Source organism: Mya arenaria, chromosome 5 (assembly GCF_026914265.1).
Source record: "Mya arenaria isolate MELC-2E11 chromosome 5, ASM2691426v1".
Taxonomy (NCBI): domain Eukaryota; kingdom Metazoa; phylum Mollusca; class Bivalvia; order Myida; family Myidae; genus Mya; species Mya arenaria.
In genome coordinates, this window is record NC_069126.1 from 6,381,518 (window position 1) to 6,453,606 (window position 72,089).

General features: G+C 36.7%; 3 protein-coding genes across 3 annotated transcripts in view; all 3 read left to right on the top strand.

Annotated features, from left to right (window-relative positions):
• The first annotated feature begins 2,318 nt into the window (after positions 1–2,318).
• LOC128233932 (protocadherin Fat 4-like) lies at positions 2,319–37,073 on the top strand. Its single transcript, XM_052947820.1, has 21 exons — positions 2,319–2,457; positions 4,237–4,317; positions 5,413–5,571; positions 6,416–6,506; positions 9,803–9,966; positions 10,564–10,734; positions 12,389–12,516; positions 16,372–16,519; positions 19,133–19,303; positions 21,946–22,101; positions 22,850–22,963; positions 24,740–24,931; positions 27,654–27,859; positions 29,048–29,179; positions 30,356–30,452; positions 30,835–31,106; positions 32,222–32,356; positions 33,510–33,685; positions 34,404–34,704; positions 35,036–35,080; positions 35,195–37,073. The coding sequence occupies exons 1-21, from the start codon at positions 2,400–2,402 to the stop codon at positions 35,225–35,227; spliced, it is 3,030 nt and encodes a 1,009-aa protein (XP_052803780.1). The 5' UTR covers positions 2,319–2,399; the 3' UTR covers positions 35,228–37,073.
• Positions 37,074–41,765: 4,692 nt separating this feature from the next.
• On the top strand, positions 41,766–54,653 carry LOC128234016 (fibropellin-3-like). The gene is made up of 4 exons (XM_052947956.1): positions 41,766–41,903; positions 46,015–46,191; positions 51,797–51,922; positions 54,070–54,653. The coding sequence occupies exons 1-4, from the start codon at positions 41,831–41,833 to the stop codon at positions 54,225–54,227; spliced, it is 534 nt and encodes a 177-aa protein (XP_052803916.1). The 5' UTR covers positions 41,766–41,830; the 3' UTR covers positions 54,228–54,653.
• A 5,608-nt stretch (positions 54,654–60,261) lies between these two features.
• Positions 60,262–72,089, top strand: part of LOC128234407 (adhesion G protein-coupled receptor L4-like) — a 14,171-nt gene continuing 2,343 nt past the window's right edge. Inside the window, exons 1-16 of the mRNA XM_052948624.1 lie at positions 60,262–60,457; positions 60,677–60,787; positions 60,934–61,047; positions 61,794–61,907; positions 62,151–62,261; positions 62,608–62,721; positions 63,057–63,290; positions 63,683–63,729; positions 64,780–64,926; positions 65,446–65,540; positions 65,996–66,249; positions 67,509–67,681; positions 68,422–68,574; positions 69,163–69,281; positions 71,316–71,442; positions 71,946–72,084. Of these exons, the coding sequence (XP_052804584.1) occupies positions 60,262–60,457; positions 60,677–60,787; positions 60,934–61,047; positions 61,794–61,907; positions 62,151–62,261; positions 62,608–62,721; positions 63,057–63,290; positions 63,683–63,729; positions 64,780–64,926; positions 65,446–65,540; positions 65,996–66,249; positions 67,509–67,681; positions 68,422–68,574; positions 69,163–69,281; positions 71,316–71,442; positions 71,946–72,084 (2,248 nt within the window). The remainder of the gene's footprint in view (positions 60,458–60,676; positions 60,788–60,933; positions 61,048–61,793; positions 61,908–62,150; positions 62,262–62,607; positions 62,722–63,056; positions 63,291–63,682; positions 63,730–64,779; positions 64,927–65,445; positions 65,541–65,995; positions 66,250–67,508; positions 67,682–68,421; positions 68,575–69,162; positions 69,282–71,315; positions 71,443–71,945; positions 72,085–72,089) is intronic.

The window sequence follows — 72,089 nt, forward strand, 5'->3', positions numbered from 1 at the left end:
TTTTATGTAAAAAAAACTACAGATGCTTTTCATGTCGAACTCAATATCAATTATATTATAAGTATCTATCATGTGTATCCGGTACGGATAGAAAAATCCGACCCGAGGGCACGTGCGTAAGCCGGTAACGAGGCTAGCCGATGAATTTTTTTCTTGCATATCTCAATTTATCAATTTGTGGAAAAAATGACGTAGAAAACGAACTTTTGTACAAATACACCAAAAAGCGCGTGCGATGTTGTTTACTGACGTCATAGAGCGCAGTAATTTTTAATAACTAAAAATAGCGTTTTTTCCAGTTATGGCAAATAGGTTAAAATCCTTGCCTTGTAATGTGTATGCGGTAAACATTAATCTTTTAACCATAGAAAATTCGTGAAACCAAAATACGCATTGCGGTATACATAGTTTAATGGTAATTGGATTTAATGAGTTTTTAGATTGAAGAACAAAAACCAAACCTCCTCGCTTTAGTTCACGTGGTCTAAGTCGGATAAACACCTCGTGGACGTATCTATGACAAATATACCCGAGCGCAGCTATCATTTCATATCCCTAATATACATTTATAAAAAAAGAAAAAGAATCATCTGTCAGAACAAAATGTCTGATTTAAAAAAAAAATACTATTCATGTAACGTTTTACGGTACGGTTATCCTAGGCAACCTTTATGAATACACTACGATACTGAAGATTACAGCAAGATTCACCACACGCATACAATTTAGAAACCAGGAGTGCCCATCCTTGCTTATTTCTTTAGCAAAGTTTCGAACATCGTCGTTTACAAACGTCATTTAGCGCTTGTAGAAACGTAATAGTAAGCTTTAAAGGCAGAGCCATAAATCGTCGAGATGGTCATTGTTTCCATGTCATGATTTTCGGGACAAAGGTCCAACCAATTCGACAAAACGGAATGAAGTTACCAAGGAGACATAAGTTATATCATTATTATAAATTTGTAAGAAACCTATGCGTACGAAATCGAGAGCGTATGAGCTATGCTAAACAAAGAATATATGTATCTATCATGTGTTTCCGGTACGGATAGAAAAATACTTCCCGAGGGCACGCGCGTTAGCCGGTAACGAGGCTTGCTGAGTTAACGGCCACCCAGCGTGCCCGAGGGTTTGATTTTTCGATCCGGACCGGAAAGACATGATTGATTTTCTTTCTTGCATACCTAAAATTATCAATTCGTGGAAAAATTGATGTAGAAAACGCACTTATGTACATTTCACCAAAAAGCCCGTGCGACATTTTTTACTGACTTCATTAAGCGCAGTAATTTTAAATCACTATTGTCATCGAGAAGTTCTAAAAATCGTGTTTTAACGATAATTTATTTTCAATTTTAATCTTGCACATTTATTTATTTATTTATTTATTTATTTATTTATTTATTTATTTATTTATTTATTTATTCATTCATTCATTCATTCATTCATTCATTCATTCATTCATTCATTCATTCATTTATTTATTTATTTATTTATTTATTTATTTATTTATTTATTTATTTATTATTATTATTTTTATTATTATTTATTTATTCATTTATTTATTTATTTATTTATTTATTTATTTATTTATTTATTTATTTATTTATTTATTTATTTATTATTATTATTTTTATTATTATTTATTTATTTATTTATTTATTTATTTATTTATTTATTTATTTATTTATTTATTTCATTTATTCATTTATTTATTTATTTCATTTATTTTATTTATTTGCTCTGTAAATTTTAACCGATGCAGCTGCCTCGGTGTGTCTCAGTATGGCTACGGCGCTGGAAATATTGGTGTAAATATCCTTCGAACTCCACACACTTTGACCACCCCGATTGCGTTCATACCCCGATAATGACATTAATCCCGCAATTCATTTCTTAAATGAGCAGTTTGAAAAAGGTCCAACCAATTCGACAAAACGGAATGAAGTTACCAAGGAGACATAAATTATATCATTATTATAAATTTGTAAGAAACCTATGCGTACAAACACAAATTTTCACCGTTATCAAAAGGCATACATTTTTATGATTTTTTCAGGATTTTTCTTGTACAAATGATTATTTATTTGATTTTATGTGTAAGAATTACGACAGAAGGCACAAGACCTCTTGTCGGGACTCATCCATTCAAATCCACTGTCATACAGATTTCTTACAGATATATAGCCATTTAAACTGGTATTCTTTTCAAATGAATACTTGAACTTGAGAAATTTAATATTCAAACCGTTCCATTTCATTAGTTCTTTAAGAACAATAGAAAATTCTTCATACATGAATTGTCAACTTTTTAAATACTTACTGATTGTGTTTTCATGCAAGTTTAATACTCATATGTGTTAATAACGAATTTAAAACACCACTTTATATCCAAGAAAATGAAATATATTTTATGTGTTGCAATATTCTGGAGTTTATTGAAATCATGTTTAGCAGGTAACTATGTGGCATTTTTATACATTTGCTTTAAAGGGGCGTACAATAGGTTTATTCATAAACTTTTTTGTTTTAATATTGTTATGCTTTTTTGATTTCCTTATTTGACTTTAATCATCCAAATCAAACAAGCATATTATTTGAGTACAGATAAAAAAAATTAGCGATATTTTTTAACTTTTGTAATGGGGAATTTTGGCAACGTTGCTTAAAATGCATTTATTAAGTCTAACGTTTTTATCTGTTACAAACAATAGGTTAAGTTTTGTATTGATTATTAAAGTTAAATGAGTAAAATATAATACAGTCGAACCCCGTTGGTTCGAACTCGCCTGGCTCGAATTATTCGTTGGCTCGAACTAAAGTCACGCAAGATGTAAAGCCACTAAACCGATTTTTTAAACTAACGGGTAGCATTCCCGCTTGGCTCGAATTTTCCGTGGTTTAAGGTATTTTCGCCGGTGCTTGGGAGCTCGAGTTAACGAGGTTCGACTGTAATGCATACAAATTAATACGTTCTTTTGTGCATGTATCAAGTGAAAATCTGTAGTATGCCCTTTAATGTGATTTTAATGATTATGTCCTTTTTTAACATATTCAGATATTGTTTCATTTAATGATTCAAGGCAAAATATGTAATGAAAAAATATATCAGTAATAATTTTGGAATATTGAACGGCACAGGAATTTGTCTCATTATTTGGTCTGAAATAATGTATTAAAGTCAGGCTATTACAAGAACAGAACAGAACACAAGTTTTTTTCAGCTTATGCAACAAAGCATCTCGTCAAACAAGTATATACAAGCAAACACAATTTTCATGTATGAGGTCATCGTGACAAGGTAGCCAATATCAATCACAATTCAAATATAGATAAAAAATATGGAGAAGGTTCATGTTCAGCTATATTGTGAATTATTAGTAATAAAACGATGTATGATAGCAAGTTCAATCGATATGATGGAAATGCGGGTGTTAATGATGACAGAAGTTTATTCCAACTTATGCAACAAAGCAGCTCGTAAAAAAGTAAAGCACAATTTACATACATGTGATCATCGTTACTCGTACTCATCTGATGGAAACTTAAACCTATACTATTGAAAACATAGCATCACATGATAAGGCTAAACAACCGATCACGTTACAACCGTTTGTTTAATCCTGTTAGTAACGCTTTTCAAATTGTGGACATCAAAGACATATTTGAGCAAATATCAACATTTGATGAAGGAATCCAGCCGTCAGTATCTTAGTTTTTACACCTCTGATTTATAATAAAAAAATCCAGAGCATTTTAAAAACCATGAATGGGTTCCTTTAAAATGGTGACATGCCAAAAATAATGAACAATATTTTTACAGTACGTAACAAATACAATAATATATATATAACACATGCATATCAATATACCAACTATTTCGTGAGTTTGCGATAATAGAGTATGATAATAAAAATTATGTCATGTCGTTATTTCCGAATGTGACAGTATAACCACTCGCATTGAGCCGTAAAGCATGCCATGTTTATTTCCGAAATTGGATGAAATGCCAACTACGGTCAATCCTGTCATTTGGTTTACTACCGAAGGTTACCGGTAAATCATGTCATTTGGTTTACTACTGAATTTAACCGGTAAATCATGTCATTTCGTTTATTTCCGAAGGTTACCGGTAAACATGTAATTTCGATTATTTCCGAAGGCTACTGGTTAATCATGTCATTTGGTTTATTTCTGATGTTTACCGGTGACTCATGTCATGTGGTTATTTTAAAGGTGGCTGCAATGACTACACCGGCTACCGGTACCTGAATGATTACGATCTGGCAGAAAATGAAGACGACCCTAGTGAAACAGGTACATACACTAATCATTTTCCCTCGCTTTTCGTGGCCTTCTGAAATAGGCATTGGGCAGATTGTGCCATGTCCGTTGGACGCGCAACGTAGCTCTTACCAATTGTTATGGTCGATATTGGACGTCAACCAATTGTGTACCAGCATGTACACGGACGATTTACAATGTCAGAATTATTTACATTAAACTACGCTGCAAGTAGATCACGTATTAATTACGACATAGCAGTTAAACGTAATGCTTTTAAATTTGAAAATCTTTATTACTTATGCAATACTACACTTCGCTGGAAATAAATTTAAACTAAGTAAAACAAACACTTAAATAAATTAATACATTACTATTATTTAATATTTTACGAACTACTTCTACTGATATACCGGCATACATCCGAGGTTGTTTTCGATGAAAATAGCCGAGGAGTTCCAATTGCCAGCATTGTAACAAATATTAAGTACATGTATGTATACTTTATATATTTCTAGAAAACACGGTGATGTCTAAGGAAAGTGGGTAACAGGTCGGTAGCCTGTTCGGCGCTGTTTCCTACGCTCCACTCCCCATTTAACGTTATTTTAACTTCGTTTAAACCTATTATTTTACAACGTTTAGGTTTACTATGAAACAAAATAACAACAATATATTAATCACTATCGTTGGCACGATTTTACGCGAGAATGTGGTCTTTTGTTGTGGGGGAAACCGGAGTACCCGGAGGAAACCCACTTGTCCGGCTTGGTAAACACAAACCGAACTTGCATGTACATGTTATGCACAAGTCAGTTGTAACCACGGTCACAAGGTCCGGGGGTATACCGGGGATAGCGGGGGAAATGGGTCGTGTTTAACCTCCCAGGGCCGAGTGAATGCGGCGGTTTTGTTTTCGCGCCGAAATTAGCGGTAAATGGGCGTTACTTAGGATGCTGGGATGTCCCGGTGTGTGGGGTCATTTGGCGGGATTTTACCAGCAGTTTGTCCTCGCAGGGCGGGAATTTTACCCGCTTTCCCCATGACTTGGGGTGGGAAGGGTGGGGGTGGGCGAGGTTACAACTGACTGGTGCATTATTAGAACTTACATTCTTCCAATATTTCCAGGATTGTTAGTCGATCTTCAGGACAGTGGTTATAAGATTGAATGTTCGTGCGGCATTGTTACCAAATGGGAGTTCTTCGCTCGGAAAAACGGCACCGTTATCCTGTACGTTCTAGACGAAAGCGGAAACGTACGAGGATATACGTCAGTACATGTACCAAGTATGTTATGAATTAACTAAAGGCGCTATATATCTCGTTAACTTTCTTTTATAAAATAAAAAATATAAGAAAACCGTGGTTATTAGCTCTCAATTGTGTGCATTGCGCTCATATTAACTATACCAATTGTTTGCATTACGGAAAAATAAGCTGTAACAATTGTTTGGATTACGGAAATATAAGCTGTAACAATTGTGTGCATTACGGAAATATAAGCTGTAACAATTGTGTGTATTACGGAAATATAAGCTGTAACAATTGGGTGCCTTAGGGATATATAAACTGTATCAAATGTGTGCCTTAGGGAAATATAAACTGTATCAAATGTGTGAATTACGGAAATATAAGCTGTAAGAATTGTGTGCCTTAGGGAAATATAAACTGTAACAATTGTGTGTATTACGGAAATATAAGCTGTAACAATTGGGTGCCTTAGGGAAATATAAACTGTATCAAATGTATGAATTACGGAAATATAAGCTGTAAGAATTGTGTGCCTTAGGGAAATATAAACTGTAACAATTGTGTGTATTACGGAAATATAAGCTGTAACAATTGGGTGCCTTAGGGAAATATAAACTGTATCAAATGTGTGAATTACGGAAATATAAGCTGTAAGAATTGTGTGCAATGGGCACGTATTAGCATGAACAACCGTGTGCATCGCACACGTATTAGTTTTCTATATATATAACACTCGTCTGCATTGCGCATATAAGTCTATAAAAACTGTCTGCGTTGCGATCGTATTAGCTATAAACAGTGCGCACATATAAACTGTCTACATGTATAACAAATGCGTGCATGGCGCGTATATTAACTCTCTATCTATTTTATCATTTAGATTTTTTCGCTGGCGGCGGAAACAATCATTATGAGCTGCCGGTTTCAAGTGAAATGTGGATTCCTGTCCAGCAGAAAGACCGTCTAGCGTTGTATGTTCATTATTTATTACTTATAAACACACTCAAAAAAATGAAAGGTAATTATAAAACAAAAAGTACGAATCTCTGATCCACAATATATCCATCCATATCTATCAATCCATCCATCCTTATAAATCAATCAATCAACCCATATCCATCAATTCATGAATCAATATCCATTAATGGATCCATCCGTGTCCAGCAATCCATTCACCATATCCATCAATTCATTCATCATATACACCAATCCCTCTTTCCATGTCCATCAATACACCCATCAATATCCATTAATCCATCCATCCATATCCATCAATCCATCCATCCATGTCCACCAACCCAACCATCCATGAAAATCAATCCATCCATACATGTCCATCAATCCATCCATCCATTCATATCCATCCATCCATGTCCATCAATCTAGTCATCCATATCCATTAATTGATCCATCCATATCCATCAATCCATCCATCCATGTCCATCAATCCAACCATCCATGTCCATCAACCCAACCATCCATGAACATCAATCCATCCATACATGTCCATCAATCCATCCATCCATTCATATCCATCCATCCATGTCCATCAATCTAGTCATCCATATCCATTAATCGATCAATCAATGTCCATCAATCCATTTATCCATATCTATCCATCCATATCTACCAATTTATCCATCCATATCCATCCATGTCCATCAATCCATCAATCGATATCCATTAAACGATCCATCCATATCCACCAATCCATCTTCCCATATTCATTAACCGATCCATCCATGTCAATCAATATCCATCCATATACTATATCCCTCAATCCATCCACACATATCCATCAATTCATCAAACCATATCCATCAATCAATCCACCCATTTCCATCAATCCATCCATCCATATCCATTAATCCATCCATCCATATCCATTAATCGATCCAACCATGTCCATCAATCCATATCAATCAATCCATCCATCCATCGTGCTTGTGGATTATTACAGACGCTTTTTAAGAATACAACATATAAGACTGATATATTACATATACAATAGCAGCACAAGCAACATATAGTCAATTAGAAAAGAGACCGCGAGTAGTAGTAGTAATAGTAGTGGTGGTGGTGGTGGTTGTAGTAGCAGTCACAGTAGTAGTGGTGGTAGTGGTGGTGGTGATGGTGGTGGTGGTGGTGGTGGTGGTGATGGTAGTGGTAGTGGTAGTGGTAGTGGTGGTGGTGGTGGTGGTGGTAGTGGTGGTAGTAGTGGTAGTAGTGGTAGTAGTAGTAGTAGTAGTAGTAGTAGTAGTAGTAGTAGTAGTAGTAGTAGTAGTAGTAGTAGTAGTAGTAGTAGAAGTAGTAGTAGTAGTAGTAGTAGTAGTAGTAGTAGTAGTAGTAGTAGTAGTAGTAGTAGTAGTAGTAGTAGTAGTGCTAGTTGTGGTAGTGGTTGTGTAAGTGGTAGTGGCAGTAGCAGTATCTTATCAGGTGTATATGTCGTGGCGTCATTTTACTTCAAGATGTGTCATACGAGTTTAAGAGACGTTTCTTACACGCCTTTGTAATTTCCTTGAAATTGGTCGCAAATTCTTCTCTGCGCATGCGCGCTGGAAGGCGATGGTACGATAATGAAAACACGATAGTACGATGTTGAAAACACGACAGTACGATGATGAAAACACGACAGTACGATGATGAAAACACGACAGTATGATGATGAAAACACGACAACACGACAGTACGATGATGAAAACGCGAAAGTACGATGATGAAAACACGACAGTACGATGATGAAAACGCGACAACGCGACAGTACGATGATGAAAACACGACAGAACGATGATGATAACACGACAGTACCATACTACGATGATGAAAACGCGAAATAAAGAAACTACGATGATGAAAACGCGACAGTACGGTGGTGACAACACATAAGTTTATCGCATTATCATCATCGTACTGTCGTATTTAGCGTTTTCGTAATCGTAATGTCACGTTTTCATCATTGTAATGTCGCGTTTTCACCATCGTAGTTTCGTGATTTCGCGTTTTCATCATCGTACTTTCTAAATCGCGTTTCAGATCAACACATTCACAGGCGATGGCCCTAACTGCATTCCGTAGAATTCTCACCTGAACATACCTCTTTAAAAATTGTCGTTTTTTCAGGTAGTAATAGAAAAAATCCAGGTCCACAAGAAAATCACTAATCATTTGAAGGGAAGTAACTCCTCTAGACTTCATGAATTAACTCCCTTCAAACAAATGTAGTGCTAACCTTGTTGATCGGCATTCGGAACTCCTCGGCCATTTTTATCGAAAACAACCTCGGATGTATGCCGGTACATCAGTAGAAGTAGTTTGTAAAATTTTAAAGTATACCATTAATAGTTTATGTATACCACGTGATAAAATACGTCAAATATGCTACGTCAGAAGGCAACATTTTGCATAAAATAAAGACTTAAATCAAACATAACTTTTCTTTTACTGCACCATTTTCAATGAAACAATTAAGAGCAGTTTATGCCACTTAAAGTGCCACGCTTTCCACTGTTTCCAAAATAATGTTTTGACAGTGCTCCGTCAGACGGCCGTATTGTAAAAAGGTTTGTCGAAGTGATTACAGAAACTACATTCTCAATCAAACTCTTGTGAAAGACCGAAGGCGGGGCTTCTTAATCGACGTAGACTGCGCTGATTCATTTAAACTGGTTAAGAAATAACAAAGGTATTTTTGTTTAAAGTCTTCATTCGAAGCAAAATATTGCCTTCCGACGTAGCAATTATGACGCAAGTTTAGGTTGTATTTTGTTGATTTTAGTTTAAATTGATTACCAGTGAAGTGTATTATTGCAACAAAAATCAAGATTCCAAGAGTAAAGTCATTAAGTTTAACTGCTAAATTAGATTACTATGCGATCTACTTGCAGCGGACTTAAAGTGTACCAATTTCTGACATTGTAAACCGTCCACATAACTCCAAGTTGTATTCGATAAAAATATCCGAGGAGTTCCGAATGGTTGATCGGAAAAATAAATATTTTGAAGTTAAATGTCACTATCTTTTACAGGTCGTATGACATCAAAGCAGGAGTTCATTCACTTTAAACGATTGTAGTATATACAACCCTTAGCCTTCTTTTCACAGACTTGATATCCCGAAGAAGTTGTCTTTTCAGGGGGTGCAAACATTTTTTTTTATACTAGGGCGTGCTGGAGTATGCTTAGTACACCTCAGACTATCAATTAGTTCAATTTAGAATGTTTGGTTTCATTTAGAATGTTTGGTTTCATTTAGAATGTTTGGTTTCAGTTTCACAGAAGGTTATCCAATGATAACGTTCCAAAACGGAACAAGCTCGTCGCAAAAATGGAACACAGGGCAAGTGTTTGTGGACACAGGCGGTAACGTTGCAGTGTCTTCAGAAGGAGACAAAAGTGATAACAGATATGCAGTGGCTGCATATATTGAAGAAGGTATATTTCATTTATATTATTATTATTATTATTATTATTATTATTATTATTATTGTTATTATTATTTTTATTACTATTTTACTTATAATTATTATTATTATTATTATTATTATTATTATTATTATTATTATTATTATTATTATTATTATTATTATTTATCGCTATTATTATTATTATTATTATTATTATTATTATTATCATTATCATTAATTATTATTATTATCATTATTATTATTATTATTATTATTATTATTATTATTATTATTATTATTATTGTTATCATTATCATTTTTATTATTTATTATTATTATTATTATTATTATTATTATTATTATTATTATTATTATTATTATAATTTTTATTATTATTATTATTATTATTATTATTATTATTATTGTTGTTGTTGTTGTTGTTGTTGTTGTTATTACTATTATTATTATTATTATTATTATTATTATTATTATTATTATTATTATTATTATTATAATCATATCATTATTATTATTATTATTATTATAATCATATCATTATTATTATTATTATTATTATTATTATAATCATATCATTATTATTATTCAATTATATTATTATTCACAGCACACGAGCCGATGTTTGTTAACGCTCCATTTACGGTGACCATCTTCACGCACGATTACGTTAGCTCGCCCGTCATCTTTACAGCCACCGTCCTTGACCTTGACGGAACAGATATACTTGACGTTACGATGAACGGCACGGAAAGCGTGAAATTTACTCTTACCGACATCTGTGAGTTGAAATATAACTACTATATCACTATGAGCCATATCTCCATCGCACTTTCCAGATTTCGATTCGTTATTCCCTTATTTTTATATGGCAATGCTGGAAATCCTTTTCCACCCCAGATAAGTGATCCAACTATTTGGCAATGCTGGAAATCCTTTTCCACCCCAGATAAGTGATCCAACTATTTGGCAATGCTGGAAATCCTTTTCCACCCCAGATAAGTGATCCAACTATTTGGCAATACTGGACATCATTATCGTCTTCACGGGCAACGGTAAACAAATAGCCGTATGTTAAAAGTAACATTAAAATAAAAGTTTACACGTTCGGCCCACTGACACCGGATTTTCAAACTCAATCCTCTTTTTTTAAGCGTAAAAGAAATTTATAATTCCCAACTAAAAGTTATAATACCAAAAAATTGAAAACATATTTAAAAAAATATATAGTTTTTTTCATAAAAGATGCATTTCACAGATTGAACGTTTTGACAACTTTTTTTATTTATGTCTTGAAAAGAGTCAATTTTTGCGAAATCCATGGTGTCCATAGCAGTTATATAAGACTGCTGACAAAAATTAGATCGCAATTTTTTTTTATTAAAGTTCAAAAAATGATGTTTTATGCACTTTTCAAAAACCGTTAGTAACGTTTTAAGCCATAAAACATTATTTTTCGAACGGAAATATGAAGTTCTGCGATCTGATTTTATGTCGGCAATCTTAAATCAGTGATTTGCATAAATTTATGCAAAAATCTGCTCTTTCCAAGACAAAAAATAAAAAAAAATGTAAAAATAGTTTATCTGTGAGAGCGCAGCTTTAACATGCACTTCATATATTTTAATTATCAATATATAATTTAAAAATATAGACAGTGCATGTACTGGTATTCTTGTTCATCAGAGTGATGATGCTATGCGTACAACAGATTTATCACGTTCGATCCTCTGACAAATAAGAATGATGTACTGGTAAAAATAACCAAAATTTAACCTGCAGAAAAGTTATCCAGTGTTAAACGATTGGCCCGCTGCGGATAGCTTATCCAAGTTATATAAAGTTTATTTGCAAATACATCTAGACAAATCCCACAAAACGGTGGGAATAAAACTCCTCCTTTGGCCTCAAAAATATGTTTCAGTCACACTAGGGGATGTGACGGGGTCAAGCCATAATGCAGCCATAGGGCGCAGGCAGACCTTTATAATCCCAACAACAAAAACAACAACAACAACAACAACAACAACAACAACAACAACAACAATATATAGACAAAAATGCCCATGGTTGTCCAGTTAGCGCACTCGTTTCCCACCAAGGCGATCCTGGCTCGATTCCCGGCCTGGTCGCATGTGAGTTTGGTTCGTGGTCACCAAGCCGGACAAGTGGGTTTTCTCAGGGTTCTCCAGTTTTCCCCACAACACATGACCACACTCTCGCGCAACATCATGCCAACGAGACTGACTTAGAATAAGCTATCATAGCTTCCTTCACAATCGTTGTAAAATATATAATGCTTAACGTAAAAATGCCCATGCGTATCACAATATAATTACGAAACATGCTTCTAAACACAGTCAAGGTCCAATACATTCATATATGCAACTGATCAAAAATATAAAAAACATCAAATTATACATTATTGATTGCAGCTAACGATAGACACAACCTGGCGTACACCTCTCTCCTGGCAGCAGGCGATTATGAACTCAATTTATACGTCACAGATGGATGCCACCCACCGGTCCCCACAGTTGTCACCGTCAAAATCATCAACGAGGTACATTTGGAACTTCTCGGTCATTTTTTTTTATAGAAATCAACCTTCGGAGTTTGCCGGCACATCAGTTGAAGTAGCTCGTAATTTTTTTTAATCGTTAATTAAATGTGGTGTTTTAGAGTTGTATTTTATTGATCTAAGTTTAAATTGATTGCCTTTGAAGTGTATTATTGCAAACATAATGAAGATTCCCACGAGTTAAGTCATAAAGTTTAACAGCTTAATAAATTTTCTACCCGATCTGCTGCAGCGGACTGAAACGTACCGCTTTTTGAGTATATAAACCGTCCAAATACATCCGAGGTTGTTTTCGATAAAAATGGGCGAGGAGCTCCGAATGCTCGTACACCGGATATAGTCATTTTACCGAATGCAGAGTGGTTACTTTCAACCAATTTTTATTTTTTCTTATTAGAAACGTGTCTTTTTTCTTATCTTGTTTCATGTTTAGTATATAGGTGGAACTATCACCAGTAAACGGTGTTGTGCCTTGTGGGTCATGAAGCACAAGTAATCAGTGATATCTCGCGTGCAAATAGGTCATTTGACTATAGAATATATAGGACATATATTTTGTCGTGTCCGCCATAAAATTATGAAATTGTTTTCATTGGAAAATGGTCGAGGTGCTCCAACTGCAGAAAGGGCAGTGGTAATTATAAAACATACAATTTTAATAAAAAAAAATAGAACTAACCCATGCTTTTAAAAAAAGAAAAGAACTTAACTTACTCGCGCCAAATAAACCGAGCAAAATAGTTTCCAAGCTTTATAGTTGTATTTTTCTACCGTTTTCTGATTTTTGAGATTTTGCAAGGATAAACGAAAATTGAATTAATAATTTGGCAGAATTCTTCATCACAAGGTGCCATATAGATGACTAACGTGTTATTTTTATCTCGTTAAAACGATTTTCGTATCTCACTAAAACGACCTTGTATCTATCTCGTTTAACCGACTAACGTCTCTAGTTGAAATTTAAAACGACTCATCTTTTCAAAACGACTTACATACGTCGTTCAAACGACTAAGTATCTCGTTAAAAAGACTAAGTAACTCGTTTAAACGAACACGTTAAAACAACTTAGTAACTCGATAAAACGACTAAGTAACTAGATAAAACGACTAAGTAACTCGTTAAAGCGACTAAGTATCTCGTTAAAACGACTAAGTATCTCATTAAAAAGACTTAGTGATTCGTTAAAACGACTAAGTAACTTTTTTAAACGAACACGTTAAAACGACTTAGTAACTCGTTAAAACGACTTAGTAACTCGTTAAAACGACTAAGTAACTCGATAAAACGACTAAGTAACTCGTTAAAGCGACTAAGTATCTCGTAATAACGACTAAGTATCTCGTTAAAACGACTAAGAAACTCGATAAAAATACTTAGTGACTCGTTAAATCGACTAAGTAACTCGTTAAAGCGACTTAGTATCTCGTTAAAACGACTAAGTATCTCGTTAAAACGACTAAGTATCTCATTAAAAAGACTTAGTGATTCGTTAAAACGACTAAGTAACTCTTTTAAACGAACACGTTAAAACGACTTAGTAACTCGTTAAAACGACTTAGTAACTCGTTAAAACGACTAAGTAACTCGATAAAACAACTAAGTAACTCGTTAAAGCGACTAAGTATCTCGTAAGAACGACTAAGTTTCTCGTTAAAACGACTAAGAAACTCGATAAAAATACTTAGTGACTCGTTAAAACGACTAAATAACTCGTTAAGCCGACTAAGTAACTCGTTATAGCGACTAAGTATCTCGTTAAAACGACTAATTCACAATTGTAAATATGCAATTGTATGCAAGGCGTTCTGGAAGGTATTTTGTAAGAAGATCAACTCTTTTCTCAGCCATATTTGCAATGTCGCGAATTTGAGTCGTTCTGATTAGTAATTTATGTCGTTTTAACGCGCCTCTTAGTCGTTTTAACGAGTTACTAATTCGATTTTGCAGGAAGCTTTAGTTGTTAAAACGGTAGAATAAGTCGTTTAGATTGGACGAGATAAAAGAACACGTATGTCACCACCATAACACCGTTACTAACAACATGCTTTAACCCATCAAATATTTAGTGGTAACGGTAACAGTTTAACAATCATTACGAAGGTAGGCCATCCAACATTAGTACACAAATTGCGGCCGGTAAAGTTACAAAATCTTTTCAAAGTTTTCATCGAGAGTTTTTTTAGATATAGGCATATTGTTATTTAAAGCTGCACTCTCACAGATTGAACGTTTTTATTGTGTTTTTTTTTGTCTTGGAACGAGCCATTAATTTTCGAACAGAAATATGAAAATCCGCGATCTGATTTTTTGTCAAACCGGTAAATCTATGAGAGTGCGGCTTTAATCTAACAACTATCTAACTCCATATATGGAGTTGAAACGTTTACAGTTAAACAATCATTATTCAGGTAGGACATCCAACATTATTACAAAAATCGTGACCCATTAAAATTTATTTTAAAGTTACAAAATATTTGTTTTCAGCGAGAGCATTTAATATATACGCATATTGTACGCATATTGTTATTTAAAACACAAATTAATAAAATTGCTATACAATAATAGTGATATATTAATATCTAAAAAGTACCAATTTTAAAGATGGGTGGCTTACCTTAAGAGTGTTTCTTCACCTCCCTTAAGATGCAGTCTCACTCCCAAATATGATTATAATTTTATTAATTAAGTGTTTTTAAATTTGGCTAGTTATTTGTCCGAGGTTAGCTGTATTTTGCCTGAGCCCGAAATAACTGGGCGAATATGAAATCACCTAATTAATTTAACTAAGTATTTTATTAATTAACTATTACCATTTCGGTTAAAAACATTCTTATAACTTACCTTCAGTTCACATTGAAGCCGTATTTATCCCTTCATTTATGGTGTCTGCTTTTCTAGACTTGACTTTGTTGATTTTGACATGCATTCTTAAAGTGACATTGCACATACTTATGAATAAAGCACTGTACATTGTAAGGAAGCATGTCTTTTCGTCTTAATTTTGTAAATCGTTTGCCAAAGTGTCAAATGTTTCACCTTCGTCGTCCATTTTGTCGGCGTAAAAAATCATCATAGTCGTAAAATCCACCCACGGGTTAAAAACAACTGTTATATCAAACCGTACAAAGTGGTGCAATCATTCAATAGGTTCAAGTATTCCAAATAAAGTTATACGAAGCACAAAAATTTCAAAACAGTCTGAAAACGGAAAACAAAATGGCTACCTTTAAAAATAATTGTCAGCATATTTTTCATATTAGGCGAGTTTCAACAGCCAATGGAAATGGCTTATTTCTCAAATCCTATATTATGCGAGTTTTGGTAGCCAATCAAAACGGAGGAAACTCATATTAGGCGAGTTTTGTTGATATTGGCCGAGTTTGGTAGATATTGAGCGAATTCTGACATATATTGTCTTCAATTGTCTGGTATTGATACCGCAATTGTCTCTGTATCTCGTCAAATACGTAATAGTTGATTAATAATACCTGATAAGACGTTAGTAGATCAGAGTAAATCTTTTAGCACTCACCAATCATTTAATATTTCTGCGTTTTAAGCTATTAGATACACGGTTATAATCTTGTTACATGTATAAGTTTCTGATATATTCCATAAATGCATTATTTAGTAAGTAGTTAAAGGTTTATCCCTCATAATTTATATTTGTTATACATGTGTATGTATTAATTTTGAATAAGAGTGTCACTTTAATTGGTTGAATAAAGTACTCCTCAATTATATAGTCCCCACAAAAAACAACAACACGCAAATCATTAACATTAACAACACACCTACGCTCTAATACGTTTATATTTTTTCCGGCACGTGAATAGCGGCCACGTTTCACAGAGCTTCCGGCATCGATAACAATCGAAGAGGACAGCACAACAGTGACACCGTTACTGACCCTCAGTCCCAACGACCCCTCTAGCGATTCCGTAACATGTTCCCTGGCTAGCTCAACGCAACCTTTTAATATGAGTATGACATTTTGTCTCGATTCTTACCAATGTATAACGAGTTGTCCGGTAATCGCAGTGATAAGCGCACTCGCTTCTCACCAAGGCGTACCGGGTTGTCCGGTAAGCGCAGTGGTTAGCGCACTCGCTCCTCACCTAGGCGTACCGGGTTGTTTGGTTAACGCAGTGGTTAGCGCACTCGCTTCTCACCAAGGCGTCCCGGGTTGTCCGGTAAGCGCAGTGGTTAGCGCACTCGCTTCTCACCTAGGCGTACCGGGTGGTCCGGTTAGTACCGGGTTGTCCGGTTAGCGCAGTGATTAGCGCACTCGCTCCTCACCTAGGCGTACCGGGTTGTCTGGTTAACGCAGTGGTTAGCGCACTCGCTTCTCACCAAGGCGTCCCGGGTTGTCCGGTAATCGCAGTGATTAGCGCACTCGCTTCTCACCTAGGCGTACCGGGTGGTCCGGTTAGTACCGGGTTGTCCGGTTAGCGCAGTGGTTAGCGCACTCGCTCCTCACCTAGGCGTACCGGGTTGTCTGGTTAACGCAGTGGTTAGCGCACTCGCTTCTCACCAAGGCGTCCCGGGTTGTCCGGTAAGCGCAGTGGTTAGCGCACTCGCTTCTCACCTAGGCGTACCGGGTGGTCCGGTTAGTACCGGGTTGTCCGGTTAGCGCAGTGATTAGCGCATTTGCTTCTCACCTAGGCGTCCTGGATTGTCCGGTTAGCGTAGTGATTAGTGCGCTTGCTTCTCACCCAGGCTTCTCACCAAGGCGTCCCGGGTTGTCCGGTAAGCGCAGTGGTTAGCGCACTCGCTTCTCACCAAGGCTTACCGGGTGGTCCGGTTAGTACCGGGTTGTCCGGTTAGCGCAGTGATTAGCGCATTTGCTTCTCACCTAGGCGTCCTGGATTGTCCGGTTAGCGTAGTGATTAGTGCGCTTGCTTCTCACCAAGGCGTCCCGGGTTGTCCGGTAAGCGCAGTGGTTAGCGCACTCGCTTCTCACCTAGGCTTACCGGGTTGTCCGGTTAGTACCGGGTTGTCCGGTTAGCGCAGTGATTAGCGCATTTGCTTCTCACCTAGGCGTCCTGGATTGTCTGGTTAACGCAGTGGTTAGCGCACTCGCTTCTCACCAAGGCGTCCCGGGTTGTCCGGTAAGCGCAGTGGTTAGCGCACTCGCTTCTCACCAAGGCTTACCGGGTTATCCGGTTAGTACCGGGTTGTCCGGTTAGCGCAGTGATTAGCGCATTTGCTTCTCACCTAGGCGTCCCGGGTTGTCCGGTTAACGCAGTGGTTAGCGCGCTTGCTTCTCACCAAGGCGTACCGGGTTGTCCGGTTAACGCAGTGGTTAGCGCGCTCGCTTCTTACCATATGGTCCAGGGTACCTTTCATAGCTTATGTGATAGTGGTTAGTGGTCAGCAAGCCAGAGAAGTAAGTCTCCTCCAGAAACTCCGCTATCCCCCACAACACAAGACCACATAACTCACATAACATTGTGCCAACGAGACAAATTTCATGATGTTGTAATAACGTGTGAAAAGTGAGTAAGTTTCAACTTTACATTTTGTTCCACTTTTTAGAGTATTTACTGGTAAATGGCGTGCGCTTGAACATCGAATAAAAATGAAATAGTTATGTTTACATTGAGGCACGTTATTGAGTATCTTTAAAACGTGAAAATAATAATTCGTCAAGTGAGATATTGTCCAATCATTCTGCATCTTGAACACAGAGCATTCGCTTAAATTCAGTACCAGTGTGTGTATACCACGTGATAAATTGCGTCATAAATGCTACGTCAGAAAGCAATATTTTGCTTCGAATGAAGACTTTAAACAAAGAAAACTTCACCATTTTTTCACCATTTAAGATGAAACATAGCGCAGTCTACGCCTCTTACGGAGCCCCGCCTTTGGTATTTTACCAGAGTTTGATTGTGAGTTAAGTTTCTTCAAAAACTTCGAAAAACTTTTCACAGTACCACGGCCTCTAAACGCAAGCTCCACCACTTTACGTTGGTGCAAAGAAAAAGAGCTGTCGACACTTCCGTGGTGGAGCCATGCCCTATGTTTACATGAACAAACGTGAGTACGATTTATAGTTTGTTTGATAATTTCATTTAACGGACATATTTCGAAAATCGGAGAATGTGGTACCGTGTTTACAAGAACACTTCTACTGTAGGCTGGTTACTATTTCGTTTCAATATTGTGCAAACGGTGGTGCCAGGAGCTTTACTCCCGAATCGGACTTGTGATTTGTGAATACAGCCGTCTGACGGAGCATCATTATGAAAACAGGTTTGTCGAAGTGTTTGAGGAAACTAATCACCGAATCAAACTTCGGTATTAAAACGAAGGCGGGACTCTTTAAGTGACATAGACTGCCCTTTGTTTTATTTAAAATCGTGTAGTAAAAGAAAAGTTAATATCTTTGATTTAAGTCTTTATTCTAAGCAAAATGTTGCCTTCCGACGTACCATATATGACGTAATTATCACGTGGTACACACACACTGAGTACTGACTGTTTCCTTTAAATACGTCAGACGTAAGAAAAGTTTTCGTTGAGCACAGTTATACATATGTAGTTCATATAAGATTTATATGGTTATTAACTTATTGTTTTATTTCTTTAAAGATGCTAACAGCATTGAATACGACGGTACTGGACTTGAGTTTGCCACAAAGAAGTTCTACGACATCGTTGTCAATTGCAATGATGGTGTTTCGACTGTCACATCTAACTTCCAAGTTGACGTCATTAAGAACGAACCCCCCTCGTACAACTCGGGCGCCGGGGTACTGCCAGGTATCGATTAAATTTGCATGTATCCTATGATTTATACACATAAGTTGGTATATTCAAGCTGTTCGTGATAAAAAAAGTTAATGCTGCACCCTCACAGATTGACCGTTTTGACATAGTTTTTTTTATTTTTTTATTTTTGTCTTAGAATGAACCAATTTTTGCGTGATCGTCTGGACCCCTGTGATACAATGATGCTGATAAAAGAGTGCAGTTTTTCATATTTACTTTCGAAATAAGATGTTTTATTGCTAAAAGCGTTATTTACGCTTTGAGAAAAATGATTTTCAAAGAATTGACATCTGCGCTATTTTGAGTTAATTAGCGATCTTATATGACCGAATTAAAGGCATTGATACCAAAATCAACTGATTTTAAGACAAAAACTAAGAGTATGTCAAAAATGTCAATCTGTGGGAGTGCAGCTTTAAACTGTTTTTATATTTTTTTCTTGGTGGTAGTTAAAGGAATGTGTGCATGGGGGTTATAGGGTTAATGACACAAAGGTTGAATATCACTTTGTTATCAAATTTCCATATTAGAAAAATATGCTTTAAAATGCAAGTTGTGTGCAAGTTGTGTGCAAGTTGTGTGCAAGTTGTGTACAAGTTGTAAACAAGTTGTGTACAAGTTGTGTACAAGTTGTGTGCAAGTTGTGTGCAAGTTGTGTACAAGTTGTGTGCAAGTTGTGTTAACGAGATGGTTTGTAGCAAAGAGGTCTACCGGTTTTATGTTTCACATCGTTGTGGCTTATTCTAGAAACTTTTGATATGCTCAACAAAAAGAAACTGAAACGAAGAAGAATCGTATGCCAGGCAACCGAAATTTAAAGCTGCACTCTCATAGATTTACCGTTTTTACAAAAACAACAACATCGTTTGTCTTTGAATGAGCAATTTTTGCGTAAATATCTGCAAACCAGTGATAATAGACTGCTGATAAAAGATCAGATCGCAGATGTTAATGTTTCCGTTTGAAAATAAATGTTTTATGGCTAAAAACGTTAATATCGGTTTAAAAAAATGCATAAAACATCATATTTTGAATTAAAATATAAAAATCTGCGATCTAATTTTTGTCAGCAGTCTTATATGACTGTTTTCCATGCGTTTTCACATAAATTGGCTTGTTCCAAGACCCAAAAAATAAAAAAAGTTGTAAAAACATTTAATTTGTGCGAGTGAAGCTTTATTAAGATGGGGTATTACTTAATTAAAAAAATATATATGTCCAGTTAGCGCGGTGGTTAGCGCACTCGCTTCTTACCAATGCAATCCGCGTTCGATTCCCGGCCTGGACACATGAGAGTTTGATTTGTGGTCACCAAGCCGGACAAGTGGATTTTCTCCGGGTACTCCGGTTTCCCCAAAAACGCAAGACCACAATCTCGCACAACATCGTGCCGACGAAAGTGACTTAGTAATCATAACTTTCATCACAATCGTTGTAAAATATATAATATGAAAATATATGTTGATGAAGTTTCTGTGTGTATACCATACCGTGATAAATGACGTCATAAATGCTTCGTCGGAAGGTAACATTTTGTTTCGAATGAAGACTTTAAACAAAGATAACTTTTCTTTTTCTTCACAATTTTAAATGAAACAAAGATAATCTACGCCAGCTTACAAAATATAGCACTGCCTTCGTTTTTTTTACCAAAGTTTGATTTAGAGTTTAGTTTCTTTAAACATATCGACACACACTTTCACAAAATCGTCGCCTGATGAAGCACTGTCAAAACAATATTTTGTTAACGTGATTGTCGAAAGTATTTGAGGAAACTAATCCCCTAATACAATCAAACTCCAGTAAAACAACAAAGGAAGGGCTCTTTAATAGGTATAGAATGTCCTTTCAATTGTTTCATCTAAAATGGTAAAGAAAAAGAAAATAAATATTTGTGTTAAGTTTTCGTTTGAAGAAAAATGCGGCTGCTGATAATAACATTAATAATGATATAATAATAATAATGATATAATAATAATAATAATAATAATAATAATAATAATAATCATAATAATAATAATAATAATAATAATAATTGTTGTGTTTTAACGTGTAATTTGAATTACTTAGTTCAAATTTATTCCGAGTGAAGTGTATTTTTGAATACATAATTAAGATTAATAAGAGCTATTTCTAACTGCTAAATTTGAAATATACGCGATGTAATTGCAGCTTAGAATACACCCTACATTTTCAGCCAATGAGATTGCAGATAGGCAACCATTAAGTAGTAGACTTAATCATTAAGTATTTCATCTTTCGCGGTTCGGCCTACTGCTATCATCCGATACACAATCCCTGCGTCAGATTTTGTGTTGTCATTTATTAGTCAATGAGGTTGTATTCTATGTCAGTTAGATGACCTGAAGTAATTTCTTAATGATTAAGAATGGCTCGTTCGCTTCGCCCACTCCGCCTATTCTTATTCATTAAACTATTACGTAGTTAAATGTTTAAAATTCTGACATTGTAAACCGACCTTTCACATAAGGGATAGTCTTTCGACGGCAATTGGTCGAGTTGTTCCGATTGCTATTTGGAATGTCCTTCTACACTTTTTTATATCAATGTAACTCTTAATTTTTCTCTTATATAGTGTTAACACATTTACGATGATAGATATACATCAACAGGGTGGACAGCGGTTGACCGTTCCAGCGAAAGCGAAAAGACGATTTACACTCTTAATGCGACCGACCCAAACGGCGACACGCTAGTTTTCACGCGCGACAGCTGCACCTCCCTTAACGGCAGTTCCTGCGACAGCTACATTGAGGTTTCTTCAACTGGTAAAACTTAATTGACGAGATTTCAGAGATTAACGACTGACATTGTATCCTACGACAATTTCGTCGTCTTTTATCGGAGTATTATTTTTATTGCAAGACTAGTCAATCTGCGCGGCCATCTGCAATTTAACTTGAGAGTTTTTGCTTTTTGTATTTGATAAAAAAACTCACAACACAACAGCAATAGCAACAAAAACAACAACAACAATAACAACAACAACAACAAGAACACTTAAGGTACAGCAACAACACGGCATAACGTAGAAAAAGGTAAACTGTTGCTCGCTAGGAACGAGCTGTGTTGTTTCGTCAAAATCCCCTTGTCTTATGTCAAAGTCCCCTGGAATTCGGAACAAAAGTGTCAAATTCCCCTGGAATGGTCTCCAGAAATATGGCATGTATGTCCCCGATGGGCTAAAACAAACAGATGACAATAAATATATGTTATTATGCTTTCGAAAGTATAAATAGGAAAAATGGTACCGGCACCGAAGGGTAAATGTGGACTATGAAAATCCCCTGGTTTGTGTCTCAAAACCCCTTGAAATATGAACAATTTTAATTAAATCCCCTGTAGAGCCTTTCTAAAATACATGTATGGCACAAATGAACAACCTACAAAAACCAAAAATTTGTTATTGTATCGATTTTTAAGACCGTTTTCAATTCCACAGATGAAAACAATTTTCATACCTGATTTAATTTGGAAAATCCCTCTCTTATTTTCTAGTTGATTGATGCTTTTCAGGCAATTTGACAACAAAGGCTGTATTGGACGATGTTGGTTACGATGTCGGTATATCGGTTACCGATAACAAGGGAAACACCGTTGGACCGTACTACCTCTCCGTCCTGACATCTGGTAGGGTTAAAATACACAGGTTTACACAGTGATTTGGTGGGAATGAGCTCCTGCTTTGGTGTCATATGACCTCTACAAAATTTAGTGACATTTAACCTAAAATATATATTTTTTTCTTCAAATTCATCAAAGGGGTCACTCCTACCAACTATCTAGCATAAAATAACTATGAATTAATGCATTTTAACAAAGTCAGAAAATCTCGAAATACCTAAACTTGAACTGGTCAAATGACACCAAAGCAAGAGCTCAATCCCACCAAATCACTGTGGTTATTTATGCACCAGTCGTTTGTAACCACGCCCCCCCAGGTACGGGGAATAGCGGGGACTTTGACTTTAAGTCCAGCCATCCCGGGTAAAATCCCCGCCTTGCGGAGACAAACTGCTGGTAAAATCCCGGCCAAATGCCCTCGCACCCCTGGATACCTAGATAAGGCCCATTCCCCGCTATTTTCGGAGCGAAAGCATAACCATGGCATTCATCCGGCACTGCGGGGCCACATGGAAGGTAAAATCACGGCCCAATTCCCCTGCTATCCCCGGTATACTCCCGGACCTGGGCGTGGGTGGGGGTGGGGTGGGGTCGGGGGGGGGGGTCCAATTGACTGGTGCATTACACAACATAAATTGGCGTTCGTACATATGTGTGGGTGAATGGCAATCGATGATTAACCCCATTTAGTATAGCTCCATTTCATGCAGAGCAGATTTGACGGTGAATGCAACATTTATTTTTTTAGAGCATGATCTGTCGGTGTGCGTGACTTTGAACAGTCGACTTATTTTCATAGATAGCTCTGCCCACTGCGCTTGCGCGCCGTAGTTATGATTGACATATAAGGCGGTTGTTTAAGCTTACGTCATGAAACAATTTTTTTAAACTAGATGTTGAAGCAGCTATCAAATTAGTTCACAATAAAAACATATTTATGTGACGATATATTCAAAAACAAATTTAGTATTCTTTCGCTGATATGTTCATTTAAATAAACAACCAATCAATCGATTCAAGCACTAAAAGTACAATATTTCGAGGTCATCCCAATAAGTTAAACAAAAAGTACCAAAAAACGTTCATGTTTCGAAGCTTTTCCTTCTTGTTTACAAAAACCAATCCGTTGTATTTGCTTCTTTGACATATTTTCAATCTGGCGACAATTTACCATCGCCCGGTACTGTATAATGAAAGCGCCTGGGCGGTTTTACTTTGCGCAAAAATACCACGAGACTACACAAAGGGCGTAGCTAGTGGGTCAACATAGTGCGAAACACAAAATAAATAACAGTTTTTTTGAGATCTACAGAAAATGGTTCGAGCTCTCTCAGCCTGCGACCTCGCTGCGCTCGCTCCATTTTCTGCAGATTCCAAAAATGATCTCTAACATGAACCTACAGCGCTACGTGGGCCAAAATTTAAACAACGCTGACTCTTTCTTTTCTTCTCTTGGCTGTGTACATTCGGAGCTCCTCGGCCATTTGTTATCGAAAACAACCTCGGATGTATGCTGGTACATCAGTTGAAATAGTTCGTATTTTTTTTAATTGTATCATTAATTAAATGCAGTGTTTCAGAGTTCCGAATGGGCTGTGTATTCATCGTTAATGCACAACCACTTCTTTAGCAAAAAAACAATTATCTCATTGGAATATACGATTTATATCTCATCAAAATAGGAGAGTCTATCCTCTGTGCCTCCGTTATATATGAAAAACTGTAACACCACCAATGATATATTATCTGGAAAGTTGTCGATGCTGTTGTACGTATTTGCAGAGGATCCATACACGTTCGAATCACCAGTAACGTTTGTTAACCTCGACGCCACGATCCATGTGTTGGAAGGTACGGCAGAGGGAACCTATCTTTACAAGGTCATGTATCTGGACGAGAACCCGACAGAAAATTTCACACTCACCGCCACCGCCAACGCCACCACCCTTACACATTTCGATTTTAATACATCAAGTAAGTAAATTTACATGTTATCAACATTTTTTTTTTATAAATTTATTATTATTTTGTTATTATACATTTATAATATTTTGTACATTTTCTTAGTACCACCAATAAGTGGTGGAGCTGGCGTATTGTGGCCGTGATTTCCTGACGTTCATTTCGACACCGCAAGTTATCCGTGTGTGTATACCACGTGATACATTTCGTCATAAATGCTACGTCGGAAGGCAATATTTTCTTCGAATGAATACTTTGAACAAAGATAACTTCATTTTTTCTTCACCATTTTAAATGAAACATAGCGCTGTCTACGCCGCTTACGGAAAACCGCCTTCGGTCTTTTACTAGAGTTTGATTTAGAGTTTAGTTCCTTAAAACACTTCGACAAACCTTTTCACAGTACGGCCGTCTGACCGAGCGCTGTCAAAACATTATTTTGGAAACAGGTTTGTCGAAGTGTTTGATCAAACTAATCACCTTATCAAACTCCGGTAATAAAACGAAGGCGGGTCTTTTTAAGCGGCATAGACTTCTTTTTGTTTTGTTTAAAATGGTGTAGTAAAAGAAAAGTTAATCTTTGATTTAAAGTCTTTATTTTAAGCAAAATGTTGCCTTCCGACGTAGCATATATGACCCAATTTAACACTTGGTATACACACATTGGTAATTCAAGGTAATTCACTTGGACGAAAACCGGTAAGACACTTTCACCGTCACCACGCCTTCGTATTTCCATTTTGACAAAGCAATTAAGTCAATTTCGTGATCTTGGTTGAAATGCGGTCAAAACATTCATCCTCATCGCCATCGCCTCCGCATACAGCAAGTTAGTCAATGTCATGTACTTGGACGAAAACCCGTACGAAATCGTACACGGCAAGTTAGTCAATGTAATGTACTTGGACGAAGACCCGTACGAAATCGTACACGGCAAGTTAGTAAATGTCATGTACTTGGACGAAGACCCGTACGAAATCGTACACGGCAAGTCAATCAATGTCATGTACTTGGACGAAGACCCGTACGAAATCGTACACGGCAAGTTAGTCAATGTCATGTACTTGGGCGAAGACCCGTACGAAATCGTACACGACAAGTAAGTCAATGTCATGTACTTGGACGAAGACCCGTACGAAATCGTACACGGCAAATAAGCCAATGTCATGTACTTGGACGCAGCAAGTTAGTCAATGTCATGCACTTGGACGAAAACACGTACGAAATCGTACACAGCAAGTTAGTCAATGTCATGCACTTGGACGAAGACCCGTACGAAATCGTACACATCAATTTAGTCAATGTCATGCACTTGGACGAAGACCGGTACGAAATCGTAAACAGCAAGTAAGTCAATGGCATGTACTTGGACGAAGACCCGTACGAAATCGTACACAGTAAATAAGTCAATGGCATGTACTTGGACGAAGACCCGTACGAAATCGTACACAGTAAATAAGTCAATGTCATGTACTTGGACGAAGACCCGTACGAAATCGTACACAGTAAATAAGCCAATGTCATGTACTTGGACGAAGACCCGTACGAAAACGTACACAGCAAGTATTTCAATGTTATGTACTTGGACGAAGACCCGTACGAAATCGTACACGGCAAGTTAGTCAATGTCATGTACTTGGACGAAGACCCGTACGAAATCGTACACGGCAAGTTAGTCAATGTCATGTACTTGGACGAAGACCCGTACGAAATCGTACACGGCAAGTAAGTCAATGTCATGTACTTGGACGAAGACGCGTACGAAATCGTACACAGCAAGTAAGCCAATGTCATGCTCTTCGCTGTAAACTTGTCAAAAGCACCCATCCTCACTGCCACCGCCTCTTCATACAATGAATTTGATACTGGAAGTTAGCCATGGGCATGTATTTGGATGAAGACCCGTCAAAAACACCTATCCTCACTGCCACCGCCTCTTCATACAATGAATTTGATACTGGACGTTAGTCATGGGCATGTATTTGGATGAAGACCCGTCAAAAACACCTATCCTCACTGCCACCGCCTCTTCATACAATGATTTTGAAACAACAAGGAAGTCATGGGCATGTATATATATATTTGGATGATGAAGAAACGTCTAATAGCGCTAATAACATCTAATAGCGAAAGCTTCTTCATACTTTGATTACGACACAGCCAGTAAATAGATGTCATGTAACACGTGCGAAATATTCAACCACGCCTATATTGCATTCTTTTGCGGCAAGAAAACCACAACGATAGAAGCCCACGTTCATAACTACACATGCATGATTTTTTTTTTTTTATCAATACATTCCAGATTATTGAAAGAAAACTGCACAGCCCAGCGCCCATAACATTTTAATGCTGACCATCGGTCGTCGAAGGAATAATTCCAATATTGTTTCTAAAACATGCTTACTGGTCAATCGTTGGGTTTCTCCGTTACACTCCATTTATCCGTGAAAGAAATGGGTCAGTCGTGGCTTTTTCACGATGGTTTGACTCACGATTCTTTAAACAGGCTTTAGTTGAGTTTGAAAGTCGTTTGCGGAAAATATCTTTAAACGTTTACCCGCAAACTCAAAGTTACCGCACACATCATTTTCGTTGTGCTATTCGACGATACATGTTATTCTAAACTTCGACAGTGTACACATACTTTGATGACGTAGTTCACATAAAGTAGTCCATGCGTTCAAGTATTCGTACGCGGGGTGTTACACAACCTCTCTATCATCTATTTTAGCTGGTATAGTGACAACAAAAGATTTGACATCGTACGACTTTGATACGGAGGCATCGAACGTTGAGACAATAACTATAACCGTAGATGATGGCTTGGATTCTAACATAACCACTACAGCAACAGGCACCATCACCTTCAGCTTTGTAAACGTTAATGAAGGACTTGAACCTCTCAGCCTATCATCACCTACATTCACTATATCGGAGGTAGGTAATTTTACAATGTCATTTGAATGAGCCCTTGTATGCACCTACATGTAATAAGCAAAGAACAAAGATCCATTTAGCTCATGAAAAGTTCAATGTATAAAAACAATAGTATTCAGTGTAGATTATAACGAAATCATAACAGATTAATAACGAAAACATTTCTTCTTCATCTTCCCATCATTTCTTGTTTTTTTAGAATAACTGTTTTCCGATTTTCTTTATTTTCTCTAATTGTAATGGTCCATAAATTCAAAATGGAAACTTTGTCTCTGCCGTTTAATTCACTTATGGATTTATTCCGGTGTATGAAATTTATCAAATTTACTGCGATGAAAAAAAGAGAAATATTTCCTTGTGAAGTGATACCAATTAACATTTCAAGGTGTCTTTTCATTCAACTTTGGGCTTATTCGGGTGTTTAAAAAGAAACCTTTATATTGGTATTTATTGCGGGGGAAAAAGGAGAAATATTATGTTAAGAAGTGAAACCAACTAACATAATTTAAAAGGTGTGAATATGAAGAAATTTTCATTTAAAAAAAGGCATTTCTCTCACCTCAGATAAGAGGATCCAAATTTTTAGCCATTCTGGGAGGCGTTATCTTTCCCACGGGCAAAGATAAAACAAGTACGCGTATGGAACTCCTTTTTATTTGAAACCACACAATTACCTCCCTTGTTGAAGACCGTCGTCTGTATCATCATGGAAATCCAGTCTTGTAGCAATATTTAAAATCCAAATTAATTATTTCTCGCTTCAAATGACAAAATAAAAAAGTTTTCAAGCTCAATTCAAAAAATAATGCTGCACTCTCCTCAGAATTTTTTAAAGAAGATTTGACTATTTACACACTCTGAACCACTGCGCGCATATCCACGACAACCACGATTGATGGCATATCAATACCCAAATTATTTTCACTTCGAACAAATGCATTTTAACTCTAGTTTGTATAACTGAGGTTGGACGCATCTACCATAGCAGTTCGTGTAAGATAGGTGCGTCCAAACCATCGCGCAGGGTGTTCTATGGAAATTCGGTAAAACTCGTTTCCGCAAAACACCCTACGCTTGGATTGGGATGAACCTACTTACACTCAGCCATGGAAGATACTTATAATCTTCCTATACGTATTGACCATACATATAAACACACGTATATACATAGGCTAATACTTCCTTTAGACTGCAGTGACAGGTGACGAAGTCGGAACTATAGTGGCATTCGCGAATGACATTGATGGTGACACCGTTTACTATACGATGGACTGTGGAGACGATTCTAAATACTTCTATTTCAACCCTAGCGACAAAAAGGTAGTATACGTTTAAGTACATTTATTGTTTTCAAATAAAGAAGGATTACCCTGTATCGGTTTACTTTTGCCTCATCATTGAAGTGCAGTAATGTCAGGTGCGTCCAGAATTCCTGGTTCATTGTTTAGGGTGGATATTGTCCTCGATTCGGTTAGTATTAACACTGTTTTCTACATGTTTTAACGATATGTTTTAGAAACGACCATATGCACCGAAGGAAGAGCAATGTTTTCTTTACGATGATGCTTGTATTAGATGATGTCTGTATTACAATATCTCGTGAAAACAATGTACGTTCTTAACAGGCTTAACGACTCACTCAATGCATTTTATTCTTCAAAAATATGATTTTATATCGTTCCCTTTCGTGCTTATCCCATTCGATACCTTGTTTTGGTCATTGACAGGTATTGTTTTCCGAGTAAAGATCGCTTTGCACATATAAGAAAATGCTTACTGGTTCATTCTGTACATTTTTAGAACTTAGGTTCATCCCAAATCTATGGCACACTTAAATAACGATTAAAAGGCGTCGGATGAGATTTGCACGAAAAAGAATGGTATGAAATCGTATTTTTGAAGAATAAAATGCAATGAGTGAGTCGTTAAGCCTGTTAAGAACGTACATTGTTTTCACGAGATATTTTAATTCAGACATGATTTGCATATACAACAAGCGTCATCGTTAACAAGCAATTGCTCTTCATTCAGTGCACAAGGTCGTTCCAGGGAATGTTTTTTAAGAATTTTTGGGTGTTACCATATTTAATTTTAATTTAATTTTCAAAGATGTGTTGTTTTTTTTACCAAATTGACGCTTCCGTTTTGGGGCTAAACATCCCATGACGCGACACTATTTAGTGACAATGTCAAACAAATAAACCATGACCACTGACATCAAGGTCAATTTAAAACTATTTGATTGAAACATTATCCCAAATTTTTTTTTTTAATAAAACATATTACGATTTATTTGTTTTAATTGATACCACAATGATATACCATCTTTATGATTCAAACCAGCAGTAAATTGTATAAACCCGGTTAATCCTTTGGTGTGGTCAAAGTAAGTCAAAATTATTATTAATTGGCCAATATTTATAGATTAATTACTATCAACCTATCAATCATTTCAACCTGTGGATAAGTTAACCAGTTTGATACAATTGGCTATAGGTGTATTTGGCCCGTGAGTATGACATGGATCTTGGACTTTCCGGCACTGCCACATGCGAAATAACAGCTCGAGACGCCGGTGGATTCAGCCTTTCCGGTACGTAGAACGGTATTTTACGTAGACAGCGATATTAAATTATTTCTGCCGTTAAATAATATTTGTGTGGTTATTGCGTATTTCATTTTTATTTCTCCTAAAATACCAGAACGGCATCGTTGAATTCCATATAATAACGTTTATCATCTATCTGAAAAGACGCTTATAAACAAAAACATAAATGTACAAGAGTCAAAACTCGCTATTTCAAACTCGATTATCTCGATGTTCTGGTTTTGTCGAACTTTTTTCGAATGTGTTTGGCTCAATTAAAAATGTTTTGCATTTCGGTTATAACGAATGCTCGCTATGTCGAAGTATTTCCCGAGTTCCCGACGACTTCGACATACCGAATTTTGACTTTACATACATTATGTTTTAGACAACATCACAATCACGATAGAGGAGACAAACGACAACAGCCCCGCGTTCCCACACCTCAACTACGTGTTCATACAGTCCCCGTCCGACCCCTTCTTTACGTTCATCGCTGATATGACGGCCTCGGACGGAGACATCAACGACACTCCAGACACGCTCACGTATATGTTCAATCGTACGGAATTCAGGATCAACGACACTCTAGACACGCCCACGTATACGTTTGCTAATACGACGGAAATCTCGAGCATCGATCCTGCGGATGTTTTTCAGGTAGACAATATAATATTCGACAACTGTTAACTGCTTCAAACATTCGTTATAATCTGTTAACATTGGAATTTAAAGAGAAGTAGCATATACTCGTTGAATTTTACACCATATATTCCTTTTAGACGGATTTAGCTAGACCAATGTTTCAAAAGCGTTTGAATTGCTTTACACACCAATGTATACTTATGGCAGTAATTTTTTGAACGTTCTTAACAATATTGCGTCACAAGTTAAGTGATTATTTCATTTGGCCAAATGTATTCGTCAATCTTGAGTTAATGTTATAGTTTAAGTTTAAACTTATGTTTTTGGCAACGATGGTTTTTACAAAATTATATCAATCACTTTCGTTGGCACAATGTTACGCGAAAGTGTAGTCCTGTATTGTTGGCGAAAATGGTGTACCCGGAGGAAACCCACTTGACCGGCTTGGTGATCACTTACCAAACTCGTATGCGCCCAGGCCGGGTATCGAACCCGGGTCACCAAGGTGAGAAGCAAGTGCGCTAACCACAGCGCTAACCGGACAGTCCGGGACAGGCGAGTGCGAGTACTCTAATATCTGTGCTAACCGGGCAACCCGGGATAAGCGAGTGCTTTAACCGGACAATCCGGGACAAGCGAGTGCGAGTCCGCTAATGTATGTGCTAACCGGACAACTCGGGACAAGCGAGTGCTTTAACCGGACAATCCGTGACAAGCGATTGCGAGTACGCTAATCTCTGTGCTAACCGGGCAACCTGGGACAAGCGAGTGCTTTAACCGGACAATCCGGGACAAGCGATTGCGAGTACGGTAATCTCTGTGCTAACCGGGCAACCCGGGACAAGCGAGTGCTTTAACCGGACAATCCGGGACAAGCGAGTGCAAGTGCGCTAACCACTTCGCAAACCGCACAACCAAACAAACTTAATATAAAACAGTTGATCGTGTTGATCATAAAATGGCATTTTCCCACATTCCAAAACCATTAAGGTATCAAAATACATATAGTTAGCTAAGCTTAATATTAATAATAACGGACGTAAAATGTTGCAAGAAATTGGGACCAGCTTTATTAAATCATGGAGCAGTTTAGAATTGATCCGTTTTATAGTCGTCATATATGATTCCAGATTGACGCTGACGCACTATTGTATGTCAGAGACGTAAGCAATTTCAGCCAAGGAGACTTCTACTCGTTCGAGATCATCTCCTCTGATACTGAAGGACGTAATGGCACATGCACGGTGACTGTCATATTCAGCGGGGTAAGAATTAACATGTATCAGTTAATTCTCTATGTGATATTTAAATGACATGAATTAAAATCTTGATGATGAAGAATGGGCGGAGTGAGCGAAGCGAACGTGCCCTTCTTAATCATTAATATTTTAATTCAGGTCATCTTGCTGGCTTAGAATACAACCTCATTGGCTGATACATTGTAAATGCGAAATGTGACGCAGGGAGTGTATATCGAATGAGTGGCAGTGGGCGGAACTTTAAACACCCCCGTAAGGTGAAATCTTTAATGATTATGTATAGTACTTAATGATTGCCTATCTGCAATGTCATTGGTTGTAAATGTAGGTTGTATTCTAAATATAGAAAAAATCGTTTAACACCAATATAACTCATCATTTCCAAATACAAAAATACAGCAAAAATGTTTTGTTTTTTTAATTTTTTTATCTTCATTCATTTTTTAAAACATTTATTATCATCATTTAAATGCAGCTTAAAACACTAATCATCATTTCATTTTTTCTTACAACACAAAACAGTGTACCTTTGTCTATGGTTAAAAAGTAAATGACATACTTGGATAACTTTGCTTCACTCTGGCTTCTTATAATATATTAAGCATTGATAACTTTACCACGCGGTATCTTTTGGCTAGTTTGCTAAATTGAATGATTTGATTGGTTAATATAAATAATTATTGGACAAATATTGACCAATCAAAAAACATTTCGCCTAACTTTAACCAAATCAAAGAAAGAACAATTGGCTGCAAATGGTCTACTAGTTTAAAGATGCACTCTTACTGCCAAATAAGATTTACCACACTTATTACAATTGTTTTTTCCCGAAAGATTGAATTAATGTAAAAAAACAATGGTACTTATGAAGGATACAGAGTTTAATTTGAAAGAAAGGTGCAGAAAACACGCTATTTCTACCTTATGAAGCGATAGTAGATCAGAGTAAATCTTTTAGCATTCACTAATCATTTAATATTCTTGCGTTTTCAGTTATTAAATACACGGTTACAATCTTGTTATCAGTAATTAATATTTTCCATAAATGCATTATTTAGTAAGAAGTTAAAGGTTTATCAGTCCAAATTGATGTTTGTTATACATGAGTGTGTATTGATTTTGAATAAGAGTGTCATTTTAAGCCACTGTCCCTTTTCAGGTGGCAACCACGACCACAACCACGACGGAGCGGGTACTGGTATTTGCAGATGACCCTGGTAACTATTTCTGGCTCTTCCTCATAGGGGTAATCGGGTTTTGTATCCTTCTGGCCGTCCTTATCATCGTGTGTCGAGATCCACCAATCTACGAGTACGTCACCAAACAGATGTATAGGTGAGTCGGCCTGGATGTTTGAACATTTTGAGAAACAAAGAAACGAAGATTAGTTAAAAGGGCTTGCTAATAATTTTTTGTAAAATACAATTTTTCGTATGACGAAATCAAGTGTGCCATATTATTTAGAGTGTTAAAACTAAGATACTGACAGCTAAAAACCTTCAACAAATGTTGAAATATTGTCTTAGTAACGCGATTCAATCAAATGCTTTAAAGGCTATGTTATCTTTATGCATGGGTATGAGTCCTTGTGGGCGTGAGGTTTTGTTGTCCGTTTTCTTAATATTCATTGCCTGTACCGGCGATGGATAGCAACCCGTTAAAACCAGAATATTTGTTATACTTATAGTATATTTCCTTCTTCAATTTCGTTATCAAGGACTAATGTTGTTATAATATAAGTGTTTTCAGTTTCTTTACCGAGAACAAATGGTTCCAAAACATAAGCGAGTGCCTTGGTAAAGTCTGTATATCAACTTGCTTTGTCCCCTTCGTTTTTTTTACCAATTCAAAGCTATACGAAGTGAACGTTAGTTATAGAACGTCTATTAAAAATCCCTCTCCCTTTGATCCGCAACGTTATTTGTTTTTTTACCACTTCAAAATTCGGAAGTTACCGAGTACTCAGCCAGTCTTTTCTGTCAGCTTCGTGTTGGTGATTTATGTCGTTATCATGGACATTCAGTTAAACAACTAGCTATGTCCTGTCTTAAAGGTTCAGTAACTGGTGCCGAAGGAAGCCAAAACCAAAGGTTCCGAGACGCACGGTGGGAAAACTGACCGTGACCGTGAACCGGAAGACGCTAGAAAACGACCCTGACAACGCGTTACCTTGGGAACTGCTCGCAAAGGACAACGACGTACCGGAAGTAAACGAAGTTCAGGAATCTATCCATCGTCGGCAGGAACGACGGGACCGTGACTACAAGAACGTTAAGGGGCTTGCGGTGTTTGAGAAAGGGAAAGGTGCGCGGCCTGACTCTTCCAGAAGTGGGTCATCAGCTTCAATCGGCAGGGTAGAACTATTTTTATTTTACCTACACATATATTTACTGAAAATCATCTGAGATTGTATGAAATGTTTGTCGACAATTCCACGTTATCATCAACATTTATTCGCAGGGTAGAACTATTTTTACCTACACCTGTATTTACTATTTATCGTCTGTATAAACTGCATGTCAACAAGTTCACGTTACCATCAACATGTATGTTTTGCTAATATATAATTTTTAAATGGCTCTCGTTTGATTTGAGCTGTTGTGAAGCATTTGTTTAGAAATATGTTGAAAAATGAATATATGAACATGTCATTTTTATAATTCTTCTGGTTTTATATGATTTTAGAGTAGCGAATCACCACAATATGCGAAGTTTGTCAGCAAGGCAGATGTGAGTATTCATTTTGTATATTAATTTCCAAAGCAAGATACACACACGTTACACAAGTATAAATATATCGTTTATCATTAAACACACGGACGACAATTGTTATTTTCCTTTTAGGGCGGTGAAGGACAGTGGGGCGCTCTCTCTTAAGGTCGTATGGCGGTCAGTCGGGAGGTCGAGGACTTGATGGACAATGTTCATTTATAGAAACTCAAGTTGATTATGTGCCACTTGTGTAATTGCTTTTAATTGCTTTATATAAATTTTTGTTTAAAAATCATGTTGATAAATAAAAGGAAAATATTAAGAAGCAGGTATAATATAAAGGTTTTCCTGTAGAGCTAATGTAGCAACATGGAATTTTTCGAAGGTTGAGATTCGCATTACTCAAACTTTCAGACCATGGCGTGAGCAAAGTATAGCTCTGCAAACCGACGAAGTTTTTGTACATAAACTATGGCTGCTGTTGTTTAAATTTTCAACACCAGTGTTGTTATCAAAAAATGTTGAACTTGTTTTGTTTTTTTAATTTCAATGTACCTTCAATGGTTTCCTTTACATGGTTTCTTTTTAAAGTTGGTTTTCAAATTAATCGCTAACAAACAGTAGAGTAGTTAGTTAGTTAGTTACTATATTAATTGTGATCCCATTTGCTGTATTTTTATTGTTTACTTGAAAATGAATTGATTGTTATATCAAAAAAATATCAAACGAATACATTTACGTCTGTTTTCTAACAATGTGTATATACATCTTTTTTTCTCATTTATTTTCACATAGAGTAGTAATAACACATTATCTTCATCTTTATATAATATAACCTTCTATGCATTTTCTATCAGTATGGTTAAGCTCACACACACACACACACACGCACACGCAGACACACACGCAGACACACACACACACACGCACACGCATACACACACGCAGACACACACACATACACGCACACGCATACACACACGCAGACACACATACACACACGCAGACACACACGCACACACACACGCACACACACACACACACACACACACACACATACACACACACACACACACTCACACGACAGTGATGTCCCCTACACTTAGATATGCATACAAGTAAAAACTACAATAGAGATTTAATATTTGTTAAATAATTCAACAAATACATACATTACGAAAATAAAAAAAAATAAAAAAATGAATCGTTATGGCTATTTGTGTCTTTTACTGATTACGTTAGTTTCAGTATTTCCCACTTTTTATTGTAGGCTTCGTACTTATCGTTTTTTAAAGCAATTTGCTCTTCTATTTTAATCCTTAATTTAAGATACATCATATATGCATTAAAGGATAGATGTCTATTATTGTACTTGGTTGAGTTTATATAAAATTTCATTTAAACAATAAGGAAGTTGCAAACATTACCATATTTGTTTTTACATACTGTTCCCAATAAAGCCTCACGTTTATTGATTACGATGTTAATTGTTGTTGAGGCAATAAAATTATTTAATTTGTTCCACAACTGTTGTGTTTCATAGCACCCCCAATATAGATGTTCTATGGATTCGACACCTGAATGGCAAAATGAGCATAATGTACAATCGACAAGTTTGTACTTAAAAAGTAATGTATTTGTTGGTATTATTCTCAGAAGGAACTTGTAATAAAAACTACGTAAGGTGGTGTCTATTGTTGATTTGTATATATTACTATAGGTATGTTTCCATTCCATATGTTTATTTTCGCTTGCTAAAGTTTCTGTCCATTTTTGTTCTGAAGTTGGTGTTAATGTTGTTTGAAGCAATATTAAGTAAAGAAAATTGTTTGATTGCTTTGATTGTACAACTTTTTCTTTGAATGATGTGTTGTTAGTGTGGCTAATTCCATCTTTAGTAAGCTGTATTCTCGTTTCCATCGGGATTGATTTAATGAGGGTTTGGTATCTTATGAAATCGGAGCTTTGTATGCCGTATAAATATTCAATTTGATTAAAATTGTAAAATGTATTCGTTCTATAATTAAAAATGTGCTCAAAGTACTTTATGCCTTTTTCATACCATTTTTTTTATAGAATATAGTGTTTCCTATATACCGAACATTTTTGTTATTCCAGATCACTGTTTTGGCAATTTTGATTTTATTAGAGTCGTGTATTTGTTTTATTTTGTTCGGAGAACATCATTCAAAAATGTGCCGTTTGTATATACATCTATGATTATTACATGCAACAAATATTAAATAGTTGTTAAAACGTGTTATTCGTTGCAAGAACAAAAGATTGTTATAATGAGATGGACCATTTTGTTTTATATATACTACTCCAATATTGATAAGGACCATCTGTAATAAATTTGATTTTAAAATACACAGGTGTTAAAGGATATATAAAATGCTATGTAGTAGGGGACCAAATCTAAAAATTGATTCAAAAAATGATTTCTAGGTATTCACCCAGATATACTTTGGTGACACAAACAATCTGTTGGAGGTACTAGTATGCCTCTAGTTTGAAGACAGTTCTTGGACATGATTCTGTTCTTGCACAAAAATCATATCTTTATGGTTTACATGGATATCGCGTTGACCGCTTGTAAAATCTAAAAACAAACCCATCAAGTCTGGGTACATTATAATTCTGATGGAAATATATATTCTTGTAAAATATTTACAGCCTTAAATTAGTTGTTATCTATTCCTTGTCAATTTTTTATCGACATGTCGGTCATATCCAGGTTAAAGGGACTGTACACCAGATTGACAATTATCTAATAAAATGTGTTACGCTTTATATCATAATTGTAAAAAAAGTACCAAAATGTAAAAAAAAAATGAGTTGGAGACCGGGTTCGAACCTGTGTCGCCAAAATTGCAGTCGAGCGTCGTATCCACTGAGCTACAACGGCTTACACCAATCGCGTGACATAATTAAGCTATACACCTATCTCGGTAATATCACGTGATAACACCGACTAGCCAATCACGCATAAGGAATGAATTCTACCTGGTAGACATATCCAGTAATCTTTTTTAATGGAAAAATACGAAATAACTGCTAAACCAAATAAATTGTAATCTATGTGGTACTTCAGTTAGTAAGTTGTACACATCGATGCCAAGTTTATGTCAGTTTTCGACAATGTTCTTTATCTTTTCGCTATTTTATCATACGGAGTACAGCCCCTTTAATTAAGGTCAGAGTGCCAATTGAGTTTCAATTAAAGATGCACTCTCTCTTCCAAATCAGATGTACCACAATTAAATAATTTTTTCAATTAACAGGCATCATTAAATATCGAAAGGAATGGTTCTTATGAAGGATATCGTGTTTAATTTGAAAGGTGCAGACACTCGCTATTTTTTCCTTATGCGACGATAGTTGATTAATGTAAATCCTTTAGGACCCACCAATCATTTAATATTTATGCGTTTTCAGCTTTTACATACATGGTTACAACACGGATCTATAAACCATAGTTAAAAGTATTCAGTTTCAATCGTTATTCTATTTAAGTAACAGTGACCTTGACCCTAGGGACCCCAAGCGCAATCCCATGAAAGGTCTCCTTAAACTCTTCCTTTATACCAAGTTGGGTCAAGATATGTAACGCTTACTGAAATTATTCGGTTACATAGGTGAGTTTGATGCCGCCCGTACCAAGAACCAAGAAGTTATTTAGTTCAAACCATTCTTCTATTTTTAGCAACAGTGACCTTGACCTTGACCCTAGAATCCCTATACACAATCCATGAAAGGTCTCTATAAACTCTTCCTATATGCCAGGTTTGATCAAGATATGTGAACCATGACTAAAAGTATTCAGTTTCAATCATTATTCTATTTAAGTAACAGTGACCTTGACCCTAGGGACCCCAAGCGCAATCCCTTAAACTCTTTCTTTATACCAAGTTTGGTCAAGATATGTGGACCCTGACTTAAGTTATTCAGTGTCAACCGTTTTTCAATTTTTAGTAACAGTGACCTTGACCTTGACCCTAGGGACCCAAAACAAAATCCCATGAAAGGTATCCATAAACTCTTCCTTTTTACCAAGTTTGGTCAAGAAATGTCGATCCTTACTGAAATTATTCAGTTTCATAGGTGAGTTTGATGCCGGCCGTACAACGTTTGGTCAAGATATGTGAACCCTGAATAAAGTTATTCAGTTTCAACCGTTTTTCTATTTTTAGTTACAGTGACATTGACCTTGAACCTAGGGACCCCAAACGCAATCCCATGAAAGGTCTCCATAAACTTTTCCTTTATACCAATTTGGTCAAGATGTGTGAACCCTAACTTTAGTTATTCAGTTTTAACCGTTTTTCTATTTTTAGTAACAGTGAGCTGGACCTTGACTCTAGGGACCCCAAACGCAATCCCATGAAAGGTATCCCTAAACACTTCCTATATACCAAGTTTGGTCAAGATATGTCAACCCTTACTGAAATTATTCAGTTTCATAGGTGAGTTTGACGCCGCCCGGCCGCCCGGCCGCCCAGCCGCCCAGCCGCCCGGCCCGCCCGCCCGAACAACGACGTTCGTCATTCTAATAACCAGGTTTCACTATGTAAAAACCTGGTTAATTTATGGTCTACAGAGTAGCAATTCTTATGGAAACCTGTTTCCATGAAAACATCGCCAAAGATCAGGCCAGTCTTGGCTGATGACTCGGTTTGAATAGTGGACAGTTCACAAATTGGACACCTAGGGTCCAGGGGCCTAAATATGACCCCGACCACACCCAATCAGTCGTAACCAACGACATGTTTATATATTATGAATGGACAAGATACTTTGAACAAATAACTTGTTCAGCTCGACTCCATTCTATAATCAATTAAACATATATCGATAAAATGAAGTGAATGTAGACAAGGATGAGCGGCCAAGGTCAAGGTCAAGGTCATATATATTGAAGACAGTTGCTAGTCTGACAGTTCATCTAAGGCAGCAGAAAGAGCGTGATTCTCTTATTCAGAAATGAAAATTCAGAAAATGAAAAGGGTAGAAAGTCAACAGGGAAAGAAAGAGCAAAAATTTAAAGACGATATTCAATATTTGAGATATCGTAGCACGCGAGACAGTTAAATGTTTTATAACATTACGGACGTCGTCGAGGAAAACTGTGAGTGTAAAGTACTGTCCTTTATTGAAGAGAAAATGAAACACCCGTCCCTGCGGACCTGGTACCCGATCTCGCCCATAGGTTTGGTAGTCGTGAGGATATCATGGTACGCCCGATCTTTGCAAATTTTGTCTCATACACCGACCTCGAGCGCGAACGCCAGGCCGCCAATAGTTTAAGGGAACGAACTTAGGCATATCCCAGAAGTACCCCAGCGAGGTCATAGAGACATGCCGGAAGCTTATACCAATCATGATCAAAACCCGGAAACAACATTCATACTTTCCACAATGTTGTTTATTTTTTCCACCAATAATTTGTCTGCGTTCTACATGTATTATGTTACATTATTACCGCTGTATTGCCTTTTCTTTTTCAGTGTCATTTTATTACTTTTCGCAATTAACATCGTTTCTCTGCTAAATAATTCATTGAACATTCTCACTTACATATTTCATCGTACTCATTTGATGTGTGGGAATTTTTTTTTGATGCGTTGTTATTATTATTACTTTTATTAATTTTATTATTATTATCATCAATATTATTATTATTATTATTATAATTATTATTATTATTATCATTATTATCATTATTATTATTATTATTATTATTATTATAATTATTATTATCATCATTATTATTATTATTATTGTTAGTAGTAGTAGTAGTAGTAGTAGTAGTAGTAGTAGTAGTAGTAGTAGTAGTAGTAGTCGTAGTCGTAGTAGTAGTAGTAGTAGCAGTAGCAGTAGCAGTAGTTATTATTTTTTATAATTATTATTATATTTATTATTATTATTATCATTATTATTATTAATATTATTATTATTATTATTATTATTATTATTATTATTATTATTATTATTATTATTAGTTGTAGTAGTATTAGTTTAATTAGTATTAGTATTATTAGTATCATTATTATTATCATTATTATTATTATTATTAGTAGTAGTAGTAGTAGTAGTAGTAGTATTTTTATTATTATCATTATTATCATTATTATTATTATTATTATTATTATTATTATTATAATTATTATTATTATTATTATTATTATTATTATTATTATTATTATTATTATTATTATTATTATTATAATTATTATTATTATTATTATTATTATTATTATTATTATTATTATCATTATTATCATCATCATCATCATCATCATCATCATCATCATCATCATCATCATCATCATCATTATTATTATTATTATTATAATTATTATTATTATTATTATTATTATTATATTATCATTATTATTATTATTATTATTATTATTATTATTATTATTATTATTATTGTTATTATTATTATTATTTTTTTTAAACGAATTAATTTTACTAATGCAACCGCTTACATCTCGTCATAAGGCGGAGATGACCGAGGTGTTCCGATTGCACGTAATCATTGTTAATTATTCTTCCATCAGCTATCATACATATCTGCGTTATTCAACAGTATTGTTTAAAGAACAAGTATGAATGATTTATCTATCGTATTGAATTATCGAAGACAATATTTATCATGTAAATGTAAGGTGGCAATTTTCCCATGACTTAGGTAGAAGCCAATTTTATTCTTAATATCTCAAAAGGCGTACTAGTAAACCTTTATATAATCAACTTTTTAGAATGGAATTAAAACTCGCATTTCTGTGCTTTGTATTGTGTTTCCGGGATGTTTCGACCGCTGTTATAGGAGACCGTAAGCTTTCCAATTTACTTATTGTATTAATACTCTGTCCGAATGTAATTATATGCATATTGTATTATACTTCACTAATAGTTAATTTTTGAAAGGATAAGAAAAAAAGCTCGACACTTATCTATATATATTTCATGCTTTTCGATGAAATATGGAGTTTTATCAGTGAAATAACAACAGTGAAAAACTACAAAATAAGGAGTGAAAATATCAACTTTCAGAACTACTTGTAAAATTCATTGTAGTTACTTCCCCTTGATTAAAACAGAACACTTCACTTTGAACCAGAAAATGTTGGCAAAAAAATATTTAAAATTTAAAGAAATGTTACACAAGTAAAATATAAAGATTTATTTGGAAATTCACAACTTACCGTTTATTAGAAAAATGGTTATCCCGTTTTTCAAACGTTTCCTTGATCTTGAAGCTGAATGTTCAAACATTAGTTTTCACAACAAATTAAAGACGAAAACAACTGTTCGAATATAAATAGAATGTTATATCATCGTTCAAATGTTTTTTGAACTGTTACACGTTGTATTACGTAATACAAACTACCCGGAAAATTCACGCAACAATTTACAGACTAACTGACATAAGTTTTACCCCACCCACGCCTCAAAATTTGTCAACAACCTAGCGCGGTCATCATCATACCTGGAGAACGACCTGTCTTCACTGACAGTAATGAGACTGAATATCCGTGTATCATGAAACACATTCTAAAACAAAGAAAAATGTTTTATATCAAAACATTATCCGCAATTGTTTTCCTAACACATTAGACCTTTCAAATGTTCATTCAATAAATGGCGGCGTAGTAAATTGGTTATGTTATCATGCCCCGCTAAATATAAAACGTGTTTTCGTTATAATGCACTACATTGATAACTGTTCATAAAATCTTTGCACTAAAAAAAGCGAATTCTAAACTATGAAAGAGAATATCGGATATTTTTTTCTCAACAAACCGGAAATAGAAAATTGACAGCGACGTCACCAGCTATAAAAAGTAAAATTTTGCGTGAGGGGCGTCCCTACACCGTCTCCGTGGCCTTGTGATTAAGCGTCCGCCTACGGAGCGGGAGGTCGTGGGTTCGATCCCGGGCCGCGTCATACCGAAAGACGTCAAAAGCTGGTACAAGTAGCTCCCTTGCCTGGCGCTTGGCATTTAAAGGGTAGTGCTTGGGAAAGTGGTGTACTCAGTACTGGTTCAACCCAAGAAAGTTGTATCCCGTGTATCGGTGCTTTACACCGAGCACGTTAAAGAACCAAGAGGTCTCTTCGCAAAGAGCTAGGGTATCGCACCCGGATTTCTTGTAGCTCACTCTGTTTCTTCAAGTCTTCCAATGTCTGGATTAAATAAGACCCTTTTCCAAAAATTGGGTAATTAAGAAATAAATTAAAATACTATAAAACTATAATTATTTAAGTCTACCAGTCTAGGGTTGCCGTCATCTGGTTAATATTACTTGAAGCGCGCGAGTCCCCGTTGACAAGTATTGTGGCTCAGTGCTAGACTGCCTCTAGCTATGCGATATTTGTCCCAGAGTGGGGTTCCCAGATAAAGGCCGCATATTCTATAATAGGCGTGAAATCGCCTTGTACGCCTTGTAGCATTGGTCCTTAATGGTATGAGCGAAACTCATCAGACTCCGAACTGGACTGACTGTTGTCTTATTTCTTAGCTGTTGTTCAATTATGTCAGTGTATGTATACCACGTGATAAATTACGTCATATATGCTACGTCGGAGGCAACTTTTTGCTTAAAATGAAGACTTAAAACAACGATAACTTTTCTTTTACTACACTATTTTAAATGAAACAAAGGGCAGTCTATGCCGCTTAAAGAGCCCCTGCCTGAGTCTTTTACCGGAGTTTGATAAGGTGTTTAGTTTCTCAAACACTTCGACAAACCTGTTTCCAAAATAAGGTGGTGCAAGAGTTCTATCAGACGGCCGTTTTGTGAAAAGGTTTGTCGAAGTGTTTTAAGAAACTAAACTCTCAATCAAACTCTGGTAAAAGGCCAAAGACCGGACCACGTAAGAGGCGTAGACTGCGTTATGTTTCATTTAAAATGGTGATGGAATAGTAAAGTTATCTTTGTTTAAGGCCTTCATTCGAAGCAAAAAAAATGCCTTCCGACATAGCATTCATGACGCAATTTAACAGGTGGTAAAGACACACTGTATGTAGTTATTTCTCCGTTAATGATTGCCAATAATTATGAATGACAATAACGTTATTCATATGGAAAATCTTTTGTAGAATTAGTATTTGAGCAAAGTCTTATCTGTTCTTGAGCAAAACAGGTGTTATATTTATACATTATTTTTATTTTAGTATGTACAGATACAGCGGACTGTGCTTCTCTTGCAAATTCCGTGTGCGACACAGTAGTGTCTGGGAGTTGCGTTTGTAGCACTTTACAGGGGTTCGCAGCCAATGGCGACAGCACTTTTTCACTTCAATTTTCTATGAATTTACTGGAGAGAACATTTATATATAAAATACAGCTGAATTGTAACTTTTGTATATTTTGGACAGCTGATATTTATGACGATTGACCAAATTCAATGTTGATGTCTTGTGACCATATTCAATATTGATGTATGTTGACCCTATTCAGGATTGATGAAGTTTGGGCCTACATGTAATTTATATCTCATGACCAAATCAATATGGATGTTTGGTAGTCTTATTCAATATTGATTTCTGCATGTTAACCATATTTAATATTGAATTATATTCACCATATTCGGATGACCTTACTAAATATTGATGTCTGGTGACCTTATTCAAAATTGATGTCTGGTGACCTTATTCAATATTGATGTCTTATGAGCTTATTCAACATCAATAAGTTGCGACCTGACGAAATATTGATGTCTGTTGACATAATTCAATATTAATATCTTGTGACCTTATTCAATATTGATGTCTGGTGACCTTACTCAATATTGATGTCTGGTGACCTTACTCAATATTGATGTCTGGTGACCTTACTCAATATTGATGTCTGGTGTCTGTATTCAATATTGATGTCTGGTGACCCTATTCAAAATTAAGGTTTGGTGACGGTATGCAATATTGATGTCTGGTGACCCTATTCAATATTGTTGTCTGGCGACCCTATTCAATATTGATGTCTGGCGGCCTTATTTAATATCGATGTCTGGTGACTTTATTCAATATTGATGTCTGGTGACCCTATTCAATTTGGATGTCCGGTGACCCTACTATATTATGATGTCTGATAACCTTATTCAATATTGATGTCTGGTGGGTCAATTCAATATTGATGTCTGGTGACCCAATCATTACTGATGTCTGGTGACCTTATTAATCATCGCTTTCTGGTTACCATAATCAATATTGATGTCTCGTGACCCTACTCATTTTTGATATCTGGTGACCTTACTCAATATTGATGTCTGGTGACCTTACGCAATATTGATGTCTGGTGACCTTACTCATTATTGATGTCTGGTGACCTTACACAATATTGATGTCTGGTGACCTTACACAATATTGATGTCTGGTGACCTTACTCAATATTGATGTCTGGTGACCTTACACAATATTGATGTCTGGTGACCTTACTCAATATTGATGTCTGGTGACCTTACACAATATTGATGTCTGGTGACCTTACACAATATTGATGTCTGGTGACCTTACACAATATTGATGTCTGGTGACCTTACTCAATATTGATGTCTGGTGACCTTACTCATTATTGATGTCTGGTGACCTTACTCATTATTGATGTGTGGTGACCCAATCAATATTAATGTCTGGTGACCTTACACATTTTTGATTTCTGCTGACCCTATTTGATATTGATGTCTGGATACCTTATTCATCATCGCTTTCTGGTCACCATAATCAATAGCGATGTCTGGTAATGATGTCTGATGTCGATATATATCGATGTCTGATGAGTCCACTTAATATTAGTTGTCTGCTGACCCTTTTCAATATTGATGTCGTGTGATAACTCTGAATATTGATAAAATATTGTTGACATATTGTTGAACATGTACGGTATTTTCATGAAATTTGAATTTTATTTTTCTCTTTCCTGAGATTCTTTTTGTACGTTTTTAGATTGCGGGACTCTCACAAGCCCATCAAATGGTGTCGTAACGTACACATCCACGATACAAGACTCCGTTGCTACGTATAATTGTGATACCGGGTTTGCAATTGATGGCGTCACGACTAGAACTTGTTCTGCAGTTACACCGAAAGTCTGGTCTGATACAGCACCTACTTGCATTGAAGGTAAGCGTTCAATTACTGATAAACCATTTCGTATCAAAGGAATTTAAAAAAAACTTCCGCTTTGATTTGCAAATAGAAGAAATCAGGATTTGTAGTGAATTTACTGTACATGTTGTATTGCGCTGACAAAAAAATGGTTTAGCAAATTCCATTATCAAATCGGAAGGAAATTGCTTCAGGCAAAATAACAATTCATCAGCTTTATAGTTTATAGCACAGTTCTTTTACTTTCGTACATTGTGTATAACATTAAAACGAGTATGATATCTTTCTTAACATTCTCTCTGTTGTGCCAACATATTTAAACGGATTTATACACCGCATATACTGTTTTGTGTCGCGTCGCTGGATTTCAGACACCCTGGTGACAAAACTGTGAGCTTCTGCATTATGCTCTTATGTATTGCATCATTCCATGTACGACCATAGTTCACACATGAGCCGACTTTTCAAAAGCGTTTAAACCCGTTTTAACTGCTAATCAATAACGATATATAGCTAAGTACACTTCCCAGTTTATTTTATTTTGTTTTTACATAATGTTAACGCGCTCATCAAATGACGTTAAAACTGTTTTTGTGTTGAAACCCAACAAGGGCATTGTTTACGTTTGTCAAAATTCAGAGAGGAATACTAACTATTTCGTCTTCAGCGACCCCGCCCTCTTACCCTCTCCACAGTGTGTTGGATAGGGCGACTCAGCGTTCCTGCCCTCTTTCCTTCTCCCCAATGTGTTGGAGAAGGCAAATCAGCGCCCCCGTCCTCTTACCCTCTCCACAGCGTGTTGAGTAGGGCGACTCAGCGTTTCTGCCCACTCACATTCTCCCATGTGTGCTGGAGGGGGCTACTGATTGTTCCTGCCCTCTCCCTTCTCCCTAGTATGTTACAGAGGGCGACTCGGTGTTCCTGCCTTCTCACCTTTTTTTAAGTGTATATAAGAGGGCGACTCAGCGTTCCTGCTCTTTATCCTCTCCCTAGTGTGCTGAAGTCCACTTATTGTTAAACAATGTGCACATTGGGTTAAAATCATGACTTAAAAAAGCTCAGGAAAGCTCAGGACCGACTATGGATGTATCCAATATGGCCGCCAAATTTCAAGATGCCTACTACTACACTAATTCTGTTAATATATAGATGTGGTACTTATTGTGACCTGAATAAATGCATTGATGAGTGACAGCTAATGACTTTTAAGATGTTGAAAAAAATATTCTTGAAGAAAAGTTATTTTGTTGCCATGACAACCATGTTTTTTTTCACTGAAAATGATTAATTTACCGATTTTAAGAGAACAAAACAATCTATTTTAATACGTTGATGTTTTTTACGAAGTGATGTGAGAAAATATACATTTATCAAATGTGTTGCAGTATGGAAAAAAGTTTTAACTTAATTTCTTATAAACTATATATTAAGAAGACCAAGACAGCCAAGATGGCGTCCAAGATGGCCGCCATAAATATCGAATTTAGTATATTTTTCACATAAATACGTATAAGTTTATAGGAAAAGGAATACTATTTCAATATATATTGCTCATGTTCCTTCTGTTCCTTAAATTTACATGCTGCATTGACTACCTTAAGGTCAAGGTCAAGGCCATTCCAAGGTCAAAGAACAAAACTGTCACATTCCCTTACTTTTTTATGGAATTGTTAACGCACTTGTTTACTTGTACAGTTGTGATAAGGATAAAATAATCAAATCTTTCAACCAAATCCTATAAGCCATCACATAGCATTGAGTACTAGGCCTAATTATAGAGCTAAGGGTTTGGTTGGCTCTGAATTGGGCTTTATGGTTCCTTAAATGTGTAGAGTTTGGCACTGAGAAGACCTAGTGTAAGAAGCACATAAGTTGTCGAAATGTGGTCTGTCGGACGCTGGATAGGCTTAATTAGAGCTGGTTTGTTTGACTTTGAATGGGCTTTATGGTTGCCAAAAATGTGGTCTTTTCGACTCTGACTAAATTTTCAGGCTCTGAATGGGGTTAATGATTGTCAACATGATGTATTTTTGGTAATGATAATACTTATTTACATCTGCACATAAGCTTATTAGCTTTTAATGGACATTATGGTTGCCAAAATGAGGTCAATTTAGCATTGAGCAGGCTTAAATCCGAGCTGCACATAGGTTTCTATAGCACTAAATTGGGTTTATGGTTGCCCAAATTATGTCTAGTATCAGTCTTAAATATTGATGCATATGAGTATGTTTGGCTAAGAAAAAGCATCATGGTTGCCAAGATTGGTCTATTTTATACTGGACATGCTTAATGTGAGCTGCGCATGTTTGTTTGGCTTTGGAAGGGGTTTATTGTTGCCAAGAATGATTGTTTTTTTTGGGACTTGGCAGGCTTTAGTAGAGTTGCTAATGAGTTATGGTTCCCAAAATGTGGTTTAGCTGAGGCTAAAGTCGAGCTTGCGTTTGTTTTGCTCCTAATGGGATTCACAGTTGCCAAACTGTGGCCTGCTTGGCAATGAGCTGGTTAAGTTAGAATTGCACATCGGTTTGTTTGGCTCTAAATTGGCTTTATGGTTTCCAATATATGGTTCATTTGGCACTAAGTTCACTTCACTACAGCTGAATATGGATTTTTTGGACCCATTTATTGGCTGTATGGTTGCCAAAATGTGTTATTTGACATTTATTAGGCTTGATAAGAGCCTCGAATATGTTTGGCTTTAAATAGAATTTATGGTTGCAAAAACATGGGGTTTTGGGAACTGTGTAGTCTGATGTATAAATGCAAATGTTCTTTGTTGGATCTGATTGGGCTTACGGTTGCCTAGCCGGCTTATTTGTCACATATTAAGCTTCATTACACACCAGTTAGTTTGGCTCTAAATTTGCTTCATGGTTGCCAAATGTAGTCTTGTTAGCACTACCTAGGCTTTATTAGAACTGCACGTGGGTTTGGCTATAGATTTGCTTCATCGCTGCCAAAATATGGTCTGTTTAGTACTGAGTAGGCTTTATTATAGCTACACATGGGTTTGTATTGGTTTTATTGAAAATAATGGCGGTCAAAATAGTGGTCTATCTGGCACTGAGTCAACTTTATTAGAGCTGCATATGTGTGGATTTGATCTGTTTGGGCTGTATTACAGGTTGCCATGATGCCAAGTAAGCTAACTTGAAGCAGCACATGAGTTTGCTGGTCCTGAAAAGGGTTTATGGTTGGTTGACAAAGGGAAGTTAACTTGGTAATGATAAGGCTTAATAAGAACTGCCCATTAGAGCTGTAATTTGAAACTTGATATACACATGAGCTTGTTTTGCTCCGAATGGGCTTCATATTTGCCAAAATGTGGTCAGTTTGGTACTAAGGATGCTCAATAAGAGATACGCATAAGTTTGTGTGGCTCTGAATTTGTTTTACTGCAGTCAAAGCTAAACTTATTTGTTTATGTATGAATATGCTTGACTGTAGTCACAATAGAAATCCTGAGACCCTGGAAAGATTTGTGTAGAAACCTGTGGTGTTAAGAAGGCTGATTGTGATGCTGCTTTGGTGTTTGCTTGACACAAGACAGAATTTGAATTAGCTCTGCACTGAATTGGGTTGCGTACAACATATAGAAGGTTTATTCACACTAAATGGTCTAATATAAAGCAAAACTATTGTTAATTGTGCCATTAGAGAGTCATAAAGACTTATGTTATTTAGTACAATATAGACTGTCAAAATGTTTATTGGACTCACAGTGGACGTGAGTAAGCAAGTCTGTTAGGGGTGGATGTAGCCAAACTGTGGTTGAATGAGCTGTAGGTTTGCTTTTGTAGAGCCCGTCTGGGGTTTGTTTGATAATGAGTGGGTCTGTCTGTAACCACAAAAGGGATACAAAGTGTTGCTCTTGACCCATTGGGTCTACAAGAGATAATTTGGAATTGAGCTCTTATAGTGGTTGAGGCACTCAGTGGACATATAGAAACATGTTTTGGTTTTCTAAACACTGATTAGACCTTGGAAAATATTTTGGGGTTCTTTGGTGCTAGAATATTAACACATTAGGTTAAAAAGCACTGGATGGATTTGAAATTTATCTTTCCAGCTGAATTAGCTGATGTGAAACAAAAACAAATTATTATACATTTGTTAAGCGCTGTTCGGACTAAAGAAGGAACATTATATGGTTTACTTGACTATTAATACGGGACAAGAGATAAACAATAACTAATTTTAATTATTAATACGATTTTATTAGTAGTATGACCTTTTTCAAATAAAAGAAATATATAATAAGTAATAACAAAGTCAATATTGATCATGTTCTCGTTTTCAAATGATTCTGAAGGATAACTGACCATAGACAAATAAAATATAATTTTATAATTGCTAATTTCTACAGACCCTTTTGTAAGCTTACAAAACTTAATAAACCAAAAAAGATGAAAATAGCTAGAAAAGCTCATTTGTTTGCGTTTTCTTTCGTGTTTTGACATTACAATGACATTTGCCTGGACATTAAACAGGTCAGTTTTATATATACTTTTTATTGATACTAGCTCAATTATCAATAAGAATTTTACATAAATAGCAATTTTGCAACATTCTTTGATATGTTGTAATGCTATGAAACGTTGGCTTTTTTAAAAAAGATCTAAACAACTCTCCAAATATGACATTAAATGAAGGCACATACAATTTTAATAATGCCACCACTGTTTGACACAAACTTAAAATAGATAAAGTTATAAAGAAGAAAGTGATATGGGAAAAATCAAATATTTGGGTATTTTCCAAACCCTGACTTTGAAATGATTATTACATTGACCTTGACGTGATCAATGTTGCATGAATATTTTAAAAACATAATGACCGAAGTAGTATCCATGTGAATATTCATCTTTGTAAAATTAAAGAAAATGACCATATTCAAAGATAACATTTTTACTAAATTGACATTTAATGGCAGCCATTCAGAATGCCATATTGGAGTTTTCGGTCCACACAACGCGTTGTAAATTTATTCCATCACATCGATATACAACAGACTTCGCCGAACAAATTGGTTTATTGCTTGTTTCCTGCACCTTACACAGTTACTTCTTTGAAACTCTATTATCATTTCAGGGCACTTAAGATTTCCTATTAATTTACTTGTTAAATTTACCTTTTCGGTTTGGTAAATGCATGTTTACATCTATTACATTTGATCAAATAGTTTTATTTTATTTATAGCATTAGATAGGCGTGATACTTAACTATATATTTTAATTATGGCGAACAATGTCGCACTCTCAACCTGTGATATACTGGTTAGACACCTTACATGCGATTGATAATTATTAACTTGTGTATTTACCAAAAAGCAAATATTGCTGAAATAACAATGTTGCACGCATAACTCCCAAAGTGTGTGTTGCTGCACGCAGTATTTTCAGAGTTACATCCCTTGAGGTAGTTTAAAAATAGTAAGGAGAGCATGAAATATCTCAAAAAGTATATGAATCAGAGTCACAAAACTTTGCAGGAATGCTAACCAGTATGAAAAGTTGTGTGTAAGTTTATGTGTAAGATACCTGAGCTTCGATTTCCATACAAGTTAAAAGGTAAATATTTAACTATGCATATATTGGTATTCACATTTTCTTTGCAGTGACTTTGGGATTGGACTGTACCGCAGACGTGACACTTTGTACTGGCATTGCCAACAGCGAGTGCTCCGACGGACAGTGCCAGTGTGTCAGCGGCTATGTGGCGGGAGATGCAAGTACCTGTAATGGTAAGTTGATAAAGTATTACCAAACAAAACGAACGAATTATGATTGTATATTCATGAAGATGTTAATTCTTCACTGTAATGTTTAATTGCGCAACTCGGTTATGTAGTAAGTCACAACCTCTATAATGTGTTCATGCAGATCAAGAAATTGAATTGTAAGTCCCCATAAGCAAAACATTTGAAAAGATGCTTACCTCTCAGCCAATCAGTCGTGTATTAGAGTCCCATCAAAAACATTTCCCTCCTGATCTGCTAAGAATGTCGCGCGCGGTATTGGATTTATTTGCAGGATGCAAAATCAAGAAATATCAAGCAATATCAGGGAAATTATCTGAAACAAAAAGCTCAGCCGGGTTTGTATAGATTTAAACAACAAATACAAATTCTAAATAATACCATTTATGCCGGCGTTGTATTGCATGGTTGTTGGCAGTGATGCATCAACTGTTGCGCTCTAAGAAAGTTTCATTCAAACTGCTCTTTTCTATTTTGTATTTTGTTCATACATTTACTATCCTTTCTCTGGATACACGCACATCCTTGCAATTTGCATCCCTATTCCGATGAACACAAAGGTATTTGCTTCCATTACATTTACTTTTTAAAGAATTTTAGAATTACGTTTCATTTGTTATGACTGATAATTGATCGTCGAAATATCGCAATACTAAATCATCCTGTCATCAACACACACACAACTGTATTTGGGTGGAGGGCGATTGTGCCCCTTTCTACCACGAGCGTTTATCCAATGGGAACCTACGCTTGCACGTGCGTCTCGGGGTAAGCGTAAGTCGACTGTGAAAACAATATAAGCGTGCGTATTTTAAAGCGACAAAAATATTGTATGCGCTTTTTAGTTTACATGTAGTATAACTGATTAAAAAATCAATTGATAATGCTCTGCAATTATTTTAAGGGATTTATCAGTAAAATTCAAATGTATTTTAAGGCTATAGACATAGAAATGTTCATTTTGACTTGTCTGTTGTTATTAATAGATGTGTTTAGTTATATATTAAATATATTTTGTTTCAAGTCTCTACACAGCAGAACGTAGAAAATACCTCCTTTTGAGACGCTCATAGAATATGGATAAACAATAATTGATTTTAGGAAGCACCATACAACTTGTTTAGTTAGAACATCATCTGAGTCTTTGATTAAAAGCATTTTTTTAAGAAATGCATAGAAGCTTAGATCTATTTAAGCATAACATGGAAAACAATGCATGGCTGAAAATAATGGACAATACATATAATATTGAGTTTAAATGTTTCTCTCTCTTTGCATAGTTTGAATTCATTAAGTAAGTGCTGAAATGATGCCCTAACTATGAATCTGTGTTGTACCTCGTGAGGCGTCATGTTTATACATTGAGCAATATAAACTCCTCTTCTTTTCCTGCCAGTCAGTAGTCATGTCCTAACGCTATCGTTAATTTTCGAGTGTTATAAACCCTTAACAAACACTTAAATACCATTTCAAAAAGAGGTTGAAAATATATACATTCTTACAACGACTATTGTGTAATTTGACGCTTAAAGCGTGGATGTGCATTGCTTTTCTGCTTTTGAATGTTACGTCAATTTTGATTGGCCGAATAAAATCGCATGAAAAGCCGAACTTATCTTTACAGATGTTTTTTTTTTCTAAATTGATTTCGTCAATTAAAATTTACTTCAGTTCAGAATGCACGAATGCATTAAAAAGGATCAGGCAATATAAAACATTTTATAAACTATATGAGATACAACTATTAACACTTAAAGCTGCACTCTCACAGATTGAACGTTTGGACAACTTTTTTGTCTTGGAACGAGACATTTTTTGCGAAAATCCATGAGAACCAAATATATAAGACTGCTGACAAAAAATTAGATAGTAGATTTTTATATTAAAGTTTAAAAATTGATGTTTTATGCATTTTTCTTAAACCGTTAGTAACGGTTTAATCCATAAAACATTAATTTTCGAACGGAAGTATGAAAATCTACGATCTGATTTTTTGTCAGCAATCTTATATCATTGGTTTGCAGATATTTTCAAAAAAAATTGCCCTTTCCAAGTCCAAAAATAAAAAAAAGTTGTAAAAATGGTAAATCTGTGAGAGTGCAGCTTTAATAACACAACGTTGCTTCTTGCAGACATCGATGAATGCGCCTCGATGCCTTGTCTGAACGGCGCCACGTGTATGAATGATGTCGACATGTACACCTGCACATGCGCAGCAGGGTACCACGGCGTCAACTGTGATTCATCGGCTCAAATAGGAATAACAAGTGTGTTAAAATATCTCACATGACATCAACTACAGTACAACAGTATTCTGCCAATCAAAAGTTCAAAATTGATGTTTACAACGGTATGAAATAATGTAAACTCTTTTTTCTTGTCGACGAGTGTAATAATTGACCTTTTAATGATGCATTTCAATTTAAGTCAAAATATATGAATAAGTATGTCTCCCCTTCGACTTATAGAGGCATACTGCTTTTGACATGGTTAACCGTCTATCTGTCCGTCTGCATGTATGTCTATCCATCACAAAACATCGTGACTTGCGTAATAACAAAAGTGTGTGTAGCTGCAATGGGCCTTAATGTTCTGTAAGCAGTATTTGCAAAGTTATAGCCCTTTGCAAATTTAAAAGTAGTATACATAGTTTGTGTCGAGCGTATCTTCAAAAGTATATGAACCTGAGTAACAACTTCGTATGAATGTAAACCAGTTGTGCACATGTAGTTTGAGTGTCGTTTCGTCCAAATAAGACCAGAGCTATAGCCCTTGACATTTTAAAATATCTCATAAACAGTATACAATCTTATATCGCCAATATCTCCAAATGGGAGTCAAAATGATGAAACATTACAGGATTGTCAACCGGCGTGTGATGTTGTTGTTTTTTGCACCTGGACTATGTGGACTGGAGGGTGTGCCTGCCTTATGTTGAAAAAGAGTTATGACCCTTGAAATTTGCATATCACATGCCTGTTTTAGTAAACGATCTAAGTCGTAAATTCAATACTTTAGAAATCCTTGAAACGTCACAAATGTCAACAAGTTTGTATATATTTTTTTATAAAACTTTGTGTTTATTTTATATCGGCTTAAGATATATTCACACAAGTATTTTGCAACATAACAAAACGATGTCACTAAGATAATTTATATTCAATATGACTAAAGTCCAATATGATCTGTACTGAAACTGGCCACTAGGGTTTCGCTTGCAGAGTTATGAACTTTATTTCTAGTCCTTCACTTTTACATAACATTTCTGCAAAAATGTTCCTGTTAACAGAAAACTTCGAATAAAAGCAATTCTTATTTAGCTCAGTATTTTATAAACTATTTGTAATGTACTTGTAATTTGGCTCTTTAAAGCACATTATTAATAACCCATCTTACACTTTCAAAGTTACTAACGCCATGCCGAAATGTTTCGATGTTAAGCGTGATCTTGCTGGTAAGGTTTTGGTCTTGGAGTCCAAAAACAACGTACTTCGAAAATCAAATTTAGCAAGGAAAACTGCACTTTCAAATCTAATGTAATAACAAAGCAAGTTTGCATATGTGTTAAGCGCATATAGCAGCGCATGTTTAAAAATAAAATAAAACCGCATCCCAAAGTCTACAGCATGCCAGCGATTCTACTTCCGAGGGCCTCAACGCTGTCAGCAATACTAGGAGTAAGTTCCTTGTTTGATGGCGGAGGAGAGAAGGCAATACTAGTATATGGCAATATACATCAGTATTGCAGATTACTTCATTGCATTGCCTCTTGTGTTGGTTACAGGCTTGGGAAAGCTCTGGACTGGTATCTTAATAATGTCATTGACAATGCGATATTTCAGCACAAGCTTGGCATTGGAGCGGCGTTGTGCAAAGCGTTCCAATTTCAGTTCTGCTGTCATCTGGTTAATATTACTTAAAGCGCGGTAGTCTCAGTTGACAAATATTGTGGCTCAGGGCTGGACTGCCTCTAGCTATGCGATGTTTTTCTAAAAGTGGGAATCCCAGATAAAGGTCGCTATTCTATAATAGGCGTGAAATCGCCCTGTAGCCTTGGACCTTAAGGTTACAAGCGCAACTCATCAGACTCGGAGGCAGAAGGGACTGGATTGACTGTTGTCTAATGTCTTAGCTGTTGTTTAATTATGTAGATATATCTACGTTAAGATTTGCCAATATTTATGAATGAGTATAACGTTTTTCGCGTGGAAAATCTTTTGCAGAATCAGTATTTTGGCAAAGTCTTATCTGTTCTTGAGTTTGCGAAACAAGTTTTATAGTTATACCTTTTATTTAAGCATGTTCATCCACATCGGACTGTGCTGCTCTTGCAAATGCCGTGTGCGACACAATAGTGACTCTAAGATGCGTTTGTGTCGGGTCACAGGGGTTCACAGCCAATGGCGACAACACGGGTTGTGACTATGGTAAGACTATGTAGGCAAGTTCGTGTCGCGTCACAGGGGTTCACAGCCAATGGCGAAAACACGGGTTGTTATTATGGTAAGACTATGTAGACAAGTTTGTGTCGCGTCACAGGGGTTCACAGCCAATGGCGAAAACAGTGGTTGTTACTATGGTAAGACTATGTAGACAAGTTTGTGTCGGGTCACAGGGGTTCACAGCCAATGGCGAAAACACGGGTTGTTACTATGGTAAGACTATGTAGACAAGTTTGTGTCGGGTCACAGGGATTCACAGCCAATGGCGAAAACAGGGGTTGTGACTATGGTAAGACTATGTAGACAAGTTTGTGTCGGGTCACAGGGGTTCACAGCCAATGGCGAAAACAGGGGTTGTGACTATGGTAAGACTATGTAGACAAGTTTGTGTCGGGTCACAGGGGTTCACAGCCAATGGCGAAAACACGGGTTGTTACTATGGTAAGACTATGTAGACAAGTTTGTGTCGGGTCACAGGGGTTCACAGCCAATGGCGAAAACATGGGTTGTTACTATGGTAAGACTATGTAGACAAGTATGTGTCGGGTCACAGGGGTTCACAGAAAATGGCGAAAACACGGGTTGTTACTATGGTAAGACTATGTAGACAAGTTTGTGTCGAGTCACAGGGGTTCATAGCCAATGGCGAAAACAGGGGTTGTGACTATGGTAAGACTATGTAGACAAGTTTGTGTCGGGTCACAGGGGTTCACAGCCAATGGCGAAAACACGGGTTGTGACTATGGTAAGACTATGTAGACAAGTTCGTGTCGCGTCACAGGGGTTCACAGCCAAAGGCGAAAACACGGGTTGTTACTATGGTAAGACAATGTAGACAAGTTCGTGTCGGGTCACAGGGGTTCACAGCCAATGGCGAAAACACGGGTTGTTACTATGGTAAGACTATGTAGACAAGTTTGTGTCGGGTCACAGGGGTTCACAGCCAATGGCGAAAACAGTGGTTGTTACTATGGTAAGACTATGTAGACAAGTTTGTGTCGGGTCACAGGGGTTCACAGCCAATGGCGAAAACACGGGTTGTTATTATGGTAAGACTATGTAGACAAGTTTGTTTCGGGTCACAGGGGTTCACAGCCAATGGCGAAAACACGGGTTGTTACTATGGTAAGACTATGTAGACAAGTTTGTGTCGCGTCACAGGGGTTCACAGCCAATGGCGAAAACACGGGTTGTTACTATGGTAAGACTATGTAGACAAGTTTGTGTCGGGTCACAGGGGTTCACAGCCAGTGGCGAAAACACGGGTTGTTACTATGGTAAGACTATGTAGACAAGTTTGTGTCGGGTCACAGGGGTTTACAGCCAATGGCGAAAACACGGGTTGTTACTATGGTAAGACTATGTAGACAAGTATGTGTCGGGTCACAGGGGTTCACAGCCAATGGCGAAAACACGGGTTGTTATTATGGTAAGACTATGTAGACAAGTTTGTGTCGGGTCACAGGGGTTCACAGCCAATGGCGAAAACACGGGTTGTTACTATGGTAAGACTATGTAGACAAGTTTGTGTCGGGTCACAGGGGTTCACAGCCAATGGCGAAAACAGGGGTTGTTATTATGGTAAGACTATGTAGACAAGTTTGTGTCGGGTCACAGGGGTTCACAGCCAATGGCGAAAACACGGGTTGTTATTATGGTAAGACTATGTAGACAGGTTTGTGTCGCGTCACAGGGGTTCACAGCCAATGGCGAAAACAGTGGCTGTGACTATGGTAAGACTATGTAGACAAGTTTGTGTCGCGTCACAGGGGTTCACAGCCAATGGCGAAAACACGGGTTGTTAATATGGTAAGACTATGTAGACAAGTTTGTGTCGGGTCACAGGGGTTCACAGCCAATGGCGAAAACACGGGTTGTTACTATGGTAAGACTATGTAGACAAGTTTGTGTCGGGTCACAGGGGTTCACAGCCAATGGCGAAAACACGGGTTGTTACTATGGTAAGACTATGTAGACAAGTTTGTGTCGGGTCACAGGGGTTCACAGCCAATGGCGAAAACACGGGTTGTTACTATGGTAAGACTATGTAGACAAGTTTGTGTCGGGTCACAGGGGTTCACAGCCAATGGCGAAAACACGGGTTGTTACTATGGTAAGACTATGTAGACAAGTTTGTGTCGCGTCACAGGGGTTCACAGCCAATGGCGAAAACACGGGTTGTTACTATGGTAAGACTATGTAGACAAGTTTGTGTCGGGTCACAGGGGTTCACAGCCAGTGGTGAAAACACGGGTTGTTACTATGGTAAGACTATGTAGACAAGTTTGTGTCGGGTCACAGGGGTTTACAGCCAATGGCGAAAACACGGGTTGTTACTATGGTAAGACTATGTAGACAAGTTTGTGTCGGGTCACAGGGGTTCACAGCCAATGGCCAAAACACGGGTTGTTATTATGGTAAGACTATGTAGACAAGTTTGTGTCGCGTCACAGGGGTTCACAGCCAATGGCGAAAACAGTGGCTGTGACTATGGTAAGACTATGTAGACAAGTTTGTGTCGCGTCACAGGGGTTCACAGCCAATGGCGAAAACACGGGTTGTTACTATGGTAAGACTATGTAGACAAGTATGTGTCGGGTCACAGGGGTTCACAGCCAATGGCGAAAACACGGGTTGTTATTATGGTAAGACTATGTAGACAAGTTTGTGTCGGGTCACAGGGGTTCACAGCCAATGGCGAAAACACGGGTTGTTACTATAGTAAGACTATGTAGACAAGTTTGTGTCGGGTCACAGGGGTTCACAGCCAATGGCGAAAACAGGGGTTGTTATTATGGTAAGACTATGTAGACAAGTTTGTGTCGGGTCACAGGGGTTCACAGCCAATGGCGAAAACACGGGTTGTTATTATGGTAAGACTATGTAGACAGGTTTGTGTCGCGTCACAGGGGTTCACAGCCAATGGCGAAAACAGTGGCTGTGACTATGGTAAGACTATGTAGACAAGTTTGTGTCGCGTCACAGGGGTTCACAGCCAATGGCGAAAACACGGGTTGTTACTATGGTAAGACTATATAGACAAGTTTGTGTCGGGTCACAGGGGTTCACAGCCTATGGCGAAAACACGGGTTGTTACTATGGTAAGACTATGTAGACAAGTTTGTGTCGGGTCACAGGGGTTCACAGCCAATGGCGAAAACACGGGTTGTTACTATGGTAAGACTATGTAGACAAGTATATGTCGGGTCACAGGGGTTCACAGCCAATGGCGAAAACAGTGGTTGTTACTATGGTAAGACTATGTAGACAAGTTTGTGTCGGGTCACAGGGGTTTACAGCCAATGGCGAAAACACGGGTTGTTACTATGGTAAGACTATAAAGACAAGTTCGTGTCGTGTCACAGGGGTTCACAGCCAATGGCGAAAACACGGGTTGTTAATATGGTAAGACTATGTAGACAAGTTTGTGCCGGGTCACAGGGGTTCACAGCCAATGGCGAAAACACGGGTTGTTACTATGGTAAGACTATGTAGACAACGTTGTGTCGGATCACAGGGGTTCACAGCCAATGGCGAAAACACGGGTTGTTATTATGGTAAGACTATGTAGACAAGTTTGTGTTGCGTCACAGGGGTTCACAGCCAATGGCGAAAACACGGGTTGTTACTATGGTAGGACTATGTCGACATTATGTATGGTGACCCTACTCAACATAAATGTGTGATGTCCCTATTCCATATTGATATTTGATGAAACTATTCAAATTGTATGTGTGGTAATCCTTTTCAATATAGATATGACAAGTATCAATATTGATAAAACTACATTGTAGAAACATGGTTGACTGTGACGCTATTTTAATGAAATATTAAGTTAATTGTACTTCCTCTCAGTTTTTTTTCGTACTTTTGTTTTCAAGAATGCTTGTCCTTTTTCAAGATTGCGGGGTACTCGCAAGCCCATTAAATGGTGTTGTAACGTACACCACCACGATACAAGACTCCGTTGCTACGTACAGTTGTGAAGCCGGGTTCAAAATTGATGGCTTCACGACTAGAACTTGTTCTGCAGTTACACCGAAAGGCTGGTCTGATACAGCACCCACTTGCATTGTAGGTAAGTGTACAATTACTGATAAGCCCTTTCGTATTAAAACATTTTGAAGTAAAGACTTTTTGGCAGTAAAGTGTTTGGGTTTTTGCGAAAAGAACACACACACGCTCGCACGCAAGCACGCACCCGCACACGCACACGCACGCACATACATGCATACATACATACGTTCAAACCCCTCGCTATGGAAAACGACAACATATTGTTATATCTCTAATTCAGACTCAGCGTGTGTATCAAGTCCTTGTTTGAATGGTGCTGTATGCGTGGATCAGACCGGAGGCTACACGTGCGTCTGTTCGTCTGGTTACTCCGGAGACAATTGCCAAACAGGTCAGTCTTATACAAGCCAATTAGATTTATCAGGTAAATGACAACTGTTTTTGGTGACCTGCATGCATGTTTTTCTTCTATGTTTATTACGTTCATTAAGCCGACTTGATGCTCTGCATCTTTTTTTTCTTGTCCTCGTCTTGCAGACACCGACGAATGCGCGTCTGCACCATGCCAGAACGAGGCCACATGCGTTGATGATATCAACATGTATACCTGCACGTGTAAAGCCGGATACCATGGCGTCTACTGCGAGATCGGTTCGTCATTCTTGAAATAGAAAGATTAAATAGAATATTGCATATTCATAATTGGCACTACCACCCATATGGCGTGTCGAAATTTGAATATTTGTTTATTAATTGTGGTATATATCCTGACATTTCAACGTTAAAACTGGAAGACGGTTACTATTGTTAGTGCCTATGAGTGGATTTCAACCTGTGAGCCCTTGATAAACAGTAAGGTGTTTTACAACAAGACCACGGACCCACAACAGTTAAACTACGAAGCACTTATTTTACACAAATCGGCGATTGTTATAACAACACGTTTTTTATATATATATATTTCATATAATTCCGAAAGGACTCGTTAACAAACGTCTGATCTAAGCGCTTATAACAAGTGAGTTTTGTCACTGTCTTCTTAATAAGAATAATAATTCAGCACTGTCAAGTCACTAGCGGATTTAAAGGGGACACACCCGGCGCGCGCCCCCTCTTTAATCGTCCAAGTTAACTTTTTATGTCAATATAGGAGAGAAAAAATAATAAAATACGCCCATAATCCATATTTTTTTTACTACAAATTGTTAAAATTTTCTTGATTAAGTAACCCCAAATCCACAGGCAAACAGTTTATGCCAAGTACTTTCGGTCCAGAGGGAGGAGTCATGTCAAAATGGTGCGCCCCTAAGTTACGCCCCCTCTAACGTCAATTCCTGGATTCGCCCCTGCAAGTGAAATAAGGAATTATTAATTCTGTTTTCTTTTTTGATTTTTAGAAATTTATGAGTGTTCGTCGAACCCCTGTCTTAATGGTGGCATGTGCAATGACGTCACCGCGGGATACTCGTGCACGTGTATGCCTGGGTACCAAGGGACACACTGTGAAACTGGTCAGATAAACTGAACTTGTAGCTGAACGTTTCCGTTATTGCTCCGTATTTAAAGATCCAATTGTCTGACTGATTTGTTTAACCGTTTTTGTCATAAAACAAACCCAACTAATATCAACAGTGTGTTTAACACGTGGTAAATTACCTCATCAATGCTACGTCTGAAGGCAATGTTTTGCGTCGAATAAAGACTTCAAACAAAGATCACTTTTATTTTCCTTCACCATTTGCGTTGTTTTTTAGAGATCGACGAGTGTTTGTCGTCACCATGTCAACACGGCACGTGCACAGAAGACATCGGCAAATACTCATGCACGTGTGAACCAGGATACCAGGGGTCTAATTGCGAAATAGGTAATCGTTACTAATTTCCGCAACGTTTTTATCATCAAATCTTATGACAGTTGGTTCTTTAATTTCGGTTAAAAAAGTCTCTAGTGTTTGAATGAAAAAGATGTCTACGTTGTAGATATATTGTAGCTATAAATGGGTCGAAAACTTGCTTCACTGTTAGCGAATAACATTTTTTTTATATTTAGGCTGAACAAAAAGAATTTCAAATTTTTTTATAAACAGTTCATCTATTAGAATATGGCTATAGTACTTTTTTGATAACGTGCAACTAAGCAATTGATAATTCTTTTTTAAACAGCAACATTCATCTAATGGATAAATATCTCTTCGCATGTTATCACCACAGATACGGTCGAGTGTGCCTCCTCCCCGTGCTTGAACGGTGCCTCGTGTGTAGATTTACTCAACCATTACACATGCGCGTGTGTCCAGGGCTATGATGGCAATCACTGCGAAATAAGTAAGTCTTCTATGCACATTGAAGGCCTATTTTAAGCATTTTTGTAGTGACCGCACCCCCGTCCGCACGTGCGTCCAGTGCTTTGATGGCATGCTCTGCGACATCAGTAAGCGTTCTTTGAACATTGGCATTGATCTAGATATATTCGATGTTTCTTTCAATATCAATTTGATATTTTCACTGCAAAATAAGGAGTGAAAATATCAACTTTCAGAACTGCCTTTAAAATAAAATACGATCTTACACTGAAATAATCAATATCCTCAATATCATGCTCATTGTTGTTTCCACCATTATTAATTGTACACTGCTATAAATTTAAATAATACTTACAGACATAGACGACTGTATTGACCACCAATGCCTGAATGGAGCCACCTGCATCGACCAGATTGCCGGCTACACATGCACATGCTCGGAGGGTTTCATCGGGACATATTGTCAGGACGGCAACGCTGTTGACGAATGCGCTTCAAATCCGTGCAAGAACGGCGCATCTTGCAATGACCTGATTAAGCATTACACATGCACATGCCCAGAGCTTTTCGCGGGCGTCAACTGCGAGGCTGGTACGGTAACCCTACATCGTATTTGAGTGTATTCTTTCTGCTAGTGAAATGGTTAAGGTGTATCCCTTTTTTATATAACTTATGTTTTCATAATCAAACCTCATTTCCTCGTGGACATGCCAAGAGCTTCTCGCAGGCTTCAACCGCGAGGCTGGTACGGTAACCCTATATACATTTTTAGTGTATTCCTTCTGCTAGTGGAATGATTTAGATGTATCCGGGTTTATATATATAACATATGTTTTCATAATAAAACCTCATTTTCTCGATCACATGCCCAGCGCTGGTTAGGCCCGATAGGCGTTTTAGATTATTCTTCCTACCAGTGAACTTATTTAGATTTATGTTTTTTTTTGTTTATATACGATTCCATATGTTTCCTCGTGTTTCAGCTCTCAGAAACTCTTCCAGTAGTGCTGCCCTGAAAAACCTGTCACAGGTTTGTCCTTCCATTCATTTGCATTTGACTTCTATGTTATAACAAAAGTGTTGGATTTCGTTGTGTTTGCGAATGAACGTAGTGTTAGATGCATGAATTGATTGTGGCTTTAAATCTGTCCTAGTCCGACAAATGATTTTCAAATCAAGATCTATAGCCTTTCGATGGACTTCAGGCATAAAAAAGGAAACCTATACTGCCGGCATCAGCGATTTGGCATATGCTTGGCACTAGCGGATCCAGGGATGAACTTAGTATTTCAAAATGTTGATGCATTGATTGATATTGGCCTTAAATCTGTCCAAATCCGACAAATGAATCTCAAATCAAGTGCGAGACGTATAGCTTGTCAATTGAATCCCCGCATCAAAGGAAACCGTCTGCAGTCATTAGTATATTTGACAAATACTATGGCGCATCACCAAGAATAAACTACTATAGAGGCGGACTCATACCCGCGTTAAAAAAACATGCATGCATTGTTTTTAAACCAACAGACCAATTAAATTGTATGCATAAATGACACTTATAAGATTGGTTCTCTCGTTATATGCGAGTATCTTTGAAGTGCTGAACAAGTCTTGTTTGAAACGTCTTTCCGTTGCACGGTAATAAGCGAGTATCTTTGAAGTGCCGAACAAGTTTTGTTCGAGAAGTCTTTCCATTGCAAAATGACGCTGTGAACGTAAATGGCGAGTACGCTTTCATTTGCAGAGATCTCGAATAGTATTTCGGTCTGTTGTTCAGTGTGGTTGTATAAATTTGAGTTACGTGCGTTTAATCTACATCGAAAGATCATGAATATTGATTGTGTGCGCGCATTAGAAGTAACAGTACCGTCAGAGTAATCGACTGAAATTCCTACAGATGAAATGAAAAACTGTGTTTACTAAAAAGAATCGGGAAAAACGTGAAGTATTGGTTATGAAAATCATTTTAAGGATGTCCGTTTTAGTTATCATATTATTAGATAAGTATCCTACGCGCTTTCTCGGCTTAAACAAATGTTCCATGCATATCTAACTATAAATTTATTGTATCCGATGTCAGATTGTCAACGCCGAGAACTACGACATGGTTCTGAAGCAGACGGCGAATTTGACAGGGTCAGATGTAACGACGACAGATGGAGACATCATTTTTGCGATGGAAATATTGCAATCCATTGCCAGTTTGAGCGTTCCATTGAACACAGAGGTAAAGACGATTGTTGATGTGTTTACATGTTATCCAGGGGTGCGTTTTAATAAAGATTTTTATCGGTAGTTGAAATTATCTTAGTGTCATAGTTTCATTATTTTAATACATATTTGAGTGAATTGAACTCGAGTCAGCATTGAAAATGAACACCAAATTGAGTAAATAAAAATAATTGATGTGCATGTATTGTTAGTCTTTATACAGGTTTAAGAGAATTGAAGTTACGACTAAAATCCTTTATTGAAACGGTCCCAGGGTTTGTGCGAAACGGCCACATCCCTTAATCGAACTGGAGAAATAAAGCTGCTAAATTAATAATTTAATTTTATTGTAAGCCCCATACTTTCGCAGATATGTACACTTTAATTAAAGCAGTTTTTCCCAAGATTTTTTCGTATAAAACAATTGTACAAATGTTGAAATAATGCACCTCTTACATCTTTTGATATAATGCATGTCTTACATATTTGGAACAATTACCGTCTTACAGAATTTACTATAATTCACGTCTTACAGGAATTAGCGGTTGCGTTTTCAATTATGGAGAACGTACTAGATTCCGGGCATGAAGCTATATCCGTCGCACAGAAGGCGGAACGAACATCAAACAGGTGCATATACTTGATCTTACCACTGTTTCGACGTTTGCTGGTATTTGGTTGTTTATACACTCGTATTACAGATGTTTTGCATTTTATTCGTTCAATCAATAAGCCCCCACCCCTCAGCAACGAACTTTTAGGATCTAATTTTGCAAGAAATTAAAAGTAAACTGTTTGTTTATCATAGGGTCACCCCAGCTAAGGACAAGCCCATTAGGATTAAGAAATAAAATAACAACGTCCGTGAACTTTACCACAATTTATATCTCATATGCCAGGCGCCTGGCAGGAAGGCTATCGGTACCGCTAGATTTTACTAGCTGCTGGGTCGGCAACCGGCCATGTAAAAACAAGCCACGTGTGACACAAACCTTCGACCTCCCGCTCTGTAGGCGGACGCCTTGACCCCTAGGCCACGGAGACGGTAATATAACCGTTAAATTACATACTCGTTTCTGTTACAGGTTAATTCAAGCCGTAGATACCTTCTTAGGCCAGTTGAACGTTTCTGGGAAAAATGACGCGGTAAAAATTACCACTAAAACAATGGCTGCTGCCGTCGTTGAGCAAACCGGAAGTATTAACTCCGTTGTTGGTATTCGGATGACCTCGGCGTCTGATGTTTCCACCGACGCCATTGAAAGTGTACGAGCGTCCTCTGCTGAAGGCAACTCGGACGTTGATGTCGGCATTGAACTGGACGCGGCGCTTGTTGTCAGTAAGTTGTCTTTATAACATACAGAATAATATGATGAATTCGATGAACGCAACATCTTCGGATATGTTCGGACAGTAATTTATTGCATAACAATATACATGAAAGCTATTGATCTTGTTATTGGTTGTGTTGTGTCTGCAGGTCCCGTAAAATATAGATCAACATTTTTAAAAGTGTTAGTTTTAAATTATTTTAAATATATTGATACCAGAAGTGAATCAATTTTACGTTTTAAAGTGATTTTAAGTGGTTGATCTTTTCCCGCGTTATTTTGACGTCATTTGAAAAAAAATGTTTCCGGTTATAGTCGGGTCGTTCTTTTTACAGAATGGGTAAAAACGGATTACTGAAAGGTTTTCTTAAATGAAATGAAGTATTTTTTTAACAATTCTTGAATGAAATAATGAACTATTGATGTAAATATAAGGAATGAATTGCGTAGTTGATGCCATTATCGGGGATATGAACGCAATTGGGTTGGTCAAAGTACACGTAGACTCCTTCGGACTCCACACACATTGACCAACCCAATTGCGTTCATACCCCGATAATGACATCAACCCCGCAATTCATTCCTTAAATAAACTATCAAGAAGGCAATACTGTTTAAATATCAAATAGGGTTATTAGAACGGTGTTTTGGTCCAAGTGGTTGTTTACGAGTCGAGTGGGACGCAGCTGGTCGGTTTATCAAGTTATAAGATGATTCTAATTGTTAAAGAAAAACACTATATTTCTATATGTCTGTACATAACGGAAGACGGAAGCCACAACGTGTCTACGCATACTGTTCAGATTCGGATTTCACGAGGGGCTAGCGGAGTGAAATCAACATCTGTAAACATACACGAGAGTCGAATACGACATTCCAGATAAAAACGCACTACTAATTACCTTTTTAGAATATACATTACTGGTGTTAATCACTTAAAAGACACATGCTTTTATAATAACTGTCATTTTCATGACGTTATATTTTGTTTAATGACGTCATTTTAAATTCACTGAACTATACTTGTTATGACGTGACGACAACAGGGTTGAATAAGCCTTATCATAGTAGACTGGTACCATACGTTACTTTTTGGAGAAAAGAGAATTAGGGTACCAGTCTATAGGCTTATTGCAGTGGAGTTGAATATGGGCTACCGTATTTTGCGATATGAATTGCGTGTGGATTTATGATGGATATATAAAAAGATTTTGTCCTCTTCGTTTTCAATATGTTCATAACAAATCAAACATTTTCTTCTGTTCAGATTACACAACACGATTATCGTGTGTCGTGCAAACCAATCCAGTATTGTTTGTCGAGGAGAACAGTACGTACCAGGTCAATAGTATGGTAGTTTCCGCTACCCTGAAAAGGGATGGAGAAAATGTGGAGAAACTGAACAACAACAAGGTCTGGGTAACGCTTAAAATTACAGAGGTGAGTGAAACCGACATTCTCAAAGAGGTTTACGGTGTGATATAGTCTAATATGTTAAAAGTGTGACATACTTCAATATCTTTATAGTATGATATAATCAATGCTGATAAAAATACTACATGCTCAACGATGAAAATAGTATGACATATATATGTTGACATAATCAAAGATGCTAATAGGTGGACATACTCAAAGTGATAATTGTATAATATACTCAAAGATGTCAAGTATGACATACTCGAATGTGTTAATAGTATGACATATTCTTAGATGTTAATAATATGACATATTCTAAGATATTAGTAGTATGACATATTCTTAGATGTTAATAATATGACATATTCTTAGATGTTAATAATATGGTATATTCTTAGATGTTAATAGTATGACATATTCTTAGATGTTAGAAGTATGACATATTCTTCGATAATAATAGTATGTCATACTCGAAGATGTTAATATCATAACATACCCAAAGTTGTTAAAAATATGCGTAAACATTTCGTGCAAACAAACACTGGATATCGAGAAGCTCTGTCATTACATACCTTATGTCTGTAAATAAATGCTGCTTTATTAATCCAGAAAAAAATCTTTCCTCGTAATGCGTTCCATTTTTTAACATACATACGGACTCATAATGCTGTGTTACACTGGCAACTATATTCAACAATTACCTTGAAATTGACGCTTATATCATAATAAACCAATCATCCCATTAAAGCTTTATTTGTTTTAAGCAAAACACATTGCCTCTATGTGGATATTGGGACACGGAGGAAAACCAGGGTTACGGTGGGTGGCGGACGGACGGATGTTCAGTTGTAGAACATGATTCGTCAAGTCACGTGATCTGCTCCTGCAACCACCTCACCAACTTTGCTGTTCTCATGGTCAGTATACGACCGATATTTCATCAATATCCTGTCCAGTGGATTGTTATCAAAACTCGTTAAACAATTCGAAATGGTTGTAAATAACACAATTGTAAAAACAACAACTTTATTTAATGGGAATTGAAAACGGTAAAACTATTCGCATTAAAGTTTCTTAGCACTTTCTTGTTGCGATGTTAAAGCTGCACTCTCGCAGATTGATAGTTAAGACATTTTTTTAGCTTTTATCTAAGAATCAGCTATTTATGATATCAATGCCTTCAATTCAGTCATATAGCTTAAGGTGAATTACAATAGAACCGATCTCAATTGTTTGGAAAACTTTCGAAATTTTCATTTTTTTTGCGTTTGTAACGCTTAAAGCCGTAACACAACAATTTTCGAACGTTAATATGAAAAATGGCGATCTGATCTTTTGTCAGCAGCATTGTACCACTGTTTGGTAGATATCTACGCAAATTTGCTCATTCCAAGACATTGTTTTTTTAAAAAAAAGTGGCAGAACGGTCAATCTGTGAGAGTGCAGCTTTTAGCTATTACTCTTAACAAAATGCGATCTTCATACGTTCCTTTTTTGTTCTTTAGGATCCGAGAAACAATATTTCGCCCTTACACAAGTTTATTCTGGGTGTGATATCCAAAGTGGGTCTTGGACTTTCAATTGCTGCCCTCAGTATAACGATCGTCTCTTTTCTTGCATTTAAGTAAGTATTACATTATTCATACAAATTGATCACACCTGAAATGTATATCCGTTCATAAAATATATTTTCAAGCGATATTTCATTAGTGGGATGGTATTCAATATAGGTCTTAAATTGATCTAAGATTGATGTAGCTTATCGGATTGCATTTTGTAAATAACCAACGTTTACAGTTAATGAAGTATGGTCATTAGATTGACTTAAGTTAAATGCCGATAACCATCCAACATTCCCATCAATGAGACGGGTATGAGCCAGATACTATTAGCTATCTTTGTCATAATTGACCTTAGAGTGTTTAATACAAAGTTAAATTGCAAAAATCCATTCGTTGAAGCGGGTTAGAGCTTGATCCTATGAGCTATCTTCATCGTAACTGACCTAAAAGTGTTTAATAAGGACTAAAATTGGTAACATTATGAGATGTCCGACGAAAGAAAATTGTTCTCCAAAACAAATGACCCACAGTCTACTGCGACATATTTTATCTGAAAACATTTCCAGAAGGTAATGTACTTCCTGTGAGAGAAGTATCCATTTTATTATTATGTCAACATTCACATCTTTTTATACTCACTAATTTATCTGTAAGCAATCAAATTTTTCTGTTATAGAAAAAAAACACGTCGTTCTTAATTACACTCGTTCTTAATTACACTTGTCCTTAATTACACCCGTTCTTAATTACACTGTCCTTGGTTATTCTCGTTCTTTATTGCAATCGTTCTGAATTACAATCGTTCTTAATTACACCCGTTCTTAATTACACTCGTTCTTAATTACACTCGTTCTTACCGTTCTTAATTACACCCGTTCTTAATTACAGTCGTTCTTACTGTTCTTAATTACACCCGTTCTTAATTACACTCGTTCTTACCGTTCTTAATTACACCCGTTCTTAATTTCACTCGTTCTTACCGTTCTTAATTATATCCGTTCTTAATTACACTCGTTCTTACTGTTCTAAATTACAGCAGTTCTTAATTACACTCGTTCTTACCGTTATTAATTACACCCGTACTTAATTACACTCGTTCTTACCGTTCTTAATTACACTCGTTTTTAATTACACTCGTTTGTACCCGTCTTAATTACACCCGTTCTAAATTACACTCGTTGTTACCGTTCTTAATTTAACCCGTTCTTAATTACACTCGTTGTTTATTACACTCGTTTTTATCCGTCTTAATTACAACCGTTCTTAATTACACTCGTTCTTACCGTTCTTAATTACACCCGTTCTTAATTTCACTCGTTCTTACTGTTCTTAATTACATACGTTCTTAATTACACTCGTTCTTACCGTTCTTCATTACATCCGTTCTTTATTACACTCGTTCTTACCGTTATTAATTACACATGTACTTAATTACACTCGTTCTTACCGTTCTTAATTACACTCACTCTTTATTACACTCGTTTTTACCCGTCTTAATTACACCCGTTCTTAATTACACTCGTTGCTACCGTTCTTAATTTAACCCGTTCTTAATTACACTCATTGTTTATTACACTCGTTTTTACCCGTCTTAATTACATTCGTTCTTAATTACACTCGTTCTTACTGTTCTTAATTACACCCGTTCTTTATTACACTAGTACTTGAGTACACCCGTTCTAAATTACACTCGTTCTTAAATACACCCCTTCTAATCGTTCTTAATTACATCCGTTCTTAATTATACTCGTTCTTACCGTTCTTAATTGCATCCGTTCTTTATAACATCCGTTCTTTATTACACTCGTTCTTAATTACACTCGTCCTTAATTACAATCGTTATTACCGTTCTTAATTACATCCGTACTTAATTACACTCGTTCTAACCGGTCTTAATTACACCCGTTCTTAATTACACCCGTTCTTAATTACCCTCGTTCTTACCGTCCTTAATTACACCCGTTCTTAATTACATCCGTTCTTAACTACACCCGTACTTAATTACACCCGTCCTTTATTACACTCGTTCTTAATTTCGTTCTTAATTACATCCGTTCTCACCCGTTCTTAATTACACCCGTTCTTAATTACACTAGAAAACTGAGAGCAAAGGATCACCAGAAAGTTCTCCTGAATCTGAGCGTGGCAATGTTCTGTTACTCCGTCATCTTCCTAGCAGGGATAGATAAGACAGGCTCCCGGTCGGGATGTGTAACAGTTGCTGTAAGTTATTTGTATCATACATACATGAAACACATCTTGTACTTTTCGAAATTAGTCTCGAGTACTCAATGTTTTTTTCTGGCTACTTTACATGTGACGACCTGCCTTACCGGTGCTGTTAATACAAATTTCCAAATAAATATTGTGTCGACGTCTCAAACACAAAGTTTTGTTACACCTACTTTAATAGTGCAGTAGTATTTTATCATTCTAATTGCATTGTGTCAATTTTAAATATAGCCAGTTTGATTAAAGAAATAAGCTATCGGCTACTATATTTGTTCTTAACTTGCATTCAGTCGAAACTCGCCATGTCGAACTCTGCTATCTCGATGTTCTGGTTTTGCCGGTTTTTTTTCGACTACTTTGGACTTAAGAGATATATATGTGTTTTGCATTTTGTTATTTCGAATGTTCATTATCTCGAAGTATTTCGACTTCGACGTAGCGAGTTTTATTTTTATTGTATTTGTATTCAAACTACTGTTTAATACCTCCTACAGGCTTTGCTCCACTATTTCATCCTCGCGTCCTTTATGTGGATGCTTGTTGAAGCCGTCCAGCTTTACATTAACCTTGTGCTGGTCTTCGCAAAATACAATCCTACCAGATTTATCGTCTTAGCAATGATTTTTGCATGGGGTTTG

What these genes read in the sequence shown, in the direction of transcription:
- LOC128233932 (XM_052947820.1), top strand. Translation starts at nt 2,400, where the DNA reads ATGAAATATATTTTATGTGTTGCAATATTCTGGAGTTTATTGAAATCA. An exon ending in CTACATTCACTATATCGGAG is followed by an intron (nt 27,860 to 29,047) that starts GTAGGTAATTTT and finishes TACTTCCTTTAG; the next exon opens with ACTGCAGTGACAGGTGACGA. An exon ending in CGGTGGATTCAGCCTTTCCG is followed by an intron (nt 30,453 to 30,834) that starts GTACGTAGAACG and finishes ATTATGTTTTAG; the next exon opens with ACAACATCACAATCACGATA.
- LOC128234016 (XM_052947956.1), top strand. Translation starts at nt 41,831, where the DNA reads ATGGAATTAAAACTCGCATTTCTGTGCTTTGTATTGTGTTTCCGGGAT. An exon ending in GACCGCTGTTATAGGAGACC is followed by an intron (nt 41,904 to 46,014) that starts GTAAGCTTTCCA and finishes GTACGTTTTTAG; the next exon opens with ATTGCGGGACTCTCACAAGC. An exon ending in AGCACCTACTTGCATTGAAG is followed by an intron (nt 46,192 to 51,796) that starts GTAAGCGTTCAA and finishes TTTTCTTTGCAG; the next exon opens with TGACTTTGGGATTGGACTGT.